This window comes from Dromiciops gliroides, chromosome 2 (assembly GCF_019393635.1).
Source record: "Dromiciops gliroides isolate mDroGli1 chromosome 2, mDroGli1.pri, whole genome shotgun sequence".
NCBI classification, from domain to species: domain Eukaryota; kingdom Metazoa; phylum Chordata; class Mammalia; order Microbiotheria; family Microbiotheriidae; genus Dromiciops; species Dromiciops gliroides.
In genome coordinates this window covers 636,174,554-636,232,053 of record NC_057862.1, presented here as the reverse complement: position 1 = coordinate 636,232,053, position 57,500 = coordinate 636,174,554, and the positions used below count along the sequence as shown (strand labels likewise).

The 57,500-nt window shown below is 40.8% G+C and overlaps 2 protein-coding genes and 1 pseudogene across 2 annotated transcripts in view; all 3 read right to left on the bottom strand.

The window, feature by feature from the left end:
• Window positions 1-9,302, bottom strand: part of LOC122740014 (cocaine esterase-like) — a 27,059-nt gene extending 17,757 nt beyond the window's left edge. Inside the window, exons 1-3 of the mRNA XM_043981784.1 lie at window positions 9,223-9,302; window positions 5,712-5,916; window positions 2,454-2,592 (exon numbers count right to left, since the gene is read on the bottom strand). Coding sequence (XP_043837719.1) covers window positions 2,454-2,592; window positions 5,712-5,916; window positions 9,223-9,292 — 414 coding nt within the window. The 5' untranslated portion in view covers window positions 9,293-9,302. The remainder of the gene's footprint in view (window positions 1-2,453; window positions 2,593-5,711; window positions 5,917-9,222) is intronic.
• Window positions 9,303-18,396: 9,094 nt separating this feature from the next.
• On the bottom strand, window positions 18,397-43,035 carry LOC122740015 (cocaine esterase-like). Its single transcript, XM_043981785.1, has 13 exons — window positions 42,966-43,035; window positions 39,642-39,846; window positions 37,660-37,798; window positions 35,859-35,992; window positions 33,598-33,751; window positions 32,349-32,453; window positions 31,563-31,661; window positions 29,298-29,438; window positions 27,975-28,049; window positions 25,612-25,759; window positions 21,023-21,145; window positions 19,474-19,552; window positions 18,397-18,580 (listed from the first exon to the last, which is right to left on the bottom strand). The coding sequence occupies exons 1-13, from the start codon at window positions 43,033-43,035 to the stop codon at window positions 18,397-18,399; spliced, it is 1,656 nt and encodes a 551-aa protein (XP_043837720.1).
• An 11,865-nt stretch (window positions 43,036-54,900) lies between these two features.
• LOC122739447 overlaps window positions 54,901-57,500 on the bottom strand; it is a 27,747-nt pseudogene continuing 25,147 nt past the window's right edge.

Below are 57,500 nucleotides of genomic sequence, written 5' to 3'. Positions count from 1 at the left end.
ACTAATGTCTGGGTTTCTCCTAGAAATCCATTACTAATAATTATTTTCTCACACATGAGAGCTACTCTCAAAGAAGAGCCCACTTGGCCTGATTTGGACACAGATCAGATCCCCCTTGGAATCTTCCTGGTATAAATCATTTCCCTGAGGTCCTACTGCTGCCACAGATACACACAGAGCAAAACATCTTCTAAAGGATCCTTGCTCCCCCTCCGCCCCCGAAACAGGGAAGGGAGGCATGACCCTCGGGATAGATTCTAAGGGACACAGATGCAACCAGACAATAGAGGATGCACTGTGAGTCATCAGCTCTCTGTGTCACATCATCTTGTGGATGTTTCCATGGTGACGCAGAGAATCTTTATATGTAACAATATGTGCTCTCTCAAAGCTAAGATCAGCTGCTAGAATAGATTACCAACATTGGTTGTGCCAATTATTGGTTCCTTTTTTTAAAAGAAACCAAAAAAAGGGGAAAAAGAAACTTTTTTTTTAATTTATGGAAAAAACAAGCATTTCTATAACATAGTATAAGAAAAAAAGATGATTACACATGAAACTGTAATCTATTATGTACAACTTGCTATTCCTTTTAAACTACACAAGAAAGTTATCCAAGTAAATTTCTATCCTTTCTTTTTCTTTTCTTTTCTTTCTTATAGATTATTCCACTTTATAGGGAGAAGTTTGAACTGATAGAAACCCATTTCAGTGATTCTGACTCCTTCTTTAACCCACCTCCTGCCCATAAGTCTGTGTTTAATCTCTCCCATTGTATTTGCATTGTGGAAGTGGTGAGGGGCAGTGAAGGATGTCATTTCAATCTTATGTCATTGACACTAAAGAGGATGCCCCATCTCCAGCATAAGAGACCACAGTAACTTTCAGCCAAGGCTAAGCTGTGGGGGGAACATACCATTAGGAAAAAAGAGCCAGTAAGAGGAAAAAAATCAGATCATCTCCATAAAAGTACAATGTTGTTGTTGTTGAGTTATGACCATCACTTTGTGCCCCAGTATGGGGTTTTATTGGCAAAGATAATGGTGTGGTTTGCCATTTCCTTTGCCAGTGACTTAAGGCAAACCAGGTTAAGTGATTTTCCCAGACCGACTGAGCACCAACTATGGGCAAAGCTCTGTGGTGGGTATTGTGAATAAGACTAGGTCCTTACCTAGTACTCTCAAGGAACTTTCAGTCAAACAAAGGACAAGGATAGGATATGGATCCCAAAACCATAATACAGACTGACATAGTCTGTATTAGAGCAGCCAGGTAGCACTGTGGTTAGACCTCTAGGCCTGGAACCAGAAAGACTCATTTTTCTGAGTTCAAATCTGGCCTCAGACACTTAGTAGCTATGTGACACTGGGCAAGTTCCTTGACCCTATTTGCCCAGTTTCCTCATCTGTAAAATGATCTGGGGAAAGAAATAGCAAACCACTCCAGGGTCTCTGCCAAGAAAACCCCAAATGGGCTCATGAAGAATCAGACACAACTGAAAAACAACAACACAGGCTGTATTGCATGCTATAAGGTAGGTGATAGGTGCCACAAGGGAGATACCAAAGAGTGTTAAGGTAGCTCAGAGGAGAGAGCAAACACACCTCTCTTTGCACCCCCAGCACTAAGGAGAAGGGCTCCAGTTTTTAGAAATGGTTTTTGAGTTGAATGTTGGGTTATTGAGGGTCTGGAAAGGCTTCATGGGGAGACTATGTCTGGGCAGTTTTGTTCCCTATCATTTATTTTAAGAAAGGAAGTCTGGACTAGATGATAGAGGGTTAGCCTTGGAGGGAGAAGGACTGGGTTCCAATCCTGCCTTGGACATAGGAGCTATGTGACCACAGAGAAATGACTTAGCATCTCAGCACACCAGATGACTCCAAGACTCTAAGTTACAAAAGAGGTTCCTGTCTTCATCACCAGAGAGAGTTTCCACACAGGGAAACTCCCTACAAAAATGAAGTGATGGGTCTGGACAGGATGAAGATGTGTTCTAAAGGTCACACCTGATCCATGCTTTGCTCTGGTCCTTTTGCAATCACAACCTTTAGCAGAAATTGATACCACTCCACATCATGGAACTAACTCCCAGAAGGTATTTCAGTCATTTTCAGTCATGTCCAACTCTAAATGAGTCTTCCAGACTCCAACCCAGCACTCTCTCCACTGTGCCAACTAGGTGCCCTGAAGTCATAAGGAGGCAAATTCCATCCTGATAGAAACAAGGATTTGCTAACAATGTGAGCTGCTGCCCACTAGTGGAGATGATTGCCTTGAGAAGCAGTGAGCTTCCTGACCTGGAGGACTTCAGGGAAGGCTAGATGACTTGTCAAAGATGTTTACAGGATGACTGCCCCCTATGGGTGGGACAAGGAGACCTCTGAGGTCCCATCCAGTTCTAATGCCCTAGGATTCTCATCCCACACTGTGGAAGTTACAGAGATCTGGCTTACTGGCAATCGGGCTCCTTCCTTTGCGTGGGCAGGAGTGTAGATATTGAGGTACAAACAGTCTTCAGAAGGGCTGGTAAGAGTGACAGGTATTTTCAAGAGATTCAACAGTTTTTCTTGGACAGTAACATCCTGCAAACACCTGGAAAACACAAGAGATGCCTGATCTGAATAGAATCACATGGGGATGATAATAATAACAGGTATCTATATAGTGCTTTGAGGCTTTCAAAGCACCTTACAAACATAATCTCCTTTGATCCTAGCAATAACCATTTTTTTCAATCTTAACAATATTTTATTTTTTCTGCGTACATGTAAAGATAGTTTTCAACATTCTTTTTTTATGAGATTTTGAGTTCCAAACTTTTCTCCCTCCCTTCTTTCCCTCACTACTCCATAAGACAACAAGCAATCTGATATAGGTTACACATATGCAATCATGTTATACATATTTCCATATTAATCATGTTGTGAAAGAAGCAGAGCAAAAGGAAAAAACAACAACAAATAACATGAAAATGCTATTCTTTGATCTGTATTCAAACTCCATATTTCTTTTTCTGGATTTGGAGAGCATTTCCCATCATGAGTCCTTTGGAATTGTCTTGGATCATTGTATTGCTGAGAAGAGGCAAGTCTATCACAGCTGATCATCACAAAATGTTGCTCTTACTTTGTACAATGTTCTCCTGGTTCTGCTCACTTCACTCACCTTCAGTTCACTTAAGTTTTTTCAGGTTTTTCTGAAATCTGTCTTCTCATTATTTATTATAGCACAATAGTAGTCCATTACATTCATGTACCACAACTTGTTCAGCCATTTCCCAGTTGGTGGGCATCCTCTCAATTTCTAATTCTTTGTCACCACAAAAAGAACTATTATAAATATTTTTCTACATGTGGGTCCTTTCCCCTTTTCTATGATCTCTTTGGGATATAGACCTAGTGGTGATATTGCTGGGTCAAAGGGTATGCACAGTTCTATAGCCCTTTGGGCATAATTCCAAATAGCTCTCCAGAATGGTTGGATCCGTTCACAACCTTACCAACAAAGCATTAGTGTTCCAATTTTCCCACATCTTCTCCAACATTTATCATTTTTTGTCATTTAGTCAATCTGATAGGTGTGAGGTGGTACCTCAGAGTAGTTTTAATTTGAATTTATCTAATCAATTGTGATTGAGAAGACTTTTTCATAAGGCTATAGATAGCTTTAATTTCTTTATCTGAAAACTGCCTATCCATATCCTTTGACCATTTCTCTATTGGGGAATGACATGTATTGATATAAATTTGATTCAGTTCTCTACTTTTTTTTTTTTACAAATGAGGCCTTTATCATAAACCCTGGCTATAAAAATGTTTCCCAGCTTTCTGCTCTCCTTCTAATATTGACGGCATTTGCTTTGTTTGTATAAAAGCTTTTTACTTAATGGAATCAAAATGGTCCATTTTTCATTTCATAATATTTTATATCTCTTTCCCTCTCCATAGATCTGAGAGGTAAACTACTACTTTCTCTCCTAATTTGAAGATGGTATCACCCTTTATGCCTAAATCACGTGTCCATTTTGACCTAATTTGGGTATATAATGTAAGATGTTGGTCTATGCCTAGTTTCTGCCACACTATTTTCCAGTTTTCCCAGAAGTTTTTGTCAAATAGTGAGTTCTTCTCCCAGAAGCTAGAGTTTTGGGGTTTATCACACAGTAGATTACTATAGTAATTTACTACTGTGTCACGTGTGCCTAATCTATTCCACTGATTCACCAATCTATTTTTTAGTCAGTACCAAATAGTTTTTATTTCTGCCACTTTGTAATACAGTTTTAGATTTGGTACAGCTAGCCCACCTCCCTTTGCATTTTTTTCATTAATTTCCTTAACATTCTTGACTTTTTGCACCTCCAGATGAGTTTTGTTATTATTTTTTCTAGCTCTATAAAATAATTTTGGGTAGTTTGATTGGTATGGCAGTGAATAAAAAAAATTAATTTAGGTAAAATTGGCATCTTCATTATATTAGGTTGGGCTATCCATGATTAATTGATAGTTTTCCAATTGTTTAAATATAATTTTATTTGTGTAAAAAATGTTTTGTAATTGTGTTCATAGAGTTCCTGGGTTTGTTCTGGCAGTTAGACTCCCAAATATTTCATATTGTCTACAGTTATTTTAAATGCAATTTCTACTTCACAAAATCCTTGAGAGCTAGGTGTTATTCTCATCGCTATTTTACAAATGAGGAAACTGAGAAGCAGAGGTGAAGTGACTTGACAACAATATTTCATAACTTCTTGTAGAGCCTTCTTTCTTGTTCATGGAATATTGAAATATTTGGTTTTGTTGGTGATTGATAAGTTTCAAATAAAGTATTATTTAAAAATTTAAAACAATGGAAACCAAAATAGATATTACCAATAGACGGATAGCAGAACAAATCATAGTATATGCGGGTCATGGAATAAGATTGTATTGTAAGAAAGGATGAAGGTGAGGAATTCAGAAAAACTGATAAAGATTGAAGAAAGTAGAACTAGACCAATATAGACAATGACTAGAAGCATTTAAACAAGTTTAACAGTGTTAGCCATAGCCATTTGATTCACTTGAATTTTCTTTGCTACAGAAGAGCATTATGTTGGAGGGGTAGAAGCTAGGCTATGGTATGGAAAGGGGAATAAGTATGATTTTCAAAGCAAAAGGAATCAAATTTAAAGAACAAAACTGAGGGTGAGAGTCAATGACCTCTAAGGACTCCCCCTTTCTCAATCTACCAGTCTGTTGAGTTCTGGCTTTGTTATTTAGTAACTTTGTGATCATGGGTGAGTCACTTAATCTCTGATGTTGTTCAATCCTGTCTGATGCTTCAGGACACTGTGGGATTCTCTTGGAAAAGATCCTGCACTGGTTTTCCATTTCCTTCTCCAGCTCATTTTATAGATGAGGAGACTGAGGCAAATGGGGTTAAGTGACTTGGCCAGGGGCCAGATATGAATATAGTTCTTTCTGACTCCAGGACCAGCATTCTATCCACTGAGTCAACTAACTGCCTCTAATCTCTGTTAGCCTTAATTTTTCTATCCATAGCAATATGTGTACTAACCACCTCACAGTGGGAAATAGGGAACATTCATTTCCTCAACAAATATTTATCAAATGCTTACTGTGTGCAAAGCACACGAAGACAAAATTATGAATAAGACAAGATAGAGCCCTGTGCTCATTGGAAAGAGAATAATAAAGAAAGCTGCTTACATGGATGGGCGAGAAGTTGCATGTCTCACATTGTTCCATGAATCCGGTGGTTGTGGAGGAGAAAACCTCAGGTCCCCAACAGGAGGTTTGGCAAAAGGGATTCCCAGGAAAACATTGACACCTTTGTGAGTTCCCTTGATTCTGCTGTAAGTCCCTTGGATCTGTCCAGACTCAGTGGTCTTGATGAGGTCATCAGTATTATGCCCTGAAAACAAAAGGGAAAGAAATCCTCAGAGACAGACAGAGGGCTTAACTGATGTCCAAATACCCCCAACTGCCACCCCCACCACCGCCATTTTTTCATTAGATGGAAACACAGACCTCCTCCTATTTCTGCCATGATTCTTTTCATCTCCCTTAAAGAGCTCCAGTGATGGGAAACTCAGTCTAGAGAAGGACCATTTGCACTTTTAGACAGCTCTGGCACTGACTCAGGAGCTGTCCAACTTTGGGGATCCTGAATCTCAAGATGAAAGTAAATGCTCTCCAACAATCCCACCCCCAGTCCAGCTTAGGAAAGCACAGAACTAAAAATCAGTGCCATGCAGCTGATCAACATTATCCAATTGAACAAAGACTTAATGAGCATCTACTATGGGCAATGCCCTCAGCTCTGAATTGAGGCTAAAAAGGCACCAATTTACATTCTCCTAGAGAAGAATGACCTATGCACCAATAACTAGGAATATAAGGGAGAGGTATAAAGGAGAGGTCCTGCCAAAGAGTTATGAAAAGATATGGAGGGGGCGCAGCTAGATGGCACAGTTGTTAAAGCGCTGGCCCTGGATTCAGGAGTACCTGAGTTCAAATCCAGCCTCAGACACTTAACACTTATTAGCTGTGTGACCCCGGCCAAGTCACTTAACCCCCATTGCCCCGCAAAAACAAAAAACAAACAAACAAAAAAAGATATGGGGAGAATCAGGAAAAGCTCTGCAGCAAGTGGCAGCACCCAAGCAGCATCTTTAATCAAGGGTCTTCAACAGAACTGGACTGGGGGAAGTGTGTTCTGGACATGGGAAAGACAGAAACCAAAGAAGGGAGACAGGAGAAGGCAAGGAATAAAAAGCATATGGCGAATAGTTCCATTGGACTACAGTATGTGTTGTGAAGACTCATCTCCCCGAATTCAAATCCAGCCTCAAACTTTACTAGCTGTGTGACTCTGAGCAAGTCACTTAATCCTGTTTGCTTCAGTTTTCTTACCTGTAAAATGATCTGGAGAGGGAATTGGCAAACCACTCCAGTATCTTTGCCAAGAAAATCTCAACTGGGGTCTCACAGAGTTGTTCATGTCTGAGAAATGACTGAACACATCAAATATGAAGATTGCATGGAATAAGGCTGGATACACAGAGTCCTGAATTTGGGTTTACAGGATAGGGGTACAAATCACAATTCTCCCAATTACTGCCTTGTGGACTTGTTACAGTTCCTTTCCCTTTCCTAAACCTGTTTCATTTGTTTCATTAAATGGGAAAAGGGTGTTGAAATCAATGGTCCTTGAATTGTATTAGAATTCTCACAGTTCTCCATTCCAGAGTTCAAGAACTACAGACTGCACAGCTGTGAGGGCACAGTCTGCCTGAATCAGAAGTACAAGAGTTAGGAGCTCCTCTGAAACATTAGCACTCCCCTTTAATCAAAGGAGATCAAAGTATAGCCTAATATGAAATGCATGGGAATGACTTTCTTTTTTTTCTTTTTTGCATTTAAAAAATTATTTATTATTTTATTTTTACACAATTACATAAAAAAACAATTTCTAACGTGTTTTTAAAACTTTGTGCTCCAATTCTCTCCCCTTCTCCAGCTTCCCACTCCCCACCCCCACATTGAGAAAGCAAGCAATTCTATATAGGTTATACATGTGTAGTCATGCAAAACATATTTCCATATTAGTCATATCATGGGGCAAAACATAGAAAAAACTCAAGAAAAATGTAAAAATATTTATGCATCTATTTAGATTCAGACACCATCAGTTCTTTATCTGGGGATGAATAGCATTTTTTATCATAAGTCCTTCAGAGTTCTCTTCCATCATTGTATTGCTGAGAAATAGCTAAGTCATTCACAGCTGATCATTTTACAATATTGCTGTTACTTTGTCCACAGTACATTGCACTTTGCATCAGCTCATGTAAGTCTTTCTAGGTTTTTCTGAGAGTATCCTGCTCATCATTTCTTATAGCACAATATTATTCCACCATAAAAAACATGCCACTATTTGTTCAGCAATTCCCCAACTGATGGACATTCCCTCAATTTCCATTTCTTTGCCACCAGAAAAGAGCTACTATACATATTTTTGTACATATAGGTCCTTCTCCTTTTTTGTTTTTTATCTCTTCTTGGATGCAGACCTAGGAATGATATTGCTAGATCAAAGAGTATGCATGGTTTCATATCCCTTTGGGCATAGTTCCAAATGGCTCTACAGAATGGTTGAATCAGTTTACAACTCCACCAACAGTGTATTCACATCTTATTTTTCCTACATCCCCTCCAGTATCTGTCATTTTCCTCTTCTGTACTATTAGTCAATCTGATAGGTAGGCGGTAGCACCTCAGAATTATTTTGATTTGCATCTCTCCAATCAATAGTGAGTATTTTAAATAGTGAATATTTTAAAATATTGGTATAGATAGTTTTGGTTACTTCATTTGAAAATTTTTCATATCTTTTGATCATTTATCATTTGGGGGATGGTTCTTATTTTTTTATAAATTTGACTCAATGCTTTTTATGTTTGAGAAATGAAGTCTTTATTAGAGAAACTTGCTTCAAAATTTTTCACACTTACTATTGCTAACTGTATTTCCCTCTATCCTATCCCCCCATGTTTATTCTATTTTCTCTCTCCTTTCACCCTATCCCTCCTCAAAAGTATTTTGCTTCTGACTATCCCCTCCCTGAATCTGCCCTCCCTTCTATCACTCACCCCCCATCCCTTATGCCCTTCCCCTTCTACTTTCCTGTTGGGTAAGATAGATTTCTATACCATGGGAGTGTCATTCATATATATATATATATATACACACATATATATCAGAGTTTAAGTTTCTCCTCTATAGTAACAGTGGTTTAGCAGGATGAAAATAAATAAATATGTTGCACCACATTTTCTCATGCAAATATAGGAGTCACATTTCCAGTCTCTCAAAAGATCCTCCCCCCCAATTCTCACCCTTCTCTACCTCCTTGGAAATGACTCAGCTTTCCCTATTGCCACACCCTACCAGTGGCTGATAAGAAGAGTTTTTGTACATCACACACACATAGAGAGCATCAATTTCTCAGCAGGAAACTTAGTTTGACCCCTTAAAATTAAACTAGCAATAACCCCTCACCACCACCACCAGCCCACCCTCCCAAACAATCAGTGAGGGCGACAAGAGAAGAGAACATGCACAAGCCCCATATCCCCAGTAGGAAAATCAAAGGACTCCTCCCATGTACTCCCAGAAATCATCCCCTACTCTGGTTCAGTCTGGTGGAGCGGCTTACCTTGGGCTGGAATCAGGAGGCCCAGAACCCCCAAACTCAGAACTTTGGGCAGCAGGGAAGTCTTCCACATCCTTCCCTCTGCACAGCCTTCTAGTTATGCCTAATCAGATCGAGGGCCAGGGCTTTTATTGAAAAAAAAAAACTGGATCAAAGGGCACTCCAAGGCAAATGGGCTAAGTATTACTTAATGAACTTCCTTGTCAGAATTTGTCTTAGGGCTGCTTGAAAAGGAAAAAAAAATTGGATTGAAAGGCTAAAGACAAGTCAGAAATTCCGTCCATCTGTCAGGGATACATGCTGGTAAATGTTTAATAACAAGCTCACTGGAAAGCAAAAACAAAACAATAAAGAAAAGATGTAACCAAGACACTCTTTTTTTAAAAAATAGGATTTTTTTTCAATTACACGGAAAGATATTTTTCAACATTCATTTTTATAAAATTTGGAGTTCCAAATATTTCTCCTTCCTTCCCTCCCTCTTTCATAAGACAGCAAACAATCTGATATAGGTTATACATTACAATCATGTTAAACATATTTGCACATTCGTGCATCAGACACTCTTTTTTAAAATAATAAACATTTTAATTTATAGTTCTGAGTTCCAAATTTTATCCCTTCTCCCCTTTATCCCCTTCCCTTTTCCCTGAGGCAGTAAGCAATTAGATGTGAATTGTCCATGCACAATTATGTAAAACATTACCATATTAGTCATTTTCTATAAGAAAACTTAAATAAAGGGGAAAAATGAAAGTTAAAAAATGGCATGTTTCATTCTGTGTTCCATCACTATCAGTTCTTTCTTTGGAATTGAATAGTATGCTTCATCATTAGTCCTTTGGGATTGCATGATGCTCTTTTTTTTCCTTCAATATTAATAGCATTTAGGGGGCAGCTAGGTGGTACAGTGGATAAAGCACCAGCTCTGGAATCAGGAGGACCTGAGTTGAAATCTGGCCTCAAACACTTGACACTTACTAGCTGTGTGACCCTGGTAAAATAACTTAACTCTCATTGCCCCGCAAAAACAAAACAAAACAAAACAAAAAAAACCAAGATTTGAAGAATACTTTGCTTACACTATCTAATCAGATCCTCACAACAATCTTAGGAGGTATTCCCATTTTACAGTTGAAAAAACTGAGACAGACAAAGGTTAAATGACTTGCCCAAGGTAACAAAAGTAGTTAAGTGTGTGAGGTAGAATGGGAATGCATCTCTCCCTGTCCCCAAGTCCAGTGCTTTAACTTCTCCTCTCTGCCCCTTCCAGGAATTCCCTCTGCTGCCAACACTAACGGCCTTTCCTTTAAAGTTCAATCTCTTCAGAGAAATTCACCCATCCAGAGGCCAGGGGTGGTTGTCTGCTATATTTACTGGTGTCTACTTCCCTCTTCTCCTTTCTCAAGCAGATCAATACTTGGCTCACAGACTTCTTCTTTACCCCAACCCCTGCTATTATACTGGAACACTTTTACATGTTGCTATTTCTACAAAAACTCAGATCTCCCAGCTAATCTAAGTTTACATCTTCACTCCCCCTCTGCCACACAGGTCAGATCCATGGTAGCAGCTGGCTGGCACAGTGGATAGAACACTAGACCTGGAGTCAAGAAGACGACTTCAAATCTGGCCTCAGACACCTACAAGCTGTGTGATTCTGGGCAAGTCACTTAACCTCTCCCTGCCTCAGTTTGCTCTTCCAGGGTTATTGTGAGGATCAAATGAGATAATATTTGTTAGGCCCTTTGCAAGCCCTCTATAAATACTAGCTATTACTATTGATCTCAACATCACCCATGGTCAACCTCCATGACCTGGAACTCTGAAATTCACCTTTCAGAACGTCACTTCTTATCCTTCCATCATTCTCCACACACATACTCCACCTCACTTCTCCTAAAACCCTTCTTCCAGTGACCTCCATTCATGCCACAACTCCCTGCCTTCCAGGTTCATTACACTAGTCTAGCTTCTTTTTTCTGCTTTCTCAATCTTGATCCCATTTATGATTGGTACTACTTTAAATGTCCCCTAGCTGGGAATCCTTTGTTTTCTTAGCTGAGGGATTTTCTGCCATTGTATGGGAACCAATGGTGAGTCCCTGGTTCATATACACATACATATATACAATATATACACACTATATATGTATGTGTGTATACAAATATATACATACACATGCATGTATATACATATATGTACATATACATATATAATTTCCCCAATTACATGTTAAAACAATTTTTAAACATTTTTTAAGGTTTTGAGTTAAAAATTCTATCCTTCCTTCCCCTCCCCCCTCCTTAAGATGTTAAGCAATTTGATTTAGGTTCTACATGTGCAATCATGTAAAACATTTTCATATTAGTCATGTATCCTTGTTTCTTGCAACATTACCAAGCCATCTCCTTTTCCAGTCATATGTTTCTTTAGATTGAAGAAAATATATTATATTTAACTCTCCATTTTAGGCACAAGTCTAACAGGAAAAAAATTATTTTATTTAACATTTATCCAAAAAACCAAACCTTTTCTGAGGGTGGGGAGGGAGGGAGAGGGAGAGGAAGGAAGAAGAAACAGGAGTAGGGGAGGGGAAGGAAAGGAGAGGAGAGGACAGGGGAGGGGAGGGAGAAGAAGAGAGAGGAGAGGAGAGGAGAGGAGAGGAGAGGAGAGGAGAGGAGAGGAGAGGAGAGGAGAGGAGAGGAGAGGAGAGGAGAGGAGAGGAGAGGAGAGGAGAGGAGAGGAGAGGAGAGGAGAGGAGAGGAGAGGAGAGGAGAGGAGAGGAGAGGAGAGGAGAGGGAGGGAGAGGAGAGGAGAGGAGAGGAGAGGAGGGGAGGGGAGAGGAGGGGAGAGGAGAGGAGGGGAGGAGAAGGAGAAGGAGAAGGAGAAGGAGAAGGAGAAGGAGAAGGAGAAGGAGAAGAGGAGAGGAGAGGAGAGGAGAGGAGAGGAGAGGAGAGGAGAGGAGAGGAGAGGAGAGGAGAGGAGAGGAGAGGAGAGGAGAGGAGAGGAGAGGAGAGGAGAGGAGAGGAGAGGAGAGGAGAGGAGAGGAGAGGAGAGGAGAGGAACAGATTAGGCATCAAACCTAATTTTGCCTCTTCAACTTCCCCCTGTCCCTTGCTGGTCCTACCCTTTGGGAACCAAACACGCCAAGTCTAATCCCTCCTTCATTACAATCTTTCAAAGTGTTGAGACCACAGGTACACCTATCCTCATTAAAATGATGAGATCCAAATTCTTAATGGGTAGCTTTGTATAAGACAAGATCTCCATGGTGGTCTCTCCAGCATTAACCCCCGGACAACCATTTCTCAGGTATGTTGGGAGCAGATGGTAATCTTGTCCAGGTTAAAGTTGGTCTATCTAGATGGCTTCTGAAGTCTCTTTTAATTTTGAGACTCTCTTGTTCTGCCAGTCTCCACCCACTCTTCTACTGAGGAGTAGGAGCTGTCAATGAGACCCCAAATAAATCAACAATATGGCTCCATGAACTCTCCCTGGGGGAGTGGAAATCTGTTTCAATGGCTCTGATAAGAGCTGGATGCCCTTAAATGTACCCAATCATAGCCAATTGCCTTTAAGCTAGATACAGCTAGAACTACAAGTAGATAGAAAGGGGAAACAAAGAGACTCTTCTAGCCTCAGCTTCCCCATCTGTAAAATCAAAGGTTTGGAAAGAAGGAAACAACCATTTTTAAGTACCTACTGTGTTCCAGGCACTGAGTTGACACCTTACAGTTATCTCATTTGATTCTCACAACAATCCTGGTAGTTACATGCTATTGTTATCACCCTTATTGAGAAACCTGTCCCAGGATCACTCAGCTAGTGAGCATCTGAGACCAGATTTGAACTGAGGTCTTCCTGATTCCAGACCCCTTGCTCTATCCACTAGGTCACCTTGCTGCCTCTTGAGAGCTGTGGAAAAGAGTTACAGCTGCACAGAAGGGATTGCCTTTAACTCCTCCCATCAGACCTTTCATTTTTCCCTGTACCACATAAATATCCAAGGCAGCATCTGTGGGGAGGGCTCCTCAGTATAAGGAGTTCCCACATGCTTGTGTCTTTCTCTTGCAATAAGTCAAGTTACTACCTGTGACTTGTGGAATTATGACTTTTGGTTAACAGATCCAATTTCTGAAATGAAAATTCTGCAATTCTGTGATATTCTGTGACCTATGATAGGCACTGATTGATCGACTCAAGGAAGATTCTAAGAATGATGCTGATTGAGAATAAAAATCATTGGGAACAGGATAGAAATTGCTGTCTTTTGGGAGCTAACAGCCCTTAAGAATCCTCTGGGAGCCACATTATTTGTTTCCTGGCAGCCTCATCTAAGTTCTACCCCTTTGTATGAGGGAAGGTGTGTACTGGAAGAATCATTGAATCTCAGAGTTGGAAGAGTCCTCTGAGGCCCTCTCACCCAACCCATCATTGTACAAGAATCACCTTGGTAGCATCCCTGACTACCAGGAAGGGGTGAGGAATGAGTGCATTCCAGGCATGTGGACCTGCCTACAGAGACGGGATGAAATGTCACATGCCAGAGACAGCAAGAAGACAGGTTGAACTAGAATCGAAACTGGGGGAGCCAGGTTGTGGAGACTTTCAATGCCAAACTGACCACTAACTCGATTTCAGCTCTCTTCCCTTAACAATAGGATGCAACTAAAGCCATTCCTTCCATACTTCCTCAACTGCTCTTATTCTTTGTTATACATTCACTAAATTCTCTCACATTGAACTTGCCATCTTCTCACATAACAGTTCTTCACTCACCAAGTCAGTCACTCTGACTATCCATTGCTAGGGCTCAGTCTATACTCCAATTTTACCACATCCAGACCCTTTGAGTGTGCATTATTAAAACTATTGATCATGAGCCCCCATTGATGTGCTTCACATTAATCACAATCAGCACAATCAGCCAGTAGATACAATTAGCTAAAAAAAACTAACACAGTAACTATGAAAATGGAATGGTAAAAAAAGTAGCTACAACATTTCCCCATAAACCTGTGGTATATTCTCATAATAATTACAATAATAATAAGCATTACTGTTGTTACTGTTGTGATCATTATAGTAGCTATAAGCATTTATATTGTGTTTTAAGATGTGCAAAGTGCTTTACATAGGTAATTTCATTTGATCCTCACAAAATCTTTGTGAACTATTATTATTTCCACTTTACACATAAAGAAACTGAGCCTCAAAGAGGTTAAATGACTTGTTGTTCAGAGCCACACAACTAGTAAGAGTATGAGGCAGAACTTGAACATATGTCTTCTTAACTCTAAGTCCTATACTCTATCCACTACACTATCTAGCTACCTAACACAAATGATGCACTGAGACTCAGAGTACAGTAGTAGTGAAGCAATACTGCACTACCAGGACCCAAGATCCCTTCTCTCTTCATGGAGTCCTCATGATCCTCCCCTTGGATGTAGCACTTTTTATTATTATAGCTAGGATTTCAGGTCTGCTCTTTTCTGTGTCTTGACTCTTGATTGCCAATGTTAGTTCCCTCTTGCCTTGAAAATAGTATTTTACATATTATGAACTTAACAAATTTAGTGAAACTGAACATTTCCATATAAAAAGAACAAAAAAAGAATTATATGTTCAATTGTGAATCTCTGTTATATATAGCTTATTTTTAAAAGTAGATAACAAGGGGTCAGCTAGGTGTCACAGTGGATAGAGCACCAGCCCTAGAGTCAGGAGGACCTGAGTTCAAATTCAGCCTCAGACCCTTGACACTTACTAGCTGTGTGACCCTGGGCAAGTCACTTAACCCTCATTGCCACAGCAAAAAAAAAAAAAAAAGTAGATAACAAATTCAGTATTACTTCCAAAGCCATGTTACTTGCCTGTCTCTCCGAATTTCCTTCTATACTTCTCTGGGTTGTTCTGTACATTCTTATAAACCTCTTTTCTGTATTTCTTTTTTTAAAAAATAACCACCATAGTGATTATAAAGTTATATTATATTATATTATAATTATATTATCTTATAAAGGCAGGCAGACAAATACAAGCTTGGAAGGTTCTACCATGAGTCAGTCACGAATAGTTCATATGAGTATTAGTAGTGGACATAGCTCTAGATTAGCACATCTCGTGTGTCTCTTGAGCTACTGCAATTCTGCATCACTCAGAGCATAGCCCTTTCTTTGATGTGAGCACACCTTGCTGGGTGGTCCTTTGCCAGTGTCTCCCATGCCACAAAATTGATTCCAAAGTTCTTCAGAGAGACCTGGAGAGTGTCTTTGTATTGTTTCTTCTGATCATTATGTGAGTACCTGCCTTACATAACTTCTCTGTAAAAAGGTCTTTTAGGCAAACATACATCTGGCATTTGAGCAACATGGCCAACTAGCTGCATGACTCCGGGCAATTGCAATTAACCTCTGCATACCTCAGTTACTTCATCTCTAAAAGGGAAATAATAATAGCCCTCTCCTCGCAGGGTTAGTGTGATGATCTAGTGAGATCAGTGTAAAGCACTTAGGGTGGCTGGCACATAGTAGGTACTATATAAATATTTGCTATTGTTATGAACTATAATTAATAAAGATTCATTCAAACAGGATACAAAACAGAGTTCTTCATAGTAAGCATTGTTATTCTCTTTTCACAGAAAACTGCAGTGTTCTTGTAATTGTTAAAAACCAAGATGATATTGCACACACATACACACACACACACACACACACACACAAATGGCATTCAGGCTACGTGACCTGCCAGACACATCTAGTAAGTGTCTGAGACTGAATTTGAACTCAGATCCTCCTGATTCCAGGGCCAGTGCTCTATCCACTGCACCACCCAGCTGTCCCTAGATCAGATATTCTTTAAACTCTTCTCTAGCTTGGATACTCTCTGGTACTCACAATAACTCTGGGAGGTCAGTGATGTCATTTTTATTATTTAAACTGAGTTCATAGTGAAAAAAGACATTCCAACAGGCAAAGGGACATATAGCTAATGGGAGACAAGTCAAGTATTTATGAAGTACACACCATCAACCAGGCACTCAAGCACTGGGGATACAAAGAGGTTTAAAAACTGTCTTCCTGGAGCTCACAATCTAATGCAGGAAGATAACCTGCAAATACCTATGTATAAACAACATATCTACAAGGCAAATTGGGGATGATCAATAGCAAGAAGGCACCGACATTAAGGGGCACCCAGCAAAGGCTTCCTGCAAAAGGTGAGATTTTAGCTGAGACTTGAAGGGAGCCCAGAGGTGCAAATGTAGAGGGAGAGCATTCCAGGCATGGGGGACAGCCAGAGAAAATGCCTAGAGTCCAGAGATGGTTTGTCTTGTTTCAGGAACACTAAAGAGGTCGCTATGACCAGATCAAAGAGTACACAAAAGGGAGTAAAGTGTAGGAAAAGGTGGGGAGGGTCCAAATTCTGAAGGTCTTTAAAAGCCAAACAAAGGGTTTTCTATTTGACATTAGATGTAAAAGGGGACCACTAGAGTTTATCACCTAAGGGCTGACGTTGTCAGATATGAGTGGAGGATTGGTTGGAGTGGGAAGAAAACTGAGGCAAGGGAAATTAAACCACAGGCTATTTTCAAGTTCCAGACATGAGGTGACCTGGCCACTTAGCTGCACTTATGGTCTATATCACCTGTTTCCTGCCTTAATCCTCTGAACACTACATCAATTACATCTTCTTTTCTAAAGCAAAAGCTTCTTAATGACAAAAGAGATTTTAACAGCCCAATATTTCTTTCTTTTTTTGGCAGGGCAATGGGGGTTAAGTGACTTGCCTAGGGTCACACAGCTAGTAAGTGTCAAGTGTCTGAGGCCGGATTTGAACTCAGGTCCTCCTGACTCCAGGGCCAGTGCTTTATCCACTGTGCCACCTAGCTGCCCCCCCTCCCCCAATATTTCTTAACAAAGAGAATGTTTTATTCTCCCTGTATCCAAGGACATGCTGGAGCCAATTTGTACCAGAATGGATTTTTAAACTTTCAGCATGAGCATTTACATCTCAGAAATTGGCATCCATTACAAATTAGAGCATGGGTCATTGTTTTGTTGATTTCTAGATTTAAGGAAGTGATGGAGAAGATGTGAATAATATAACTTAAAAAGTGTGTCTTGTGAGGTTTTTGGAGAGATGATTGTTGAATATTTCCCAGCCTGCCTGTATCCCTGCCTGTATCTTGTTAATAAAATGTATTGTTATTTTGAAATATCTTCTTAGTATAACCAGTCATAGTAGAGGAAATATTTCCTTTGACTTTGTTGTGTGTGTGTTTTTTCTGTATAAAAGAAACCCTCCCATCTGAGTGACCCTGGGCAAGTCACTTAGCCCTCATTGCCTGTAAAAAAGAAAAAGAAACCCTCTAGAAAAACCACATTGGGTTTGGTCTCAGAGATATTAATTCTCTCCATGCTGCTCCTTTGCATGTAAAGCATTATGTGACTTGCTTTATTACCCTGAAGTTTTGTTTTTGGGACCCTCAGTGCACCATATTATTTCCTCACAAAAATGTTGTCTGGAAAATGCTCACTAATGATAATGCAGGACAGAGATGTCTGCTATTTTCACTGGTCCCTGGAAGCAACTCAGTGTATTAACAAGAGTCTTAGATTTGAAGCCAGAGGACCTGGCTACTTAGTTTCTGCATTACCTTGGATCAGTTCTTTCCCTTCCCTGGGCCTCAGTGGTCATTATTGTTCAATGATTTCTAATATACCTTCTAACTCCCAATCAATCATTCAATCAATCAATAAGCATTAATTCTTTACCTACCAAATACCCTAGAGATAGAGGGGGAAAATGAAACCATCTACACTATAATTCTGTGAAAAGAACTAGATTTTTTCTCTAGAGACAGGGTGGACTGTCTGGTCTCACTGGATTAACATTGTCTCAAAATTGGAAGGTCCCCTTCAAATGAGATGAAATTTGTAAAAGTGTTTTCTTAGCACAGTGCCTTGCATACAGTAAGTACTATGTAAATGACATTTTTTCCTTCTGAATAACAGTTAAATTCATCTCCAATAGCAGTAATGAGGGAGAGTCAAAATATTTGACTCTAAACTCCAGTAAACTTTAGCTGGGACTGGGGAAATACTCAAAGGAAATGACTGGGGGTTATTGGACTGCAACAATTGCTAAAATTGTTATGCTTAGGGATCACAACTCCACCCGGGCTTTTTCAGGCTCTGATTCCTTCATCTTCTGAGGCATAGTTTCAGTCCAGAATTCCAACTTATTCCCCTTCAGACTCTTTCCCACAGACAACTGCAAATTCAGTTGTAGGTATTCTTCCTTCTGGTCATAGACTGGCCAGTGTAAGAGGTTTGCACCATTTGGGTCTCTGAGGGGTAAAAACAAATGTTTAGAAAAGAAAGGTACCATTCATTCTATTGGCAAGTCTAGCAAGCTACCATCAGGTCAGCCTGAGAGCCAAGGATGAGGCCCTAAGGTAGGGGTCAGCTGACAGTGGTGGCAGCCACAGAGAGGACTTATTCACTCATCCCAAAGCAATTTGATTTTCATATTTCATGTTGCATCTTTCTAATGCATCTGAGGTAGGTCCCAAGAGTGAAAGGATTCACATAGGGACTGAATAGCCAAGTCAGGATTTGAACTCATCTCACTGGACTCCATATCACTAGAGCAGCTAGGTGGTGCAGTGGCTAGAGCACCAGGCCTGGAGTCAGGGAGATTTGAGTTCAAATCCACTCTCAGATCCTTACTAGCTCTGTGACCCTGGGCAAGTCACTTAATCCTGTTTGCCTCAATTTCCTCATCTGACAAATGAGCAGACAAATGGCAAACCACTCCAGTGTCTCTGCCAAGAAAACTCCAAATGGGGACACAAAGAGTCAGACATGACTGAAGTGACTGGACAACAACACTGGCCTCCAAATCCAAGCCAGTGCCACTACATCCTGTTTTGATGTGTCCCAAGGGGGAAAAGAGGTCCCTGAGACTCCAGGGGATGGAGGAGGTCACGAAATTTACTAATCTTTCTTGTGTTCCTTTCAAGATGCCCATGTGGAGGGTGTCAACCAGGGCAACGGCTCTCCCAGACTTGAGGGACTTGAGGAAAAGGTAAGATTGCTCAGCAGACCTTGCCTCTAGCTCTATTTTACTGAAGCAATTTCAATTAAGTAACTTCTTTGTCAGTGGAGAACCTTTATATCACTAGGAACAAGCACAGTCCTACAGGGAAACTGTCTGGAAACCAAGGGACAACATTCTCACCCATGGCGGGCAAAGTTTGCCCAGTAGCTCATTATCCTGTGGCTCAGGAGCTTTTCCTCTTCTGTTTCCTCCCATAAGACTAGGAAGAGAAAACGAAAGGATAAGGTCAAATGCAGATGGGAAGGGAAGGGAAGGGAAGGGAAGGGAAGGGAAGGGAAGGGAAGGGAAGGGAAGGGAAGGGAAGGGAAGGGAAGGGAAGGGAAGGGAAGGGAAGGGAAGGGAAGGGAAGGGAAGGGAAGGGAAGGGAAGGGAAGGGAAGGGAAGGGAAGGGAAGGGAAGGGAAGGGAAGGGAAGGGAAGGGAAGGGAAGGGAAGGGAAGGGAAGGGAAGGGAAGGGAAGGGAAGGGAAGGGAAGGGAAGGGAAGGGAAGGGAAGGGAAGGGAAGGGAAGGGAAGGGAAGGGAAGGGAAGGGTGTAGGGGAGGGGAAAGGGAAAGGGGAAGGGGAGGCTTCTAGCATATTGGGCAGATCCTCAGTGGAGGATTTATGGAGGCACAAGGACAAGAATCACACAGGATGAGAAGGTGTAACAGCTGAGGGTCTATACCAGAGGAGAAGATGAGGGCAGTGCTGAGGTCACAGGTCCATTCACATATGGAAATGTATTTTCTGCATTCCTGCCTCATCTTCCCTTCTGGGGAGTAAACCCCAGGAAGTCAGAGACTGTGATTTATTTATCTTTGTCTTCCCCAAAGTTGAACAGAGTGCTCTGCATATAGGCTGTGCTTAATCATGATTTAGGGGACTTCCAAGGCTGATACCTTCATCACTCAGTCAACCAGGTAACTACGAGTTGCCTCCTCTATCCCTGGCACTGGGCTAAGTGTTGGAGATGCAAATAGAAAGAATAAAAAATAAAAACCAAACAACTCTTGTCAGGAAGCTGGGGTTCTATTCAGTGCTTCCTAAGGGAAGGTGGTGGGGCAGAAAGAAGACTGGATTTGGGGTTAGTCCTGCTAACTCTGTGATGTTAGATAATCTCTCTGAGCTTCAGTTTTCTCTTATACACAACAGTGATGACAACCATCTCTCCCTTGCCCACACTCCCACCCTCACAGGGTCTTTGGGAGACTCAAAGAGCAGCTAAGTGGAGTGAGGGCAGGATATGGAGCTGGGAGGATTTGAGTTCAGATCCCTACTAAGACACTTGACTAGCTCTGTGACTCCTGCAGAGCTAGCCAAGTGTCTGAGTCAGGATCTGAGCTCATGCCATCCTCAGCCTCAGTTTCTTGATCTGTAAAATGGGGATGAGAACAGCACCTACTTCACAGGGCTGATATGAGGCTGTCACAAGAGAGTGACATATACAAAGCTTTTTGTGAACCTTCAAGCAGTATATGAATGCTAACTACTTCTAGCTATTGTTGTTATCTTTATTAAATGAGATGATGTATGGGAATGTGCTTTGTGGATAGAAAAAGCATAATTATTTATTTTAATGTCAGAGTAAGTTAGATGATGGAGATGGCAAATTGCTGCCCCAGGGATTGTGCCACCCCTGATCCCCCACCCAAGCCACTGCTTCCCTCCCCATCCAGTCTCCCCTGCTTACAAGGAGCTCCAAAGACAAAAGGCATTTCGTCACCATGGTCTGCTTTCACAAAATCTGGCCTGACATCCTTAAATATGCTTGGACGGTGCTGAAATTCATAAAAGTAGACTGGAGAGCTGGGACCTAGGCAAACATGAGAAATGCCCACAGTTACTGATATCTTCAACACAGGACAGGGCAACGTGCCATGGGTCCCTGGCCAGATTCCCTCCTATGGGGTGGGAGAGTGATGGTAGCTGACCATTGACTGGCAAGATCCTAAAGGGCAGCCCCTTAACAAATAGTGGCCCAGAGTGAGGTTGGGAGACAGGACAAGCTCCCAACCATAAGCCACAGTCAAGATTACACAGGACCTGGCAGCTTCAACATTAAAGAATCTCAGGTCTTGGAATATGATATTCCAGAAGGCAAAGGACCTTGGATTCCAACCAAGAATTAACTACCCAGAGCAAAATTGAGCATTGTCTTTCAGGGGAAAAGATGGACATTCAATGAAATAGGGGACTTTCAAACTTTCCTGATGAAAAGACCAGAGCTGAAAAGAAAATTTGATCTCCAAAGACTTAAGAGAAGCAAAAAAAAGGAAAATAGGGGAAAAAGTTATTCAATAAGGTTAAACTGTTTACATCCCTACATGGGAAGATGATACTTATAACTCTTGAGAACTGTATCTATATTTCAGCAGATAAAAGGTGTATACATAGAGGGTATAAGAGCTGTTTTTTCCCAACTTTGTAACAAGAAATTTGACGATCTAAACAAAATGGATGAATATTTACAAAAATATAAATTTCCCAGATTAACAGAAGAGGAAATAAAAGACCTGAAAAGCCCCATTTTAGAAAAAGCTACTGAACAAGCCATCAATGGGCTCTGTAAGAAAAAATCTCCAGGGCCAGATGGCTTCACAAGTGAATTCTAACAAACATTTAAAAATCAATTAATTTCACTACTATATAAATTATTTGGAAAAAATAGGTTAAGGAGTTCTACCGAATTCTTTTTATGACACAAATATGATATTGATACCTAAATCCAAAAGAGCCAAAACAGAGAAAGGAAATTATAGACCAATTTCCCTAATTAATATTGATGCAAAAATCTTAAACAAAATATGAGCAAGGAGATTACAGAAATTCATCCTCAGGATATACACTATGACCAGGCGGGATTTATAGCAGGAATGCAGGACTGGTTCAACATTAGGAAAATTATCAACATAATCTACCACATCAATAACAAAACTAACCAAAATCATATGATTATATCAAAAGATGCAGATTCTTCTTTCACAACGTGACCAATGCAGAAATAGGTTTAATGTGATTGTACATGTATAAATTATATATCAGATTACATTTTGTCTTGGAAAGGGTGGAGGGAAGGCAGTGAGGGAGAAAAATTTGGAACTCAAAATGTTATAAAAACAGATGCTGAAAACTATCTTTAAATGTAACTGGAGGCCAAGATGGCAGAGGAAAGGCAGTGAGCTCTTGAACTCATGATATGATCACTCCAAAAAATACCGAAATAATGCCATAGGACAATGCCTGAAGCAGCAAAATCTACAGAAGAATGTGTTGAAATCATCTTCTAACCAAGAACAGCTTGGAAGGTCAGAAGGAGGGAGCTGCTGTCCTGAGACAGGAGTGGAGCCCAACCCCACAGTCACCCTGACACAGATCCAGTCCCAGGAAGGCCTCACCAGAGAAGGAGACCCCCAGAGCCTGTGAATCAGCTGAAGCACCAGTGTTGTCTGGAACTAAGCTCACAGTCTGGTGAGAGGGCTGAGCCCTGGGCAGGGGGGAGACTGCAGGGGTCTATTCCGGTGCTGAGGCAGAACCTGGGTTTTTCACCCCTGCTGGGAACCAGGAGGTAGGCTTGAGTAGCAGTGGCCCAGGTGGGGGAGGGGCACAGGCTCATCAAAGCTGACAACCACAACACACAAAGCTGGTTGATTAGCAAGTTGGTCTGGGGTCATCTACAGACCAGGGAATAAGCCAGGTGTGTGAAGAACCTGATCCTCCTTAAATCATACTACCTGGGACTTCTTAAGCTTAGGATACTGCAGCCTGGAAACATTACCCCACCTTAAGGAGTTAAAAGTCAAGTAAAAGAAAGGCAAGATGAGCAGATAGAGAAAAGTGAGGACCATAGAAAGTTTCTTCAGTGACAAGGAAGATCAATGTGCACCCTCAGAGGAAGATGTCAATGTCAGAGCTCCTATATCTAAAGCTTCCAAGAAAAATAATAATTAGTTTCAGGCCATACAGGTGCTCAAAAAAAGGACTTTGAAGATAAAGTTAGAGAGGTAGAGGAAAAATGGAAAGAGAAATGAGGGTGATGCAGGAAAGACATGAGAAAAAACTCAACAGCTTGAAAAGTCAAGTTGGTCAAGTGGAAAAGGAAGTACAAAAGCTCTCTGATGGAAATAATTGCCTAAGAATTAGGATTGAACAAACGGAAGCCAATGACTTTATGAGAAACCAAGATACAATAAAGCAAATCCAAATAAATAAAAAAAATAGAGGGTAATGTGAAATATCTTCTGGGAAAAACTGGAAAATAAGTCCAGGAGAGGTAATTTGAAAATTATTGGTCTCCCTGAAAACCATGATCAAGGAAAGAGCTTAGACATCATCTTCCAAGAAATTGTGAGGGGAAATTGCCCTGATATTCTGGAAGCAGAAGATAAAATAGAAATTGAAAGAATTCACAGATCACCTCCTGAAAGAGATCCCAAAAGGAAAACTCCTAGGAATATTATAGCCAAATTCCAGAGCTCTCAGGTCAAGGAGAAAATACTGCAAGCTACCAAAAAGAAAGAATTCAAGTACTATGGAGCCCCAGTCAGGATAGCACAAGATCTAGCAGCTTCTACATTAAAAGGACCAGAGGGCATGGAATATGATATTCCAGAGGGCAAAGGAATTGGGATTACAACCAAGAATCACCTACCCAGCAAAACTGATGATAATCTTTCAGAGGAAAAAGTGGGACTTTAATGAAAAAGAGGAGTTTCATGTATTCATGATGAAAAGACCTGAACTGAATGTCAAATTTGACTTTCAAATACAAGACCCTAGAGAACCATAAAAAATTGGAGATGGGGGACATACCTGGGGTTGCGCAGTGGGAGACTGTCTTGTGTCTGAGGCCGGGTTTTGGCTGGGATCCCCCTGGGTCCAGGGTGGATGCTTTGTCCACTCTGTCACCTAGCTGCCCCATGATTACATCTTTAGGGTAAAATTGAGTGGGGAGGGGAATGTGTTGGAGGAGGGGGAAGGGCAGTGGTGAAATCCTACATGAAAGAAACAGGAAAAGGCTTATGGAATGGGGGAAGAGATGGGGGAGGAGCAGGGCAATAAATGAATTTTACACTCATCAGAAAAGGTTGAAAGACCTTAAACTCATTAGAGTTGCCTCAAGGAGGGATTAACACACACACCCAAATGGGTGGAGTAATTTATTTAATCTGGGCAGTAAATGAGCCTAACACTCATCAGAATTGGCTCAGAGACATCAATCTCATCAGAATTGGCTCAAGGAGGGAATAACATACACACTCAATTGTGTGGAGTAATCTCTAACCCTGCAGGAAAATAGAAGGGGAAGGGGATAAAGAGAGAGGGGCAAAAGAAGGGAGGGCAGATTGGGGGAGGGGACAGACAGAAGCAAATCCCTTTTGAAGAAGGATAGTATGAAAGAAGATGGATAATATAATAAATATCATGGGGAAGGGAATAGGAGGGAAGGGAAACAGTTAACAATAGTAATCATAAAAAAGAGAAGGGGGGAAATTGTACAAAAATATTTATAGCAACTCTTTGTGGTGGCTAAGAATTGAGAACCAAGGGAATGTCCATCAATTGAGGAATGATGGAAGAAGCTGTGGTATATGATTGTGGTGGAATGGTCTTGTGCTATAGGAAATGACAGACAGGATGATCCCAGAAAAACCTGGAAAGACTCATGAACTGATGTATAGTGAAGTGAGGAGAGCTGGGAGGACATTGTGCACAGTGACAGCAGTGTTATTCAATGAGCAACTGTGAATGACTTAACCACTCTCAGCAATGCAATGATCCAAGACAATCCCAAGGGACTAATGATGAAGCTTACTATCCACCCCCATAGAAAGAACTGACGAAAAGAGCACTAGTGGATTGTACACATATTACCTGGTTGCTGTCTTGTGGAGGGGGGAGGAAAGGGAGGGAGAGAGGGAGAAAAATTTGGAACTCTAAATCTTTTGAAAATGAATGTTGAAAACTACCCTTACATGTAACTGGGAAAAATAAAATAAATGTTGCCAAAAAATGTAACTGAAAAATAAAAAATACTTTTATGATTACAAAAAGAATATATGCTTATAGCAATACTGAGGAGGAGGAGGAGGAGTACTAGTACTAGTAGTACCAGTAGTAGCAGTAGTAGTAGAGAACGGTCACTGAGTTCACCTTGGTTGTAGTTAGGTAAGGGTAGGAAGGAAGAAGGAAGGTGAATGACTGTGTTGGTAACATAAACACACCACCCTAGGGACAAGACATTCTTACATTGATTCTGAAAAGGGTCACTACCATACTCACTGTGCTGATATTTGGCCACTTTGAGGGAAGGCATAACAATGATAAAATCACCCATCATTTCCTGGAATTGAGCTCTAACTTCTTCAGAGTCTTCAATATCTTTTAAATATTCTTCCATCATGAAATGCCCAAGCTTAGGAGGAATACCCTATAGCAGACAAAAGGGGAGACAGTAACAGAAAAATGAGCTTACCTAGCAGTGGGTTGTTTGGGAATGTTTGTAGATTGATTGTAAGAATTAAGCAAGAGAGAGGGGGTAGCTAGGTGGTGCAGTGATTAAAGCATTGGCCCTGAATTCAGGAGTACCTGAGTTCAAATCCAGCCTCAGACACTTGACACTTACTAGCTGTGTGACCCTGGGCAAGTTACTTAACCCCCATTGCCCCACAAAAAATAAAATAATAATAATAATAAATAAGAATTAAGCAAGAGAGCTAGGTTACCCAGTGAATAAAACTCTGGCCTTAGAGTAAGTAGGGCCTGTGTTCAAATCTGAACTCTGACATGAATTAGCTATGTGACACTGGGCAAGTCCCTTAACCTTGTCTGTATCAGTTCCTCATCCATAAAATGAGCTATAGGAGATAGCAAACCACTGGAATGTCTTTGCCAGGAAAACCCCATCAAGATGGAGGGCAATACAGTTAGCAACAGTAACTATGAAAGAAATGATGAGCAGGATTGTATCAGAAGGACAAATGAAAAATGCAGACCATCAACAGAGAAAGAACTGATGGTATCTGAATACAGATTGAAGTATAATTTTATTTGTTAGATTCTCTTTCTAAAAGTATTTTCTTCCACAACCTGACTAATGAGAAGATGTTTTGCACGTGGATGACTTATACTGAATTGCTGAATTTCACAGGGAGGGACAAGGAGAGAGAAAGGAAGAAAATTTAGAACACAAAGTTTTCAAAATCAATGTGAAAAGTAATGATGAGCAGGAGGAGTTCAGAGAAACCTGGAAGCACTTAACATGAACTGATGCTGACTGAGAGGAGCAGAACCAGGAGCACATTGTACATGGTAACAGCAAAATTCCGTAATGAACAATGGTGATAGACTTGGCTCTTTTTAGCAATGCAATGGTCCAAAACAATTTCAAAGAACTTCATGATAGAAAATGTTCCCGACATCCAGAAAAAAGAACTGTGGTTTATTAATGTGGATTGAACCATATTGTTTCGACTTTTGAGCTGCTTTTTTCCTTCTTTTTAGAGGTTTTTCCCTTGTGCTCTGACTCTTCTTTCACAATATGACTAATGCAGAAATATGTTTAATGTGATCGCACATATATAACCCATATTAGATTGATTTCTGTCTTGGGAAGGAAGAGAGGGTAAGAAAAAACTGGAAACTAAAATCCTATGAAAACGAATGTTGAAAAGTATCCTTATATGTAACTGGAAAATAATAAAATACTGAACTAAAAATGTAATTCAGAAATATTTTTTAAAATAAATAAAAATACAAGAAAATTGTACATTATTGAAAAAAACATCAATAGGGGTCACAAAGAGTCAGACATGACTCATTGGCTAAACAAAAAGGAATAAACCCACATAAGTTTGCCTGCCAATCATAGGTCCTGGGTCCCAATAGATCCCTGTACCACCTCCCCACCAGGAGTTAAATTCCTCAGGAAGATAATAGACAGCTCCTGGTGGGGGATGGTGTAGAAGGGATGTTGGGCTCAAGGAAAGGATAGAATTAGATGAGGTCCCTTCCAGCTCTGGGACAGAAGAAAGTCAGAAGGTGAAAAGATCTTCTAGGAAGGATCTCTCCTAGACTATTTCAATAGCCTCCTAATTGATGTCTCTGCCATAGATCTCTCCCCACTCCAATCTATCTTCCACTCATCTACCAAAATGATTTTCCAAGAACAGATCTGACCATTTTACTCCACTGCACCAACTAAGTAAATTCTAGCAGATCCCCAATTCCTCTGGGATTAAATATACTCTTCTGTTTGGTATTTAAAGCTTTTAACAAACTGGCCCCATCCAGTCTTAATATATATTATTACCCTACTCACACTCTGTGGTCCAGTTATGCCAACCTTCTGGCTCCTTGTACTCCACATTCCATCTCTCATCCCCATGCCTTTGAATTGACAAGAGTCAGATCAAACAGCACCTTCTATAGAACATCTGTCTTGGTTCCCCCCTCCTCCAGCTGCTAGTGCCTTACCCCTCCTCTGAGATTTACCATATACCTCTGTACGTGCAAGTCATCTCCCTCATAGAATGTAAGCTCCTTGAGGGCAGGGACTATTTAGCTTTGTCCCTGTGCCCAGCCCAATGCCTGCTACCTAATAGGTGCTTATTTAAAAAAAAAAGTTTTATTAACTGGTATCTTACCCACAGTGGATTCTGCAGGAATGATTGGATACTTTTTATATCCATGGCTTGCTTAAATCCAGCCATGCCCGTTTCCTGTGTAGACAAAATTGGTGCAATGTGAGCATACTTTAGAACTTTATGAAATATATGTATTTTTTTAAAATATCTAATCCAAGGAAGTCATCTTACCCTTTAGGGGGGAGCTAGTACCATGGATTTGTTTAGTTATTACGGAATAATGCCTAATATACACTGAACAACTCTCAAGGTATTTTACAAAATGGCCAGCAAAATAGGGGGTGATGCCTAATAAACAATAAACAGGGGTCATGGTTTCTTCATAATGACCACTGGTCTTGGACAATGACTGATACTTACTAAATCTTACTGAAGTTAAAAAGCAACATGATGGTGAATTGTGTTAAGAGAGGCATAGTTTTCAAGAAAAAGGAGGTGATAGTCCCTTTGTACTCTACCTCTGGGGAGACTACAGTTATCCCTTCCACATCACAACTTTCCCCATTGTGGTTTTGGCGTGTTGTGGGTTGGCATAAGAAATTAGATGGGAATTTGGGGGGGATTTTTGTGGAAGCCACAGATGACATGGAATGGCCAGCAGACAACAGAGAAAAAGTTTTAAAAACCAGACATAAAATATCTGTATAGTATTGTATAATATCAAAATATTTTGTCTCTTCCTACCAAAATAATTCAGTCTTCTTTGCTGACATGAAGGGAAGGCCAAAACATTTTACATGGATGCTCCAGATCATGGGGGTGCTGCCCCCCTCACTCCTGTGATTTGGAGGACATGACTGTGTATCTGGAATCTTTTGTTCAGTTCTGGGAACTACAGTTGAGTCAGAAAATAGAGAAGCTGGAGAAGGGGCTCATATTCTTTCCATATAGGGATGAGTTCAAGGAACTTGCTTAGCTAGTCAAAGAAAAAACCTGAGGGCAGGGGAGACATGATCATTGTCTTTAACCAGTTTTAACCAGCATCACTTGGAGCAGGCATTTAACTTGGGCCATTTGCTCTAAGGCAGAACAAGGAACAACAGGTAGAAGTGTAAAAAAGAAGTCCATTTGGATTTGCAGAAATGATACCATGCCCAGCAGCTGGAGCTGTCTCAAAGTGGAATGCACTGCCTCAGGGTCCTTGGAGAGACTGGATGTCCATTTGTCCAGTGAGTTATAGAAGGGATTCTCCTTCAACTCTGGGCTAGACCTCATGGCCTCCAAGGACCTGTCCAGCTCTAAAAGTCTGTGATTCCTTGGAGAAGCATAAACTGTGGAGGTCATAAAGAAGATGGCACAAAGTAGAAAATCTTAGTATCTTACCGCAGGAATAAGCCAACCATACTCATGGTTGTTGACACCAATGATGGAAGGGACATGGTGAAACTCTCCTGAAGCCAGCAACTCTTCAGGGTGTTTGGGAAAGAACTGCCCATCAACTACACCAGGAATTATTGGGAAATGCTAAAGAAAGAAGCAGAAAAGAAAGAAAAGAAAAGGTAAGTTTATCTCCACAATCTCCTTCCCACTATCCTTTTCTCATCATTCTCATTGTTCTCATTATTGCCAATCTATTTTAGACATTCTTTATCACTTACCTGCACTCTTTTTTCGGACACAAGCTGGGTCACACAGCTAGGAAGTGTCTGAGGTGAGATTTGAACTCAGGTCCTCCTAATTCGGGGGTCAGTACTCTATCCACTACAGTACTTAGCTGACCACACTTAGGTAGATTCTTGCAACAGTATCCAAACTGGCCTCCCTGTTGCTCCCTCTAATTTATCACATACACCCACACATCCCTTCTTCATCTTAGATCTGATTATAACACTCTCCTGCATTTAAAAAAATGGTCCCATACCTCCCCATTACCCAAAGAGAAAACTCCTATACCCCAGTCTGCCATTCAGAGTCCTCTCTTTTGCCCCAGGCCTCTATCACCCTACCTTTCCAGCCTCATCTCATCCTACTCAGACTCTGATGTTGTCAAATACCTTAGTTTCACCAGTAATGGATTCCCAGATCTCCACTGAATATCAGTGACATTTTCCTTCTTTTCAGCCCTGGCTCACTCTGATCTCTCATGGCTAGAAAGGCCTGTTCCCCAGTGCTACCTGTTCAAGTTCTATACTTCCTTCAAGAGCCAACTTATAAGCCACAACTTCCACAAAGCCTTCTCTCATACAGCAGCCAAAAGGGCCCTTCCCTCCCTCAGACTTCCCAGGCACATGCTTGGGACTCCCCCTGTGTACTTGGGTTCTGTTACCTGTGTGCTCCATAAATCCCACTCCCCCAGGAAGGCAACTTCCATCATGAACCTATCCTTTCTCTATACTCTGTGTCTCCCCAGGTCAGACACAGAAGCTGCTGTGGAACTGCTGGAATAAGCAGGAGAGCCCTGGCCTAAAAGTCAATCAATCTGGATTCTATTGTGGGCTCAGAATTTTCAGCAAATTACATCCCTCTGGGTTTCAGTTTTCTCCCCTATACAATGAGTGCATTGGACTCAATTATTGTCAACATTTTTCCCATCAAGCTTCCTAAAAAGGGGCATTGGGATTGGGCTTTAAAAGATGGGGAGGATTCCAAGAAAGAGCTGTTATGAGAGGGAGCAGGGTGGAGGAGGAAGGAACACTGTGTTGAAAATTGGGAGGTACCTGGGCTTGAATCCCAAGTCTGATGTGTATTTACTGTGTGATACTGGATAAGTGGATAAGTCACCACCTGCATGATCTTCGGGGATTTGTTGTTCTTGTTCAATCATGTCTGACTCTTCAGGACCCCATGAACCATCTAGGCAATTTCTTGGAGAAGATCATGTACTGGTTTGACATTTCCTTCTTCAGTAGTTTAAAGCAAACTGGTTAAGTAACTTTTCCAAGGTCACACAGCTAATAGGTGTCTGAGGCTGTATTTGAAGCCAGGACTTCCTGACTCCAGGTCTAGTGCTCTATCCACTGAGCCATCTCCTTAGAGGTTTGCTCATCTATAAATGGGAATAATGATTCTTGTACTTCCTTCCTTCATGGATTATTATGAGAAAGGCACTGTGTCAACCAGTATGACAATAAGAAGGACTTCACAGACATAAGACATAGTCTGAGCAAAGGGATGGAGGTAAGAGATTATTGGGAACATTTAGAAAACTGAGGAGAGACTAGTTTGGCTGGAGCATAAAGTGCTAAGGGATAAGACAAGAAAGGCATGGAGGCACCAAATTGTTCAGTGCTCTGAATTCTAGGCTTGAATTAGATTGACAGTCAGGAATCTTATTCTCCCAACTCCTTGACATCTACTATGGACACAATGAAACTAGACCTCCCGGGTACTTGTTGCTTTGGCAAAGGATATTCATGAGATTGTAGATTTAGAACTGGAAGGTATTTTAGAGGACCATATGGTCCAACCCCCTCATTTTCCAGATGAGGAAACTGTTGTCAAATCAGGTTGAAAAACACAAGATCTTTACCTCAATGCCCACCAACTGAAGGTGTGAAGAAAGGGCATCAAGGTTGGTTTCTGGCCCTGCCCTAAGGTAGTTTGGCAGTGCTAGTTGGTACTGTTACCCTTCCTGCTCAGCTTACATACCTTGCCAATGGCCATGATCTCCTCCTCAGTTTTGTTTCTGAGGCACTGAACCATGGAAGCAGAACTGTGTCTCTCACAAGCAGACAGATTGGCAACAACCTGCAAAGAGGTACCCACAAAGAGTTAATATTCTCATAGAGGACCCCCCTGGCCTGCATCACAACAGAGGAATCCTCTGGTATTCATCAGGCACCCAAAAAAGGATCATTTCTATAGGTGATATTGCAGTCATGACAAAAAAGAGACCAAGCTGGAATATGTCTGGCTGCCTAAGGGGCCAAGTCCCCCAATTATGAGCCTACTATATACAGGGCTCAGTACCAGGCAGTAGGGGCAGGCATAGGCAGGGGTAGATTACAAAGACATAATCCCTGCTCCTGAGGAGTTTTCTCAGGGAGAAGAGACCTAAATATCTATGAAGGACACACAAAGGAGTCTGGGATGTGTTGAAAGAGCCCTTACTTTGGCTTCAAAGATCCCTCAGCTCTGGTCCTAGCTCAGAGAACCAACTCATTGTGTGACCTTGGATAAGTCAGACAATGATAGAACTATAGAGGAAGAAGGGACCTCACACCATCATTTCATCTAACCTGTACCTGGGCACCCTCAAAGAACTCCTGCTGCTTTTCAGGAGTGTTGGAAAATAGATTTTGGAGATAGAAGGGACATTAAAAACCAACTAACCTAATGCATTTTTACAGAGGAAGAAACTGAAGTCCCAAGAAGGGAATTAAAACTTAAGGAAGGATAAGACCAATTGTAGAGACCAGAGAAAAAGGAACTTACATTTACAAGCATTTCTGGGCTGGAAGTAATCATGCCCGGGAGGATGGCCACACCACTCTCCATGATCGCCCTGTGGAACAAGCCTTTGGACATGGGGGACAGAATCTGAGGAACAAAACCACATTGAGTTGAGGGAGAAGGGGAAGCAGTTATGGGGAAGCCCAGATACTCCTGGCTCAGCAGAGAGACAGGAGACTGAGTCTGAAAGCCAGGACTCTTATTTACCCATAACATAACCATATAAGACAGTCACAAATCAGCAGCTTCTATGTGGGACCCTGGCCTTTGGGCCCTTTGGCACAACCAAAGATAGTTAGATAAGTAACAAGGGCTAAGTAGCCTTGGTCAAGGTCTAGGACTCTCTGGGTGGTTAGGTAACAAGGTATGATAAGATGCCTGTGCTGTGCTGTAACCCAGCAATGCTGTTCCTATGCCCTGCCTCCTTATAAGGTTATATGGTTTACTGATTATTGGTTATTGTTTGTTTATTGATTATGAGAAAGCCCAGGGTCCTTGTTAGGATAAATGACTTCAAATCCAACAGTTTTTCCCTATGCCATGGGGATTTCTCACTTTCCATTAGCTATTATTTTTAAATATTATTCTTCCACTGAAGTCTTCCTCCCGTGCCTAATCATAGCCCAGTGGCCATGTTAGTGGTAGACAAAGTCTTTTAGGAAGGAGAGCTTACCAAGCCAGAAGGTCTTTGCCTCTCAGGCCCTTGATGGATTTTATGTCTGTCCTATGAGGGCCAGCCATGCTAAGCTTTGAGAAGCTCATCAGCAGAGGATGGAGAGAGCAGATCTGCAGCCACTGTTAGTCAAAAAGATCACCTGGGGAGTTGCGGACAGACTCCAAGCAGTATTAGGGAGAGATGTACTTCAGTGGAGAAATTGGGGATCCATTGGGCCTTGAATTACTTCACCATTACACCAGACACTTATTTTTCTCTTACTCAAAGTTGTTAGTAAGCCTTTAAAAAGGGATAACTCATTTTCTGTCTCCAGTAAAGTAAGAGGAAGAAGGGACAAGATAATCAGTTGGGAGTAGGGCAGGGGAGTGTAGTAGGATCTCCAAATGAAAGGCAAGGGCAGGGGGCAGTCTTAGAGAAAGAAGTCATCACCCCCCAATAGTTGTAAGATGGGGGAGGATAAGAGAAGAGGAAGAACAGCTCTGGTCTGTGAGACTAGATCTTGGGTTTGGCCACAAGAGGGCCCCTTCCAGGCAGGGGTCATTTTTTGCTACCTACATGTGAGGAAACGCTAGTTCCCCCAGCAGACTCTCCAAAGATGGTCACACAGTCAGGATCTCCTCCAAAGTGAGCTATGTTCCTCTGGACCCACCTCAGGGCAGCCACCTGATCCAGGTAACCCCAGTTGCCAGGGGCATGAGCATCCCCAGTGCTGGAAGACATATTAGACAAGGTTTGAGAATGCTGAAGAAGAGCACCAGCCTCATAGGAATACAAGCTAGATGATGCAATGGATAGACTCCTGGGCCTAGACCAAGCAAGACCAGTGTTCACCTACAGGCTGTGTGACTGTGTCACTTAGACCTCTGCCTCAGTTACCTCATCTATCAAATGGGAATAATAATAGCGTGCAACTCTTAGAATTGTTGCAAGGATAAAATAAGACCCTATTATAAAGGATAGAGGAGGAGGAGGAGGAGGAGGAGGAGGGACAGGAGAAGAGAAAAGAGGGGAGAAAGATAGAAAGATTAAAGAATAGTATAAGTGAGAATGAAAGAAAAGGCAATATTCTGGAGAAGAACAGATGTAATGGGATCATTTGTGGGTGTAGAAAACTTAGCCTTATTGAGGAAAAGGTCCTTCTCTTCATGTATGACAGAGGTGAAGGAGGAGATAGTGACAGAAGGCATTCGAACAATGTGAGATAAGGAGGAGGGGACATGAGGGAGCTCAGTGGATGGCATTAAGTTTTTTCCCAGAAAAATATAAAGTAAAGTTCTGAGTTAAAATGGTGAGGAGAGGAGAAGTCACTGGTGAGTGAATTGATTAGGGAAGATCCAAAGGATTGCCTTGCCACAGTAAGGACTAGGTTAAGACTATGTAACATTAATTTGTATGGACCCAAGCAACATGGTTTCATGATTTTCTCTAGATTCATTCAGTAGTATTCAAAGAATAGCAAAAGGGGTGGATGATGGAAGTAATCCAAGGCTGAGTGTTGGCAGGGGAAAATTTGAGAGAGGCTAAGGATTAAGTGTAGAGATGAAGTGGTTCAATGGGGGGTTAAGATGCAGAAAGGAAGAGAGTATATATAACCAGTCAGGGGTGAAGGCTTGAGAAAGAACTGCCGGGTAGGGCGAGTGAAAATCAAGTTGAGGATGAAGAACAGGATTAGGGATTACAAAGAAGAGTCTAGTGGAATGATAAAGTATAACTAAGTAGAAGAATTTCAAAGCACAGAAGTGGAACACTTCTGGGTCATGGCAAAATCGAGGGTGTTAGGAGATTATGAGAAATGAATACACTGGGGAACTGAAAGGTTAGAAGGTTTAAGGAAACATCAATATAAACACTTCATTCCTTAGTGTGAAGGTGGGAATTGGGGAGGAGAGAAAGACTGTAAATGAGGCACTGAACTCATTGAGAAAAGCAAAACATCCTAGAGGATGGTAAATACAGCTGCTAGAATCTTGGTGATAAACATGGATTGAATGAACCTCAAAGGAGCAGAAGTTACTGAGTGATGGTAGTAGAGGCAGAGTCTGGAAGTGGGAGTGGGAAACAAGGAGTATTTTGGTATCCCTGTGATGGAGGTATGCGTGAACGTGCAAATAGTACTGGAAATGGTCAGCAGGAAAACTGGGTCATCAGAAAAAAGTCATCACTCAGTGAGTGCAAGTAGATGGATGGGGTAAGGAAAGAGTGAGGATGAAAGCAAGTTTGTTATCTATGGAGCAGGCATTCCAGAGAGCACAGTGAAGGGGGGAGGTAGCTTTAGAGGAAGACATTACAGGGAAATGGGATTGGAAAATCAGTGTAATCATGAGCTTTATTACAATGCAATACAGCAAGCAGAGGTTAGGTGAACACAATAGGACCATCTTGTTTTCTTGTCTTGTAATCCCCAGAACTTCAAACAGTGCCTGGTGCTTAATAAATGCTTTATCTACCTGCCTATCTGTCTGTTAGTCCACCATTCCATCCATCCATCCACCCCTCTCTCTGTCAGTCTGTCTGTCTGTCTATCTAAATTAGAATCTGATGCCAAGGGAGGAGAGGTGAATTTATTAGTCATAAGAAGTAGGTCCATAATTGGAAACTGGTTCCTCTCACTACAAATCCAATGCGTTTTTTACTATATCATGATGAGTTTGTGGGGGAGGCAAGGCAAGGCAAGAGATGTGGAGTCTAATCAGGAATTTATCAAGATTCCCCTCAGAATACTCCATTGTGTTTATCATCTTGCTACCACTCAGAGATCTGGAAGTTCATCAGTGAAGAAATACTTGTACTTACATTTCACTGGGGTCAAATCTCACCTAAAGAATCCAAGGATGCCCAGTCTGTACTGGATGATGACCACTACCACATTCTGGGAGGCAGACAACATTGAGCCATCATATGTGGAGGCAGAGCCCAAGACAAAACCACCACCATGGATCCACACCATCACCTGCAAGAATCAGACATTGTTTTCCTTTCAGGAAACCCCACCAACCAGGGTTCTACAACTCTCTTGTTCAAAAGAAAAATATTGTATTTTGTTATCTTGGGACCCATGATAAAGTAGCTCTAACTGTGAATGAAATCACTTCTTATCAATATACTATCTATCAAGAGTACACAGGATATACATCTGTGTTATTTAAATTATTTAGGGACTAGACTGGGTGTACTAAGTTTATTGTTACTGCTCTATTCATTGCTGTTTATATAATAGCTATTGCACAATTTGGCAGTAAGCACTTATTATTATTACTTAATATTATTTAATATCACATATTATTAAAGTATTTATTGACTTCCCCACTAGCCAAAAGCTTATACGCCTAAACAATTACATACCAAGCATATTGAGCCAAGAGGGCGAGCAGCAACAGAGGGAGGAGAGGGCATGTTGAGAATAAAAGAGACCAAGCTTCTTGTGGTCCAGTCTTTTTATCCTCTTTTGGTAGAGGAGGATCACAATACATTGATCTAAGCTAATTGGTTAGCATCACTCGGCTCCATTGATTGACATGAATTGAGAGGTGGTCTTAGAGAGGGTGTATTCCTGCTCTAGGAGTGTCTTCCCCTAGCTAATCAGAAGAATAAATCCTCATTCCTTTTGTTAAGGTGCCCAGGCAGGTTATTGGTATGAGAGGGAAAGAGCAGCAAAAACTAATGTCTGGGTTTCTCCTAGAAATCCATTACTAATAATTATTTTCTCACATATGAGAGCTACTCTCAAAGAAGAGCCCACTTGGCCTGATTTGGACGCAGATCAGATCCCCCTTGGAATCTTCCTGGTATAAATCATTTCCCTGAGGTCCTACTGCTGCCACAGATACACACAGAGCAAAACATCTTTGATAGGATCCTTGCCCCCCCCCAAAACAGGTGAAAGAGTCATGATTCCCTATCATTTATTTTAAGAAAGGAAGTCTGGTCTAGATGATAAAGGGTTAGCCTTGGAGGGAGATGGACTGAATTCCAATTCTGCCTTGGACACAGGAGCTATGTGACCCCAAAGAAGTTACTTAGCATCTCAGCACACCAGATGACTCCAAGACTCTAAGTTACAAAAGAAGTTCCTGTCTTCATCAACAAAGAGAGTTTCCACACAGGGAAGCTCCCTTCAACAATGAAGTGATGGGTCTGGACAGGATGAAGATGTGTTCTAAAGGTCACACCTGATCCATGCTTTGCTCTGGTCCTTTTGCAATCATAACCTTTAGCAGAAATTGATACCATTCCACATCATGGAACTAACTCCCAGAAGGTATTTCAGTCATTTTCAGTCATGTCCAACTCTAAATGAGTCTTCCAGACTCCAACACAGCACTATCTCCACTGTGCCACCTAGATGCCCTGAAGTCATAAGGAGGCAGATTCCATCCTGATAGAAACAAGGATTTGCTAACAATGTGAGCTGCTGCCCACTAGTGGAGTGAATTGCCTTGAGAAGCAGTGAGCTTCCTGACCTGGAGGACTGCAGGGAAGGCTAGATGATTTGTCAGAGATATTTACAGGAGGACTGCTCCCCTACGGGGGGGACAAGGAGACCTCTGAGGTCCCATCCAGTTCTAATGCCCTAGGATTCTCATCCCACACTGTGGAAGTTACAGAGATCTGGCTTACTGGCAATAGGGCTCCCTCCTTTGCATGCTCAGGAGTGTAGATATTGAGGTACAAACAGTCTTCAGAAGGGCTGGTAAGAGGGATAGGTATTTTCATGAGATTCAACAGTTTTTCTAGGACAGTGACATCCTGGAAACACCTGGAAAACACAAGAGATACCTGATCTGAATAGAATCACATGGGGATGATATAGTGCTTTGAGGTTTGCAAAGCATTGTACAAACATAATCTCCTTTGACCCTAGCAATAACCTTTTTTCTATCTTAATAATATTTTATTTTGTCTACTTACATGTAAAGATAGTTTTCAAATTCCTTTTTAAAATATTTTGAGTTCCAAACTTTTATCCCTCCATTTCCCTCCCTACTCCACAGGACAACAAGCAATCTGATATAGGTTACAGATATACAATCATGTTATACATATTTCCATTTTAATCATGTGGTGAAAAAAGAAGCAGAACAAAATGAAAAAAACCTCAAGAAAGGAAAAAATAACGACAAATAACATGAAAATGGTATTCTTTGATCTGTATTCAAACTCCATATTTCTTTTTCTGGATTTGGAGAGCATTTCCCATCATGAGTCCTTTGGAATTGTCTTGGATCATTGTATTGCTGAGAAGAGGCAAGTCTATCACAGCTGATCATCACAAAATGTTGCTCTTACTTTGTACAATGTTCTCCTGGTTCTGCTCACTTCACTCACCTTCAGTTCACTTAAGTCTTTTCAGGTTTTTCTGAAATCTGTCTTCTCATTATTTATTATAGCACAATAGTAGTCCATTACATTCATGTACCACAACTTGTTCAGCCATTTCCCAGTTGGTGGGCATCCTCCCAATTTCTAATTCTTTGTCACCACAAAAAGAACTATTATAAATATTTTTCTACATGTGGGTCCTTTCCCCTTTTCTATGATCTCTTTGAGATATAGACCTAGTGGTGATATTGCTGGGTCAAAGGGTATGCACAGTTCTATAGCCCTTTGGGCATAATTCCAAATAACTCTCCAGAATGATTGGATCCGTTCACAACCTTACCAACAAAGCATTAGTGTTCCAATTTTCCCACATCTTCTCCAACATTTATCATTTTTTGTCATTTAGTCAATCTGATAGGTGTGAAGTGGTACCTCAGAGTAGTTTTAATTTCAATTTCTCTAATAAATTGTGATTGAGAAGATTTTTTCATAAGGCTATAGATCGCTTTAATTTCTTTATCTGAAAACTGCCTATCCATATCCTTTGACCATTTCTCTATTGGGGAATGATATGTATTGATATAAATTTGATTCAGTTCTCTATATATTTTACAAATGAGGCCTTTATCATAAACCCTGGCTGTAAAAATTGTTTCCCAGCTTTCTGCTCTCCTTCTAATCATGGTTGCATTGGCTTTGTTTGTATACAAACTTTTGATCTAATGGAATCAAAATGGGCCTTTTACTAAATTTATAATCTTGGGTGAGTCACTTAATCTCTAATTTTGTTCAATCATATCTGATGCTTCAGGACACTGTGGGATTCTCTTGGAAAAGATCCTGCACTGGTTTTCCATTTCCTTCTCCAGCTCATTTTATAGATGAGGAGACTGAGGCAAATGGGGTTAAGTGACTTGCCCAGGGGCCAGATATGAATATAGTTCTTTCTGACTCCAGGACCAGCATTCTATCCACTGAGTCAACTAACTGCCTCTAATCTCTGTTAGCCTTATTTTTTCTATCCATAGCAATATGTGTACTAACTACCTCACAGTGTTTTTCTGGTCTGCTGTTCTCTAAAGTCCAAATAAATGTGAACTATTATAATTAATCAATTATTTGTGGCTTCACTGCCCAGTAGAAAATAGGGAACATTCATTTCCTCAACAAATATTTATCAAATGCTTACTGTGTGCAAAGCACACAGAGACAAAATTATGAATAAGACAAGATAGAGCCCTGTGCTCATTGGAAAGAGAATAATAAAGAAAGCTGCTTACATGGATGGGTGAGATGTCGCATCTCTCACATTGCTCCATGAATCTGACGGTTGTGGAGGAGAAAACCTCAGGTCCCCAACAGGAGGTTTGGCAAAAGGGATTCCCAGGAAAACATTGACACCTTTGTCAGTCCCCTTGATACTGATGTGGGTCCCTTGGATCTGTCCAGACTCAGTGGTCTTGATGAGGTCATCAGTATTATGCCCTGAAAACAAAAGGGAAAGAAATCCTCAGAGACAGACAGAGGGCTTAACTGATGTCCAAATACCCCCAACTACCACCCCCAGCGCCGCCATTTTTTCATTAGATGGAAACACAGACCTCCTCCTATTTCTGCCATGATTCTTTTCATCTCCCTTAAAGAGCTCCAGTGATGGGAAACTCAGTCTAGAGAAGGACCATTTGCACTTTTAGACAGCTCTGGCACTGACTCAGGAGCTGTCCAACTTTGGGGATCCTGAATCTCAAGATCGAAGTAAATGCTCTCCAACAATCCCACCCCCAGTCCAGCTTAGGAAAGCACAGAGCTAAAAATCAGTGCCATGCATTATCCAATTGAACAAAGACTTAATGAGCATCTACTATGGGCAATGCCCTCAGCTCTGAATTGAGGCTAAAAAGGCACCAATTTACATACTCCTAGAGAAGAATGACCTATGCACCAATAACTAGGAATATAAGGGAGAGGTATAAAGGAGAGGTCCTACCAAAGAGCTATGAAAAGATATGGGGAGAATCAGGAAAAGTTCTACAGCAAGTGGCAGCACCCAAGCTGCATCTTTAATCAAGGGCCTTCAGCAGAACTAGACTGAGGGAAATGTGTTCTGGACATGGGAAAGACAGTAGCCAAAGAAGGGAGACAGGAGAGGGCAGGGCATGAAAAGCTTATAGAGAGTAGTGCCACTGGTCTATGGTATGTGTTGTGAAGACTCATCTCCCTGAGTTCAAATCCAGCCTCAAAGCCTTACTAGCTGTGTGACTCTGAGCAAGTCACTTAATCCTGTTTGCTTCAGTTTTCTCATCTGTAAAATGATCTGGAGAAGGAAATGGCAAACCACTCCAGTATCTTTGCCAAGAAAACCTCAAATGGGATCTCAAAGAGTTAGTCATAACTGAGAAATGACTGAACACATCAAATATGAAGATTGTATGGATAAGGCTGTGTACACAGAGTCCTGGGTTTGGGCTTGCAGGATAGGGGTACAAATCACAGTTCTCCCAATTACTGCCTTGTGGACTTGTTACAGTTCCTTCCCCTTTCCTAAAACTGTTTCATTTCTTTCATTAAATGGGAGAAAGGCGTTGACGTCAATGGTCCTTGAATTGTATTAGAATTCTCACAGTTCTCCATCCCAGAGTTCAAGAGCTACAGACTGCACAGCTGTGAGGGCACAGTCTGCCTGAATCAGAAGTACAAGAGTCAGGAGCTCCTCTGAAACACTAGCACTCCCCTTTAATCAAAGGAGATCAAAGTATAGTCCAATATGAAATGCATGGGAATGGCTTTATTTTTTTTCTTTTTTGCATTTAAAAAATTATTTAGTATTTTATTTCTCCCCAATTACATAAAAACCAATTTTAACATGTGTTTTTAAAACTTTGAGCTCCAATTCTCTCCCCTTCTCCATCTTCCCATGCCCTACCCCCACATTGAGAAAGCAAGCAATTCTATATAGGTTATATATATGTAGTCATGCAAAACATTTTTCCATATTAGTCATGTCATGGGAAAAAAACATAAAAAAACTCAAACAAAAAAGTAAAAATTATTATACATCTATCTAGATTCAGACACCATCAGTTCTTTATCTGGGGATGAATAACATTTTTTTTATCATAAGTCCTTCAGAGTTCTCTTGCATCATTGTATTGCTGAGAATAGCTAAGTCATTCACAGCTGATCATTTTATAATATTGCTGTTACTTTGTGCACAGTACATTGCACTTTGCATCAGTTCATGGAAGTCTTTCCAGGTTCTTCTGAGAGCATCCTGCTCATCATTTCTTATAGCACAATAGTATTCTACCATTTTAAAAAAATGCCACTATTTGTTCAGCAAATCCCCAATTGATGGGCATTCCCTTAATTTCCAGTTCTTTGCCGCCAAAAAAGAGCTGTTATAAATATTTTTGTATATATAGGTCCTTCTCCTTTTTTATCTCTTTTTGGATGCAGACCTAGTAGTGGTATTGCTAGGTCAAAGAGTATGCATGGTTTCATATCCCTTTGGGCATAGTTCCAAAGGCTCTACAGAATGGTTGAATCAGTTTACAACTCCACCAACAGTGCATTAACATCTCATTTTTCCTATATCCCCTCCAGTTTCTGTCATTTTCCTCTTCTGTACTATTAGTCAATCTAATAGGAGGTAGCACCTCAGAATTACTTTGATTTGCATCTCTCTTTATCAATAGTGAGTTAGAGCATTTTTAAAATATCAGTATAGATAGCTTTGGTTACTTCATTTGAAAAGTTTTCATATATTTTTATCATTTATCATTTGGGGAATGGCTCTTATTTTTATAAATTTGACTCAATGCTCTATATGTTTGAGAAATGAAGCCTTTTTTAGAGAAACCTGCTTCAAAATTTTTTTCACTTACTATTGCTAACTGTATTTCCCTCCATCCTATCCCCCCATGCTTATTCTATTTTCTCTCTCCTTTCACCCCATCTCTCCTCAAAAGTGTTTTGCTTCTGGCTACCCCCCTCCCCAAATCTGCCCTCCCTTCTATCACTCACCCCTCTTTTCTTATGCCCTTCCCCTTCTACTTTCCTGTACAGTAAGATAGATTTCTATACCATGGGAGTGTCATATATATATATATATATATATATATATATATATATATATATTAGGGTTTAAGTTTCTCCTCTATAGTAACAGTGGTTTAACAGGATGAAAATAAATAAATATGTTGCACCACATTTTCTCATGCAAATATAGGAGTCACATTTCCAGTCTCTCAAAAGATCCTTCTCACCCCACCCTCTAATTCTCACCCTTCTCTACCTCCTTGGAAATGACTCAGCTTTCCCTATTGCCACACCCTACCAGTGGCTGATAAGAAGAGTTTTTGTACATCACACACACATAGAGAGCATCAATTTCTCAGCAGGAAACTTAGTTTGGCCCCTTAAAATTAAACTAGCAATAACCCCTCACCACCACCACCAGCCCACCCTCCCGAACAATCAGTGAGGGTGACAAGAGAAGAGAACATGCACAAGCCCCATATCCCCAGTAGGAAAATCAAAGGACTCCTCCCATGTACTCCCAGAAATCATCCCTTCCTCTGGTTCAGTCTGGTGGAGCGGCTTACCTTGGGCTGGAATCAGGAGGCCCAGAACCCCCAAACTCAGAACTTTGGGCAGCAGGGAAGTCTTCCACATCCTTCCCTCTGCACAGCCTTCTAGTTATGCCTAATCAGATCGAGGGCCAGGGCTTTTATTGAAAAAAAAAAAAAACTGGATCAAAGGGCACTCCAAGGCAAATGGGCTAAGTATTACTTCATGAACTTCCTTGTCAGAATTTGTCTTAGGGCTGCTTGAAAAGAAAAAAAAACATTGGATTGAAAGGCTAAAGACAAGTCAGAAAATCCATCCATTCACAGCAGTGATACATGATTGTAAATGTTTAATAACAAGTTCTCTGGAAAGAAAAAGAAAAAGAAAAGATGTACCCATGACACTCTTTTTTTAAAAATAGTATTTTATTTTATTTTTTACAATTACATGGAAAGATACTTTTCAACATTAATTTTTATAATATTTTGAGTTCCAAATTTTTCTCCTTCCTTCCCTCTCTCTTTCACAAGACAGCAACCAATCTGTTATAGGTTATACATTACAATCATGTTAAACATATTTGCACATTAGTCCATCACACTCTTTTTAAAAAATAATAAACATTTTAATTTATAGTTCTGAGTTCCAAATTTTATCCCTCCTCCCTCCCCTTTCTCCCCTTCCCCTCTCCCTGATGTAGTAAGCAATTAGATGTGAATTGTCCATGCACAATTTTGTAAAACATTACCATATTAGTCATTTTGTATAAGAAAACGAATAAAGGGGAAAAAATGAAAGAAAGTAAAAAATGGCATGTTTCAGTCTGTGTTCCATCAATATCAGTTCTTTCTTTGGATGTGGATAGTGTGTTTCATCATTAGTTCTTTGGGATTGCATGACACACATTTTTTTTCTTCAATATTAATAGCATTTTATTTTTTTTTCAGTTACATGTAAAGATAGTTTTCAACTTTTTGTTTTTATAAGATTTTGAGTTCCAAATTTTCCTCTCTCCTTTCCCTCCCGCCTCCCCAAGACAGAAAGCAATCTAAGTTATATATGTATAATCACATTAAACATTTCTTCACTAGTCATGTTGTAAAAGAAGAATCAGAACAAAAGGGGAAAACCTCAAAGAAGAAAAAACAAACACAAAAAGGAATAGAAATAGTGTGGTTCAATCTGCATTCAGATTCCACAGTTCTTATTTCTTAATGTGAAGATCATTTTCCCTCATGAATCCTTTGCAATTGTCTTGGATCATTGTATTGCTGAAAAGAGCTAAGTCTATCACAGTTGATTCCACAGTGTTGCTGTTATTGTGTACAATGTTCTCCTGGTTCTGCTCACTTTACTCAGCATGAGTCCACTTAAATCTTTGTATGACACGCTCTTACATTTAATTTGCATAATTCATATTTTTCCATCACTTTCTAAAGTCTAGACAATCACCAAAACAACAAACCAAGCCCTGAATTATAGCATTTTTTGATTTCACAAGCAAGAATTTGGCAATGGGTTCTCAAGATTCAGTGGGAAGGGACAGCTAGGTGGCGCAGTGAATAAAGCACCGGCCCTGGATTCAGGAGGACTTGAGTTCAAATCCGGTCTCATACACTTGACACTTACTAGCTGTGTGACCCTGGGCATGTCACTTAACCCTCATTGCCCCGCAAAAAAAAAAAAAAAAAAAAAAAGAGAGCCAGTGGGAACTGGCACACCACTTCAGCCCATGTGTCAAGGGTCAGAACTCTGATTCTACACACCCTAAGCACTCCTCCTCCCAGTTTCAGGAGACTTCTGTGACTGTTCTCCTCTTGAAGCTCTTCAGTTCAGTTGTTCTTCAGTTGTGTCTGACTCATAATGACCCCATTTAGGGTTTTCTTTAACTACTGAGATGGTTTGCCATTTCCTTCTCCAACTCATTTGACAGATGAGGAAACTGAAAGCCCTCCAGGATCCAGCTGCCCTACTTCCCATGCCAGCCCAGCTGCCTGCTAGAATTTCCCATTATATGACACTCCATCTCCTGCCTCAGAAACTTTGACAGATGTTTCTTCATGTTGGGAGGGCATCTCCTTCTCACCCTTCCTGGTAGAGACTTGGTTTTTTTGGTGGGGTTTTTTTTTTTTTTTTTTGGAAAGTACAGCTCAGGTTCTACCTTCTACCTGGTGTCAGAAATTTAAAAATACTGGACTTTCCTTTTTGGTGAATATATGAAGGCTTTATTATATTCTTGCAAGAATTGGCACACACTATGGAAGAGTGGCAAGCCTTACCACAGCAAACTATTCTTTTTAATCCCTAATCCTATCCCAAAGGTCCTTCTCCTCTTCACCTCAGTGGTTGAGTACCAAGAGATGTACAATCTTCCCAGAATGCCTCTACATATTTCCCCTTAATATGTCCTTCCTCCCATTACATTCATCACATGTTTGAAAATGGCCACAGTCTCTACCTTTGGGGTGTTGGCAGTTAATACGCAAGAGCTAATTAAGCAAGCACAGTACAAACTAGCTTTAACCTTTGGCACACTTGGACTAGCTAGACTACTAGCCTTGAAGTTTCCTTCTATATCTACTTTGGGGCACCTGCAAGACTATCTTTAAGCCTTGAGGCTCCTTCCTGCAATCCTCCTTTCTTATGTCTTGTTTTCTGAGATAAGAGCATTTTCTTGCTGGGGGAGACTTTATTTCATTTCTCTCACTGGGACCATCCCTGCTGCCCCTGCCTGTTGATGTTTTCTCTCTGTGTCTCTATCTCTTTGTCTCTCTTAGTCTCTATCTCTTTGTCTTTGTCTATCTGTCTCTGTCTCTCTGTCTGTTTCTGCTTTTCTTTCTCTCTATCTCTGTCTCTTTGTCTTACTTTGCACATATTTTGTATTTATTTTTATATGTGTTGCATCCTCCCCATCTTTTGTGGACAGGAAGTCTTTCTTTTCTTTCTTTTCCTTCCTTTCTTCTTTACTTCCTTCTTTCTCTTTCTCATTCCTCTTTCTCTCTCTTGTTTCTCTTCCTTCATTCCTTACTTCCTCTTTTCCTCTCTTCCTTTCTTGCTTTCCTTTTTGTTTCTCTTTTTTTTCTTCCTTTCTTCATCTCTTTCTTTTTCTTCTTCCTTCCTTTCTCTATTTTTCTTTCTCTTCTCATTTCTCTTTCTTTTTCTTTCTCTCTTTTTTCTTCCTTCCTATCCCTTCCTTCCTCTTTCTCTTCTTTCTCTTCCTCCCTCTCTTTTTTCTCATTTCTCTTCCTTTCTCTTTTTCTTCCTTCCTTCTTTTCTTAATTTCTTTCTCCCTTCCTTTCTTTTTTCTTTCTTCCTTTCTTTCTCTTCTTTCTCGTTGTATCCCCAGCTCCTAGTTCAATGCACTACATGCAGTGGGTTGCTTAATATGTATTTGTTGTGATGAATTTAATCTAATTGTATGGGAGCAAATGACAAGCTTCTTCATGGCCGGAATTTAAGGACCTGGGGTTTAAAAAAAAGGGAAAGGTAACTTCCCTGAAGGTGTTTGAGTTCCATTTTACAGATGTCCAAAACTAGCATAGAAAAACTGGCCAAGACCATCCTGCTGCGGGTACTTGAGACCTCAAATAGTCCCATCTAATTGTGTGTATTATGGTTAGCCCTGCCGGTGTTATATTTATTCTCTTCACATACTTACATCAGTACTTATTGATGTCTCCATTAGAACATAAACTCCTGGGGGCAGCTAGGTGGCGAAGTGGATAGAGCACTGGCCCTGGAGTCAGGAGGACCTGAGTTCAAATCCAGCCTCAGACACTTGACACATACTAGCTGTGTGACTCTGGGCAAGTCACTTAACACCAATTGCTCACCAAAAAAAAAAAGGAAAAAAAAGAACATAAATTCCTGAAAAGTTAGGGTGGTTCATTCTTCAAATTTGTAACCCCAGCTCCTAGCACAGTATCTAGCACATAGTAGATGCTTAATAAATGTTTGTTGTTTGTTCAGTATTTTACCCCACCCACACCCATTAGATTGTAAGCTCCTTGAGAGAAAGTATGTCTCTGTAATCATTGGAATGACGCCATCTGCTGGAGACTTACTGTAGAAGAGCTCTGCCCATGAGGTGAAGGTCTTTGAGGGCAAGACCATGCGTCTTTTCTTTGGTGTCAGAAAGTGACGTTTCCTTGTGGGGGGAAGAAGGAGGAGCCTGGCGCTCTGACTCATCACTTCTTTTCCTGTAGACTCTAGCGGAGAGCGGAGCTAGAAATGCTCTCTCCCTTTAATAGATAGATGAATGTAGGCCTTTCCCTCTCTCTGTACCAAATTCTTATTCTCCTTTATAAATGCTTAAAAGTCTAACTCTTGCTAAAGCTTATAATTTATTGGTAACCACTAATTAGAGATTTTAGACAGACTAGCTAGAATTTTAGCTTTAACAGTCTCACCTAAATTTTGTATCCCTTCCAGCATCCTTCACAATCCTCTGCACATAGTTGACATGATACATCTTTGGAGTATCATACTGTACCACTGAGAAACAACAACTAGTGTCCTAGAAAAGGGCTGGTCTTGAAGTCAAGGGAGACGTAGGTTTATAACCCTGATCATATACTAGAATATTAGCCGAGTGACTTTGGGTCAGAGATGCAGCTCCAATTCTCTTAGTTGAGGTTGGGTTTGGGGATGTAGTAAGGCACTTGTAAGTCATTGAACGTTTACAAAAAGTAAGTTTCCTTTGCCAAAGCACAGCAAGGACATGAAAGCACTTAGATCCTCTGGATACGGCCTCCCTTGTCTCCATATGGAAACGCATCCAGTCAGAAAGTTATCAGACTATGCTAGTCTAGTCTATAGTCTAGACTATGTCTAGTCCCCCTCCCAGTCTGAGAGGCCCAAATTTCTTGTACCTGGGACTTCTGATGCCCTTAATGACCAAGTCAAGGGAGTTGGGGCCAGTCAGGTCCCAGGGACAGCTTTATTTTCATTTAGGTAAAGCCTCCCCATGTAGTGGAGAGGGAAAAAGAAGCTGAGTCAGGGAGATGCTGGTCCTATCACACCTCAGGTAAGCCACTTGGCATCTTTGAGCCTCAGTTTCCTCACTTGTAAAATACAAATAATTCTGGGCATCTAGGTGGTACAGTGGAAAAAGCACCGGCCCTGGATTCAGGAGGACCTGAGTTCAAATCCAGCCTCAGACACTTGACACTAGCTGTGTGACCCTAGTCAAGTCACCTAACCCTCATTGCCCCAGAAAAAAAGAAAAGAAAAAAAAGAAAACACAAAAATAAGAGTAATTCTTATGATACCTCATAGGGCTGTGGTGAGGAAAGTGTTTCTGTTAAGTCCTAGAGAAATGGGAACTAAGAGATTTTTCTAACTCAGCACCAACTTCCATGCTTCACATTCTTAGGCAGGAGAGGACCTAGCCAGCATTTATCTAGCACTTTAAGGTTTAAAAAGACTTTTATGTGTGCTGTGTCATGTGATACTCAGAAAAACCTTGTGAGATAAGTGCTCTTATTATCCCCATTTGACAGATGAGAAAACTGAGGCAGAGATTAAGTGACTTGGCCAGAGTCACACAGCTGACCCTGCAAATATCAGCTAGGATTCAAACTCAAGTTTTCCTGACTCCAAGTCTCAAGCTCTGTTTTCCACTGAGGCACATACCTACCCTTGGAAGCTTGGCATCATGGGGGGGGGGGGCGAGACTCCAGAGACAGAGTCAGAATACCAGGGGATTCAAACATTTATTAGCTATGTTACCTTAAATAAGTCACTTAGTGCTCAGGTCCTCAGTTTCCACATCTGTAAAATGAGTACATTAATACTTGCACTACCAACCTCTTGGGCATGTTTTTAAAGTGTTATTTAGCACAAATAATTATTAGTCCATTTTTTGGTATTGTTTTCTTATTACGCTTAATCATCTTAAAATTCTATAGCTATAATACTGTCAAGAGAAGCAGCAAATCAGAATGCAGAACGAGGCAGTGTTCTTCGGATGTAGCCAATGGGGAAGTTTGTTTTGATCAACTATACAGGTTTGCGATGGGTTCTGGTTTTCTTGTGTTCTCAGTGTTGGGGTTGGAGTGGCAGAATGAAAAAATGGATCTTGGATGATGAAAACAAAATATATATTATATATGTCTATGTGTATAAATATACATGTGCACATATATAAATGTGTGCATATGCATGTATACATAAATTATATATACATGTATACATACATACATGCATACATGCCTGCATACATACAAACGTGGTAACCCTGATCAACAGAATGATGGACCATAATTCTTGAGGATTCGTGAAGAAACATGCTGCCTACCTCCTGACGCAGAAGTAGTAGACCCAGAGGCAGCTAGGTGGTGCAGTGGATAGAGCATCGGCCCTGGATTCAGGAGGACCTGAGTTCAAATCTGGCCTCAGACACTTGACACTTACCAGCTGTGTGACCTGGGCAAGTCACTTAACCCCAATTGCCTCAAAAAAAAAAAAAAAGAAGTAGTAGAACCATAGCACATAATGAAACTTTTTTAAGACATGGTCAATGAGACAGAGAGAAGCAGCACAATGTAGTAGCTATAGGACCTTGTTCTAACCCTACTCTATCCCTGACACATATGAATATGTCACTTAACCTCTCACTGTATCAGGAAACTCTCTAAAGCCATTAATTACAGAAAAGTGGCTGGTAGACATAAGGGGAGTGACTTTGAGGAGAAATATTCTGGTTAGGGGAGCCAGTCCTTGGTGCTGGCCTCTAAGGGAATGCTCATAGTGTTCTCAGGACCTTGCCCTTGCAGCTTTTTTTTTCCCCCTCAGGAGTCCACCTGGTAGGAGGGAAGGGATTTTCCTTCTTCTGTTAACAAGCAATATACTTTCAGGGGATGTATTCAGAAGGAGGCTCTCTTTGAGTGTTTTTGGTATATGTGTCTTGTGACAAAACAAAATATATCAGTATTTGTAAAAAGAGGAAAAATGCAAGTTCTGAAGCCAGCAACTGGGTCTCTCAGACTCCAGGATCAGAGCAGGGCATGTATCACTTCTAGCCTCTAGCCCAGTCTGAAGCCTGTAGAGGAATAACTAAGGTAGAACCAAAGGACAACCTATAATTCTGATGCTCTGAGCCAACACAGCTTTGCAAAACACAAAACCTTTGGGAAAACCTGGAAAACAGTGGCAGAAATTACATTTAGACCAAAAACTTGTGCCATATACCTCAATAAACTCCAAATTTATGTGTAATCTAGATATAAATGGATACATTATAAACAATTTAGAGGATCCAAAAGAGAAATTTTATTTGTTTTGTAGGACTTTGGGCTTATTTAACACTATGTTGTTCAGTCATGTCCAACTCTTCATGACCTCATTTGGGGTTTTCTTGGCAAAGTTACTGGAGTGTTTTGCCATTTCCTTCTTCATTTTAATATCAGTTTATTTAAGTGTACCTATCTTATTCATGTTGTGTTTTTTAAATATCTTGTTTTGGGGCAGCTAGATGGCACAGTGGTTAAAGCACCGGCCCTAGATTCAGGAGTACCTGGGTTCGGATCCGGCCTCAGACACTTGACACTTACCAGCTGTGTGACCCTGGGCAAGTCACTTAACCACCATTTCCTTGCAAAAAAAAAAATCTTGTTTTATTTACCAGGTCAGTGGATTCTTGTTTAAATTTTGTTCATCTCATCTAATTTTGATGTTTAGTTGGAATTTTTTGATTTGATACTTTTCTTGGTTTGTTTTAGTTTATTCAATCCATTCTTCTGTCCTTTCTTTTGTTGATGAAAATGTTTAAAGATACAAATATTCTCCTAAGAATTGCTATTTTTTGCATCCCACAAGTTTTTATATGTTTTCTCTTCATTATCACTGTTTTCAGTTAAGTAATCCATTATGCCTGATTTGTTCTTTGGCTCATCAATTGTTAAGGATTAAATTATTGTCTCTAATTGATATTCTGCTTTTTAAATGCCCTTTATTGAATATGTTTTATTGTGCTATAGTAAGTATAGGATATATTTAATATTAGTATTTTATAGCATTTTGTGAGGGGGTTTTTTTGTATTAGGATACATGCTCAATTTTTCTAAAAGTGCCGTATTCAGTTAAGAAATATGTAGACTGTAAAACAACTCTGAGGTACTACCTCACACCTATCAGATTGGCTAATGTGACAAAAAAAGAAAATAATAAATGTTGGAGAAGCTGTGGAAAAAGTGAAATGTTGGTGGAGTTGTGAATTGATCCAACCATTTTGGAGAGTAATTTGGAACTATGCCCAAAGAGCTATGGGACTGTGCATACCCTTTGACCCAATCATACCACTACAAGGCCTGTATCCCAAAGAGATCATAGAAAAGGGAAAAGGACCCACATGTACAAAAATATTTATAGCAGTTCTCTTTGTGTTGACAAAGAACTGGAAATTGAGGGAATGACCATCAATTGGGGAATGGCTGAACAAGTTGTGGTATATGAATGTAATGGAATACTATTGTGCTATAAGAAATGATGAGCAGGCAGATTTCAGAAAAACCTAGAAAGACTTAAGTGGACTGATGCTGAGTGAAGTGAGCAGAACCGGGAGAACATTGTACACAGTAATAGCAGTAATATGTGATGATCAACTGTGATGGACTTGGCTCTTCTCAGCAGTGATCCAAGACACAGATCTAAGACAATTCCAAAGAACTCATGATGGAAAATGTTCTCAACATCCAGAAAAAAGAACTGTGGATTCTGAATGCAGATTGAACCATATTGTTTCTACTTTGGGGCTGATTTTTTTTTCTTTTTTGAGGTTTTACCCTTGTGTTCTGCTTCTACTTTCACAATATGACTAATGCAAAAATATGTTTAATGTGATTATATAGATATGGATATGCATATGCATATACATGTAGATGTAGATGTAGATATCGAGATAGAGATAGAGATAGAGATAGAGATAGAGATAGAGATAGAGATAGAGATAGAGATAGAGATAGAGATAGAGATAGAGATAGAGATAGAGATAGAGATAGAGATAGAGATAGAGATAGGTCAGATTTGAACTCAGGTCCTCCTGAATCCAGGGCCAGTGCTCTATCCACTTTGCCACCTAGCTGCCCCCTCTATTTGGTTTTTAAAGCCCTTCATAACCTGGCCCCTTGCTACTTTGCTAGTCTTCTTATGACTTACTTCCCTCTATGTACTCTGCAACATTGGCCTCCTTGCTGATGTTGGATAAGTGAGAGTGGTTCAGAGGTACAAAAATAAGTTGGAGGACTTCCTATGTAATTGAGTCACCTCTACCACACTGGGCTTGGTCACCATGACAAGGAAAAACGAGGGTAGAGGGCTTCTACTTAGCTTCCTATGATTAAACAAGTGAACTTAAAACCTGCAGTTTACAGCTCTGGGGCCTAACATACAGAACTTACAGTCACTCCATATCTTGGCTCTGGGCATTTTCTCTGGCTGTCCACCATGCCTGGAATTGTCTTCCTTCTCATTCCTGCTTCCTGGCTTCCTCTAGGTCTCAGCTAAAATCTCAGCTTCTACAACATGCCTTCCCAATCCCCTTTAATTCTTTGTTTGTTTTTTATCCCCCTTAATTCTAATGCTTTCCTTCTGAGGTTATCTCCAATTTATCCATATTTATCACATCTGTACATAGGTGCTTGCATGTTGTCTCCCCCATTAGACTGTGAATTCTTTGAGAGCAGAGACCATCTTTTGCCTTTCTTTGTACTGCCAAAACTAAGCATAAAACTGGCACCAAAAAAGGTACCAAATAAATGTTTGTTGACTTATCCATGTCCTGCTGAAAGTTTGCTGCAGATGTCTCCCAATATGTTGAAAGTGTCCCTGCTTTCTCCCAGAGTCAGAAGATCAATAGTAGAGGACTCTCTACCTATCATCCCTTGATCTTGACATGTGACCAGCCAGTTTTCTCTTCCCATCATGCAACTACTCAACAAAGCCTTTTACCTCTGTCCTCCAGCAAAGGTGCTTATTCTTTCTATGTACAGCCTGCTGCCACCGACTGAGACCCTCTCCATTGCCTTCTTTGTGATATTCATCTATTTCTTTAAGGATAATAACATCTGACTCACTTGCCCCACAGAGTAATTGTAAAAGCTGTTGACTATTAAAGCTGGAGAGAAGCTCAGAGATAATCCGTCCCCCTCGTTTTTACCAAAAATTAATCAAGACCTAAAAATACAATCACTCTGTCCTAAGTCACACACCTAACAAAAGTCTAGATTTATCCAGAGCCTCAATGCTTGCAAAACACTTTACTACCCTGGAAGGTAGGTTCCATTATCATCCCCATTTTACAAAGGAAGAAACTAAGGCTAAGAAAGCTTAAATGATTTGTCTGGGGTCAGTCACATGGTGAATAAGACTTCAGGTCTTCCTGACTTCATGTCCGCTGCTCTGTTGGTGATGCCACCCAGCTGCCTCATAATTAGAGGTGAAACCGGAACTCAAATTCCAGTCTTTGGACTCCAGTGTGAGAAATAATTCATTTGGACCCCTGCTCTATTCCAATCAGTATTCAGGGTAGTGATTATAAGTTCTGTATGTTAGGCCCCAGAGCTGTAAACTGCAGGTTATAAGTTCACTTGTTTAATCATAAAAAGCTAAGTAGAGGTACTCCGCCCTTCTTTTACCTTGTCATGGTGACCAAGCCTAGAGTGGTAGAGGTGACTCAATTACATAGGAAGTCCTCCAACTTATTTTTGTAGCTCTGTACCACTCTCACTTGTCCAACATGAGCAAGTGACCATCTCATGACCATCTAGCCAGTGGAGATACCCCCTGCTTTTCCCAATCCACGACCCTGCTGACATACCATCTTTGCTTATTTTAGCTTATGCATCATAGGTCAACCAATGGAATTCTGTACTTTGCATAGACACTTTAGAACATCCAGGTAATAGATCTGGTATCAAATCTTATAAAAACAAGGTCCTTAGGTGGTGCAGTGGATAAAGCACCGGCCCTGGATTCAGGAGGACTTGAGTTCAAATCTGGTCTCAGGCACTCGACACTTACTGGCTTTGTGACCCGGGGCAAGTCACTTAACCTTCATTGCCCTGCCAAAATAAATAAATAAATAAATAATTTAAAACAAAGTTCTGGAAGAAGAAGGCACTTCAGATCATGAGGAAGATGTGGGGTCCATTTCATTAGAGGGGACCATGGATCTTTTAATAAAGTGCCATTGGCTCGGAGCTCTGCCTCTGAGCCAATTTTAATCCCTACACCAAATATCATACTCTTTCCACACTAAAGCCCTGCCTCTTCAGAGAGAGGGATTGAAAGAGAGAGAGAGAGAGTTCTAATGTGATTATGAAACTGTAAAGCAAGATAGATGCTGCTATTCACACTGGTCCCTAGCAGCAGCATGATAGTCTCAAAAGACTGTTGTGCTTGAAGTCAGAGGACCTGGCTTCCAACCCTGCTTCTGTAACTTGCTGTCTCTATGGCCCTGGACAAGTCATCCTCGCTTTCCCTTTTTTTGTCAAATGTTGACATGTCCCTTCTGGCTCTAAATCATACAATTCTGGGGATGAAGGATTCTTTTCTAGAGTCAGGATGGGCTGAATGACCTCATCATAGGATTATGGAACTAGAGTTTTAAGAGATCTATAAGCCATCTAGTCTAAACCCTTCACTTAACAAATGAGGAAACTGGGGCTCTAAGAGTGTGACTTGCCTGGTATGACACAGCTTTTAAGTGTCAACAGCAAGATTTGAAACCACAACTTTCTGATTCTATGTCCAGAATCTTATTGACTAAACCAGGCTACCTCCCTTCTATTTCACCATCATAAGGTCCCACCTGAATATCAGTTAAATTCATCTCCTACAGTAATAATGACTGAAAGTCAAAATATCTGACCCAAAGTACAATATATTTGGTAGATACTGAGGAACTATTCAAAGGAAATGATTAGAGGTTATTAAATAGTAGTAACAGCAAAAATGGTTTAAGGTTGGAACTCATGACTCCTCCTGGGCATCTGGGTCCACTATTTTCTTCTTCTTCTTCTGAGGCAGGATCCTCAGCCAAAACTCCAACTTCTTTGCTTTCAGGCTCTTTCCCACGGATGGATGGAGATTTAGCTGCAGGTACTCTTCATTCTCATTATAGGCCGGCCAGTGCAGAAGGCCTGCACCATTTGGGTCCCTAGAGACAAAAAAACAGAACCCCAAACCACATAGGTTCAGGAAGAAAAGATTTCAGTGAATTAGCCAACTTAGTGAGCTGACATCTGCTTTACCAAATAACCACCAAGTGCTGAAGTCTGAGAAGTTGGGGCAGGGAGGGGCAGGGAGGGGCAGGGAGGGTCAACAGCCAGTGGTGGCAACCATGGGAATAAGGCCTGTTCATCTACATGGAAGTACTTTGGCTTAATCCCTCATGTGGCCCTTTATTGAGAACCCCTCTACTGCACTAAAGGGTGAAGACTCAGAGAAATGATGTTGTTTCAAGTGGGGAGTAAATCATAGCAGAGATAAGATTTGAATTCTGGGCAGCTGAGGCCAAACTCATTGTCCGTGTTACCAGACCCCATCCTGCTGCTTCTCAGGGAGAAAGAAAGCTCCCAAAGGCTCAGGGGTGATGGTGTGGGCTAAGCAAGGTGCCTCTCATCCTCTCCAAAGTGAGCACATGCCTCTCCCTGAGTCATGAACTTGAGGAAAGGGTTGTGTTTGCTCACCAGATCTTACCCAAATGCTCATAGATGATTTTGTTTTCTTTGTTAGGGGAAAACCCTATGGAAAAAAAGAGCCAAGTGGCCCCTTCCAAGGAGACTTGCTAGAACTGTTGAGAGAGCCGGGGGGCAGGATTCTCACCCATTTCGGGAAAAGTTTGCCCAGTAGGTCATTATGTTCTGACTGAGTAGTTTTTCCTCTTGTGTTCCACCACCTACAACTAAGAACAAGAAGGAAACAGCTCTGTTAAGGTCAACGTTCAGACTAAGCTGCTGGGCCAAACGGCAATGAATTCACTGGCCATGGCAAGTCTCGAAGCAGATAAATGTATAAATTGACCTTCCAATCCATGAGGCCCCTTCTGCCAGGACAGTGACAGGGACTTGGAAGTAAGGACAGAAGGCTTCCAAAAACACAGATTTGAATCTGGAACTCAAAATCCTACAAAAATGAATGCTGAAAATGATCTTTGGGGCAGCTAGATGGCACAGTGCTTAAAGCACTGGCCCTGGATTCAGGAGTACCTGAGTTCAAATTCGGCCTCAGACACTTGACACTTACTAGCTGTGTGACCCTGGGCAATTCACTTAACCCCCATTGCCTGCAAAAAAAAAAAATGATCTTTACATGTGATTTGGAAAAAAAATAAAATAAAATACTATTAAAAACAAACAAACAGGGGGCAGCTAGGTGGCGCAGTGGATAGAGCACCAGCCCTGGAGTCAGGAGTACCTGAGTTCAAATCTGGCCTCAGACACTTAACACTTACTAGCTGTGTGACCCTGGGCAAGTCACTTAACCCCAATTGCCTCACTAAAAAAATAAAAATAAATAAAAATTTAAAAAAACAAACAAACAAATAAACAAATAAAAACAAAACACAGATTTGGGACCATTTAACAACATTAACTCCAAAGATTTCTAAATGAGACTTTTGTCCAATGACCAAGAAGTAGATTCACTAGGGGAGAAACTGAACCAAAAAATAATGGAAGGAAGGGAGGAAAGGAAAGAAAGGAAGAAAGAAAGAAGAGGGAGAGTGGAGGGCAGGGGAAGGGAGGGAGGGAAGACTTCCAGCACATAGGGCAGACCCTTTGAGGAGGATTTATTGAAGCACAAGAACAAGAATCACACAGGATGAGATGGTGTGACAGCTTAGGTTCTATACCAGAGGATAGGCATTGGTGAAGTCATAGGTTCAATGACATATGGAAATGTGGGGGGGTTTTTGTGTTTGTGCCTCATCTTCCCTTCTGGATAATAAGCTTCAGGAAGAAAGAAACTGTGGCTTATTTATGAGAACTCAGCACGTAGGATGTGCCTAATCATGTAAATCAAATTGAATCGAAGTGAATTGAATTGAGAGTCTGATTCAATTTTCCCCTTCACCTGAACAAGCAAGTTGAGCTAGGGGATCTCTGAAGCTGAGCCCTCAATAAAGAGGTGCTAAATCAATCCCTTTTCACATTCAGACTGTAGAATGTGTGTCTTTCAAAAAATGAAGCGGGGCCCTCCTGGCTTCTTGTTAAATGCTTCATGGAGCCTTAGACTTGGGGTGCAAGCCAGATGAAATGAAATCCCAGTTCTAACATTTACTAGCTGTGGGACCCTGGGCAAGCCACTTACCCTCTGTTTGCTTAAGTTTCCTAAACTATAAAATGGGATGATAATAATAACAACAACAACAACAATAATAATAGCAGCACCTATGTCACAGGGTTGTTGCAAGGATCAGATCAGATAATGTGTATGAAGTAAAGCCATTTGCAAACCTATATGCACTATAAGAAATGTCAATTATTATTAGTTGTGAGATTTTGGGTGAGTCATTTCCTTTCTTCCAAATCTCAGTTCCTTCCTTCCAAAATGGAGCTGATCATCTTACA

Bases quoted from the DNA above. Each gene is read 5' to 3' on its own strand.
- LOC122740015 (XM_043981785.1), bottom strand. From the start codon at position 43,035: ATGTGGAAGACTTCCCTGCTGCCCAAAGTTCTGAGTTTGGGGGTTCTG. The intron at 31,662-32,348 runs GTAAGTTCCTTT...ACCTCTTTGCAG, and splicing joins GCCCAGAAATGCTTGTAAAT to GTTGTTGCCAATCTGTCTGC. The intron at 29,439-31,562 runs GTATGTAAGCTG...TTCTTTCTTTAG, and splicing joins AGATCATGGCCATTGGCAAG to CATTTCCCAATAATTCCTGG.